Genomic DNA, 72,089 nt, shown 5'->3' on the forward strand with positions numbered 1-72,089 from the left:
TGTGTCTGGGATTATAACAGGTCTATGATGAGAAAGAGACAGGGGAATGAGTCTGGAATTGATACAGGGCTATGATGAGAGAGAGACACAGTGGAATGAGTTTGGGATGGATACAGGGCTATGATGAGAGAGAGAGAGACACAGTGCAATGAGTCTGGGATTGATACAGGGCTGTGATGAGAGAGAGACACAGTGGAATGAGTCTGGGATTGAAACAGGGCTATGATGAGAGAGAGACACAGTGGAATGAGTCTGGGATTGATACAGGGCAATGATGTGAAAAAGAGAGAGACAGTGGAATGAGTCTAGAATTGATACTGGGCTATGATGAGAGAGAGAGAGAGACAGTGGAATGAGTCTGGGATTGATACAGGGCTAGGATGAGAGAGAGAGACAGTGCAATGAGTCTGGAATTGATACAGGGCTATGATGAGAGAGAGAGACAGTGGAATGAGTCTGAGATTGATGCAGGGCTATGGTGAGATAGACAGTGACAGTGGAATGAGTCCAGGATTGATAGAAGTCTATGATGAGATAGAGAGTGACAGTGGAATGAGTCTGAGATTGAAACAGGGCTAGGATGAAAGAGAGAAACAGTGCAATGAGTCTGGAATTGATACAGGGCTATGATGAGAGAGAGAGAGAGACAGTGCAATGAGTCTGGGATTGATACAGGGCTATGGTGAGAGAGAGAGTAACAGTGGAATTTGTCTGGGATTTGCACAGGGCTATGATGAGAGAGAGAGAGAGACAGATCAATGAGTCTGGGGTTGATACGGGGCTCTGATGAGAGTGTAATGAGTTTGGGATTGATACAGGGCTATGATGAGAGAGAGAGAGAAGGTGGAATGAGTCTGGGATTGATACAGGGCTTTGATGAGAGAGAGAGAGTGACAGTGGAATGAGTCCGGGATTGATACAGGGTTATGATGAGAGAGAGAGTAACAGTGGAATGAGTCTGGAATTGATACAGGGCTATGATGAGAGAGAGAGACAGTGGAATGTGTCTGGGATTGATACAGGGCTATGGTGAGATAGACAGTGACAGTGGAATGAGTCTGGGTTTGAAACAGGGCTAGGATGAGAGAGAGAAACAGTGGAATGAGTCTGGGATTGATACAGGGCAATGATGAGAGAGAGAGACAGTGGAATGAGTCTGGGATTGATACAGGGCTAGGATGAGAGAGAGAAACAGTGGAATGAGTCTGGCATTGATACAGGGCTATGATGAGAAAAAGAGAGAGACAGTGGAATGAGTCTAGGATTGATAGTGGGCTATGCTGAGAGAGAGAAACAGTGCAATAAGTCTGGAAATGATACAGGGCTATGATGAGAGAGAGAGACAGTTGAATGAGTCTGGAATTGATACAGGGCTATGATGAGAGAGAGAAACAATGCAATAAGTCTGTAATTGATACAGGGCTATGATGAGAGAGAGAGACAGTGGAATGAGTCCGGGATTGATTCAGGGATAGGATGAGAGAGAGAAACAGTGCAATGAGTCTGGGATTGATACAGGGCTATGGTGAGAGAGACAGTGACAGTGGAATGAGTCCGGGATTGAAACAGGGCTAGGATGAGATAGAGTGAGAGTGGAATGAGTCTGGGATTGATACAGGGCTATGATGAGAGAGGCACATTGTAATCTGTCTTGGATTAACACAGGGCTATGATGTGAGATAGACAGACAGAGGAATGTGTCTGGGATTATAACAGGTCTATGATGAGAGAGAGAGACAGTGGAATGAGTCTGGGATTGATACAGGTCTATGATGAGAGAGAGAAACCGTGCAATGAGTCTGGAATTGATACAGGGCTATGATGAGAGAGGCAGTGAAGGTGGAATGAGTCTGGGATTGAAACAGGTCTATGATGAGAAAGAGTGAGAGTGGAATGAGTCTGGGATTGATACAAGGCTATGATGAGAGAGGGACAGTGTAATCTGTCTTGGAATGACATAGGGCTATGTTGTGAGATAGACAGACAGTGGGAATGAGTCTGGGATTGATACAGGTCTATGATGAGAGAGAGACACAGTGGAATGAGTCTGGGATTGATACAGGTCTATGATGAGAGACAGACACAGTGGAATGAGTCTGGGATTGATACAGGGCTATGATGAGAAAAAGAGAGAGACAGTGCAATGAGTCTAGGTTTGATACTGGGCTATGATGAGAGAGAGAGAGAGAGAGACAGTGGAATGAGTCTGGGATTGACACTGGGCTAGGATGAGAGAGAGAAACAGTGCAATGAGTCTGGAATTGATACAGGGCTATGGTGAGAGAGACAGTGACAGTGGAATGAGTCCGGGATTGATAGAAGTCTATGATGAGATAGAGACTGACAGTGGAATGAGTCTGGGATTCAAACAGGGCTAGGATGAGAGAGAGAAACAGTGCAATGAGTCTGGAATTGATACAGGGCTATGATGAGAAAAAGAGAGAGACAGTGGAATGAGTCTAGGATTGATACAGGGCTAGGATGAGATAGAGTGACAGTGGAATGAGTCTGGGATTGATACAGGGCTATGATGAGAGAGAGAGAGAGACAGTGGAATGAGTCTGGGATTGATACAGGGCTATGGTGAGAGAGACAGTGACAGTGGAATTAGTCAGGGATTGATAGAAGTCTATGATGAGATAGAGAGCGACAGTGGAATGAGTCTGGATTATTACATGGCAATGATGAGAGAGAGAGAGTGAAGTGGAATGAGTCTGCGATTGATACAAGTCTATGATGAGGGAGAGACAGTGGAATGAGTTTGGGATTGATACAGGGCTAGGATGAGATAGAGTGACTGTGGAATGAGTCTGGGATTGATACAGGGCTATGATGAGAGAGACACAGTGGAATGAGTCTGGGATTGACACAGGGCTAGGATGAGATAGAGTGACTGTGGAATGAGTCTGGGATTGATACAGGGCTATGATGAGAGAGACACAGTGGAATGAGTTTGGGTTAGTCACAGGGCTATGAATTGAGAGAGAGGCAGTGGAATGAGTCTGGGATTGATACAGGGCTATGATGAGAGAGGCACAGTGTAATCTGTCATGGATTGATACAGGGCTATGATGAGAAAAAGAGAGAGACAGTGGAATGAGTCTAGGATTGATACTGGGCTAGGATGAGATAGAGTGACAGTGGAATGAGTCTGGGATTGATACAGGTCTATGATGAGAGAGAGACAGTGCAATGAGTCTGGAATTGATACAGGGCTATGATGAGAAAAAGAGAGAGACAGTTGGATGAGTCTAGGTTTCATACTGGGCTATGATGAGAGAGAGAGAGAGAGAGACAATGGAATGAGTCTGGGATTGATACAGGGCTAGGATGAGAGAGAGAAACAGTGCAATGAGTCTGGAATTGATACACGGCTATGATGAGACAGAGAGACAGTGGAATGAGTCCGGGATTGATAGAAGTCTATGATGAGATAGTGAGTGACATGGAATGAGTCTGGAATTGAAACAGGGCTAGGATGAGATAGAGAGAGAGACAGTGGAATGAGTCTGGGATTGATACAGGGCTATGATGAGAGAGAAACAGAGACAGTGGAATGAGTCAGGGATTGATACAGGGCTATGATGAGAGCGAGACAGAGTGGAATGAGTCTGGGATTTATACAGGGCTCTGATGAGAGAGAGAGGGAGACAGTGGAATGGGTCTGGGATTGATACAGGTCTATGATGAGAGAGAGAAAAAGTAAAATGAGTCTGGGATTGATACAGGGCTTTGATGAGAAAGAGGCACAGTGGAATTGGTTTGGGATTGACACAGGGCTATTATGAGAAAGAGAGAGAGAGAGAGGAATGAGTCTGGGATTGATACAGTTCTATGAAGAGAGAGAGACACACTGAAATGAGTCTGGGATTGATACAGGGCTATGATTAGAAAAAGAGAGAGGCAGTGGAAAGAGTCTAGGATTGGTACTGGGCTATGATGAGAGAGAGAGAGAGAGAGAGAGAGAGAGACAGTGGATTGAGTCTGGGATTGATACACGGCTCGGATGAGAGAGAGAAACAGTGCAATGAGTCTGGAATTGATACAGGGCTATGATCAGACAGAGTGACAGTGGAATGAGTCTGGGATTGATACAGATTTATGATGAGAGAGAGAAAAAGTGGAATGAGTCTGGGATTGATACAGGGCTTTGATGAGAGAGAGGCACAGTGGAATGAGTTTGGGATTGACACATGGCTATGATGAGAGAGAGAGTGACAGTACAATGAATCTGGGATTGATACAGGGAATGATGTGAGAGAGAGACAGTGGAATGAGTCTCGGATTGACACAGGTCTATGATGAGAGAGAGAGAGAGAGAGAGACACAGTGGAATGAGTCTGGGATTGATACAGGGCTATGATGAGAGAGAGACACAGTAGAATGAGTTTAGGATTGATACAGATCTATGATGAGAGAGAGAGAGAGAGACAAGTGGAATGAGTCTGGGATTGATACGGGGCTATGATGAGAGAGAGACAAAGTGGAATGAGTTTGGGATGGATACAGGGCAATGATGAGATAGAGAGAGACACAGTGCAATGAGTCTGGGATTGATACAGGGCTATGGTGAGAGAGACAGTGACAGTGGAATTAGTCCGGGATAAATAGAAGTCTATGATGAGATAGAGAGTGAGAGTGGAATGATTCTGGGATTGAAACAGGTCAATGATGAGATAGAGTGACAGTGGAATGTGTCTGGGATTGATACAGGGCTATGATGAGAGAGAGACAGTGGAATGAGTCTGGGATTGATACAGGGCTATGGGGAGAGAGAGACACAGTGGAATGAGACTGGGATGGATACAGGGCTATGATGAGAGAGAGAGAGAGAGAGACAGTGCAATGAGTCTGGGATTGATACAGGGATAGGATGAGAGAGAGAAACAGTGCAATGAGTTTGGGATGGATACAGGGCTATGATGAGAGAGAGAGAGACACACTGCAATGAGTCTGGGATTGATACAGGGCAATGATGAGAGAGAGAGAGAGAGAGTGGAATGAGTCTGGGATTGATACAGGGCTATGATGAGAAAAAGAGAGAGACAGTGGAATGAGTCTGGGATTGATACTGGGCTATGATGAGAGAGAGAAACAGTGCAATGAGTCTGGAATTGATACAGGGCTATGATGAGAGAGAGAGACAGTGGAATGAGTCTGGGATTGATACAGGTCTATGGTGAGAGAGACAGTGACAGTGGAATGAGTCCGGGATTGATAGAAGTCTATGCTGAGATAGAGAGTGAGAGTGGAATGAGTCTGGTATTGAAACAGGGCTAGGATGAGAGAGAGAAACAGTGCAATGAGTCTGGAATTGATACAGGGCTATGATGAGAGAGAGAGAGAGAGACAGTGGAATGAGTCTGGGATTGATACAGGGCTATGGTGATAGAGACAGTGACAGTGGAATTAGTCCGGGATTGATAGAAGTATATGATGAGATAGAGAGTGACAGTGGAATGAGTCTGGGATTGAAACAGGTCAATGATGAGATAGAGTAACAGTGGAATGTGTCTCGGATTGATACAGGGCTATGATGAGAGAGAGACAGTGGAATGAGTCTGGGAATGATACAGGGCTATGGTGAGAGAGACAGTGACAGTGGAAGGAGACCGGGATTGAAACAGGTCAATGATGAGATAGAGTGACAGTGGAATGTGTCTGGGATTGATACAGGGATAGGATGAGAGAGAGAAACAGTGCAATGAGTCTGGAATTGATACAGGGCTATGATGAGAGAGAGAGAGAGACAGTGGAATGAGTCTGGGATTGATACAGGGCTACGGTCAGAGAGACAGTGACAGTGGAATTAGTCCGGGATTGATAGAAGTCTGTGATGAGATAGAGAGCGACAGTGGAATGAGTCTGGGATTATTACATGGCTATGATGAGAGAGAGAGAGAGAGAGTGACATTGGAATGAGTCTGCGATTGATACAGGTCTATGATGAGAGAGAGACAGTGGAATGAGTTTGGGATTGATACAGGGCTATGATGAGAGAGAGACAGTGTAATGAGTCTGGGATTGAAACAGGCCTATGATGAGATAGAGTGAGAGTGGAATGAGTCTGGGATTGATACAGGGCTATGATGAGAGAGGCACAGTGTAATCTGTCTTGGATTGACACAGGGCTATGATGTGAGAGAGACAGACAGTGGAATGAGTCTGGGATTGATACAGGTCTATGATGAGAGAGAGAAACAGTGGATTGAGTCTGGGATTGATACAGGGCTATGATGAGAGAGAGACACAGTGGAATGAGTTTGGGGATGGATACAGGGCTATAATGAGAGAGAGAGAGACACAGTGCAATGAGTCTGGGATTGATACAGTGCTATGATGAGAGAGAGAGAGAGAGTGGAATGAGTCTGGGATTGATACAGTTCTATGATGAGAAAAAGAGAGAGACAGTGGAATTAGTCTAGGATTGAAACTGGCATATGATGCGAGAGAGAGAGAGAGAGAGACAGTTGGATGAGTCAGGGATTGATACAGGGCTAGGATGAGAGAGAGAGACAGTGGAATGAGTCTGGGATTGATACAGGGCTATGGTGATAGAGACAGTGACAGTGGAATGAGTCCGGGATTGATCGAAGTCTATGATGAGATAGAGAGTGACAGTGGAATGAGTCTGGGATTGTAACAGGGCTAGGATGAGAGAGAGAAACAGTGCAATGAGTCTGGAATTGATACAGGGCTATGATGAGAGAGAGAGTGAGACACTGGAATGAGTCTGGGATTGATACAGGGCTATGGTGAGGGAGACAGTGACAGTGGAATTAGTCCGGGATTGATAGAAGTCTGATGAGATAGAGAGCGACAGTGGAGTGAGTCTGGGATTATTACATGGCTATGATGAGAGAAAGAGTGACAGTGGAATGAGTCTGCGATTGATACAGGTCTATGATGAGAGAGAGACAGTGGAATGAGTTTGGGATTGATACAGGGCTATGATGAGAGAGAGACAGTGGAATAAGTCTGGGATTGGCACAGGGCTATGATGAGAGAGAGAGAGAGACAGATGAATGAGTCTGGGATTGATACGGGGCTCTGATGAGAGAGACACAGTGTAATGAGTTTGGGATTGATACAGGGCTATGATGAGAGAGAGAGAGAAGGTGGAATGAGTCTGGGATTGATACAGGGCTTTGATGAGAGAGAGAGAGTGACAGTGGAATGCGTCCGGGATTGATACAGGGTTATGATGAGAGAGAGAGTAACAGTGGAATCAGTCTGGGATTGATACAGGGCTATGATGAGAAAAAGAGAGAGACAGTGGAATGAGTCTAGGATTGATACTGGGCTATGATGAGAGCGAGAAACAGTGTAATGAGTCTGGAATTGATACAGGGCTATGATGAGAGAGAGAGACAGTGGAATGTGTCTGGGATTGATTCAGGGCTATGGTGAGAGAGACAGTGACAGTGGAATGAGTCCGGGATTGATAGAAGTCTATGATGAGATAGAGAGTGACAGTGGAATGAGTCTGGGTTTGAAACAGGGCTAGGATGAGAGAGAGAAACAGTGCAATGAGTCTGGGATTGATACAGGTCTATGATGAGAGAGAGACAAACTGGAATCAGTCTGGGATTGATACAGGCCTCTGATGACAAAAAGAGAGAGACAGTGGAATGAGTCTGCGATTGATACAGGGCTATGATGAGAGAGAGAGACAGTGGAATGATTCAGGAATTGATACAGGGCTATGAAGAGAAAAAGAGAGAGACAGTAAATGAGTATAGGATTGATACTGGGCTATGATGAGAGAGAGAGAAAATTGAATGAACCTGGGATTGATACAGGGCTATGATGAGATATAGAGTGACAGTGGAATGAGTCTGGGATTGATACAGGGCTATGATGAGATATAGAGTGACAGTGGAATGAGTCTGGGATTGATACAGGGCTATGGTGAGAGAGACAGTGACAGTGGAATTAGTCAGGGATTGATAGAAGTCTATGATGAGATAGAGAGCGACAGTGGAATGAGTCTGGATTATTACATGGCAATGATGAGAGAGAGAGAGTGAAGTGGAATGAGTCTGCGATTGATACAAGTCTATGATGAGGGAGAGACAGTGGAATGAGTTTGGGATTGATACAGGGCTAGGATGAGATAGAGTGACTGTGGAATGAGTCTGGGATTGATACAGGGCTATGATGAGAGAGACACAGTGGAATGAGTCTGGGATTGACACAGGGCTAGGATGAGATAGAGTGACTGTGGAATGAGTCTGGGATTGATACAGGGCTATGATGAGAGAGACACAGTGGAATGAGTTTGGGTTAGTCACAGGGCTATGAATTGAGAGAGAGGCAGTGGAATGAGTCTGGGATTGATACAGGGCTATGATGAGAGAGGCACAGTGTAATCTGTCATGGATTGATACAGGGCTATGATGAGAAAAAGAGAGAGACAGTGGAATGAGTCTAGGATTGATACTGGGCTAGGATGAGATAGAGTGACAGTGGAATGAGTCTGGGATTGATACAGGTCTATGATGAGAGAGAGACAGTGCAATGAGTCTGGAATTGATACAGGGCTATGATGAGAAAAAGAGAGAGACAGTTGGATGAGTCTAGGTTTCATACTGGGCTATGATGAGAGAGAGAGAGAGAGAGACAATGGAATGAGTCTGGGATTGATACAGGGCTAGGATGAGAGAGAGAAACAGTGCAATGAGTCTGGAATTGATACACGGCTATGATGAGACAGAGAGACAGTGGAATGAGTCCGGGATTGATAGAAGTCTATGATGAGATAGTGAGTGACATGGAATGAGTCTGGAATTGAAACAGGGCTAGGATGAGATAGAGAGAGAGACAGTGGAATGAGTCTGGGATTGATACAGGGCTATGATGAGAGAGAAACAGAGACAGTGGAATGAGTCAGGGATTGATACAGGGCTATGATGAGAGCGAGACAGAGTGGAATGAGTCTGGGATTTATACAGGGCTCTGATGAGAGAGAGAGGGAGACAGTGGAATGGGTCTGGGATTGATACAGGTCTATGATGAGAGAGAGAAAAAGTAAAATGAGTCTGGGATTGATACAGGGCTTTGATGAGAAAGAGGCACAGTGGAATTGGTTTGGGATTGACACAGGGCTATTATGAGAAAGAGAGAGAGAGAGAGGAATGAGTCTGGGATTGATACAGTTCTATGAAGAGAGAGAGACACACTGAAATGAGTCTGGGATTGATACAGGGCTATGATTAGAAAAAGAGAGAGGCAGTGGAAAGAGTCTAGGATTGGTACTGGGCTATGATGAGAGAGAGAGAGAGAGAGAGAGAGAGAGACAGTGGATTGAGTCTGGGATTGATACACGGCTCGGATGAGAGAGAGAAACAGTGCAATGAGTCTGGAATTGATACAGGGCTATGATCAGACAGAGTGACAGTGGAATGAGTCTGGGATTGATACAGATTTATGATGAGAGAGAGAAAAAGTGGAATGAGTCTGGGATTGATACAGGGCTTTGATGAGAGAGAGGCACAGTGGAATGAGTTTGGGATTGACACATGGCTATGATGAGAGAGAGAGTGACAGTACAATGAATCTGGGATTGATACAGGGAATGATGTGAGAGAGAGACAGTGGAATGAGTCTCGGATTGACACAGGTCTATGATGAGAGAGAGAGAGAGAGAGAGACACAGTGGAATGAGTCTGGGATTGATACAGGGCTATGATGAGAGAGAGACACAGTAGAATGAGTTTAGGATTGATACAGATCTATGATGAGAGAGAGAGAGAGAGACAAGTGGAATGAGTCTGGGATTGATACGGGGCTATGATGAGAGAGAGACAAAGTGGAATGAGTTTGGGATGGATACAGGGCAATGATGAGATAGAGAGAGACACAGTGCAATGAGTCTGGGATTGATACAGGGCTATGGTGAGAGAGACAGTGACAGTGGAATTAGTCCGGGATAAATAGAAGTCTATGATGAGATAGAGAGTGAGAGTGGAATGATTCTGGGATTGAAACAGGTCAATGATGAGATAGAGTGACAGTGGAATGTGTCTGGGATTGATACAGGGCTATGATGAGAGAGAGACAGTGGAATGAGTCTGGGATTGATACAGGGCTATGGGGAGAGAGAGACACAGTGGAATGAGACTGGGATGGATACAGGGCTATGATGAGAGAGAGAGAGAGAGAGACAGTGCAATGAGTCTGGGATTGATACAGGGATAGGATGAGAGAGAGAAACAGTGCAATGAGTTTGGGATGGATACAGGGCTATGATGAGAGAGAGAGAGACACACTGCAATGAGTCTGGGATTGATACAGGGCAATGATGAGAGAGAGAGAGAGAGAGTGGAATGAGTCTGGGATTGATACAGGGCTATGATGAGAAAAAGAGAGAGACAGTGGAATGAGTCTGGGATTGATACTGGGCTATGATGAGAGAGAGAAACAGTGCAATGAGTCTGGAATTGATACAGGGCTATGATGAGAGAGAGAGACAGTGGAATGAGTCTGGGATTGATACAGGTCTATGGTGAGAGAGACAGTGACAGTGGAATGAGTCCGGGATTGATAGAAGTCTATGCTGAGATAGAGAGTGAGAGTGGAATGAGTCTGGTATTGAAACAGGGCTAGGATGAGAGAGAGAAACAGTGCAATGAGTCTGGAATTGATACAGGGCTATGATGAGAGAGAGAGAGAGAGACAGTGGAATGAGTCTGGGATTGATACAGGGCTATGGTGATAGAGACAGTGACAGTGGAATTAGTCCGGGATTGATAGAAGTATATGATGAGATAGAGAGTGACAGTGGAATGAGTCTGGGATTGAAACAGGTCAATGATGAGATAGAGTAACAGTGGAATGTGTCTCGGATTGATACAGGGCTATGATGAGAGAGAGACAGTGGAATGAGTCTGGGAATGATACAGGGCTATGGTGAGAGAGACAGTGACAGTGGAAGGAGACCGGGATTGAAACAGGTCAATGATGAGATAGAGTGACAGTGGAATGTGTCTGGGATTGATACAGGGATAGGATGAGAGAGAGAAACAGTGCAATGAGTCTGGAATTGATACAGGGCTATGATGAGAGAGAGAGAGAGACAGTGGAATGAGTCTGGGATTGATACAGGGCTACGGTCAGAGAGACAGTGACAGTGGAATTAGTCCGGGATTGATAGAAGTCTGTGATGAGATAGAGAGCGACAGTGGAATGAGTCTGGGATTATTACATGGCTATGATGAGAGAGAGAGAGAGAGAGTGACATTGGAATGAGTCTGCGATTGATACAGGTCTATGATGAGAGAGAGACAGTGGAATGAGTTTGGGATTGATACAGGGCTATGATGAGAGAGAGACAGTGTAATGAGTCTGGGATTGAAACAGGCCTATGATGAGATAGAGTGAGAGTGGAATGAGTCTGGGATTGATACAGGGCTATGATGAGAGAGGCACAGTGTAATCTGTCTTGGATTGACACAGGGCTATGATGTGAGAGAGACAGACAGTGGAATGAGTCTGGGATTGATACAGGTCTATGATGAGAGAGAGAAACAGTGGATTGAGTCTGGGATTGATACAGGGCTATGATGAGAGAGAGACACAGTGGAATGAGTTTGGGGATGGATACAGGGCTATAATGAGAGAGAGAGAGACACAGTGCAATGAGTCTGGGATTGATACAGTGCTATGATGAGAGAGAGAGAGAGAGTGGAATGAGTCTGGGATTGATACAGTTCTATGATGAGAAAAAGAGAGAGACAGTGGAATTAGTCTAGGATTGAAACTGGCATATGATGCGAGAGAGAGAGAGAGAGAGACAGTTGGATGAGTCAGGGATTGATACAGGGCTAGGATGAGAGAGAGAGACAGTGGAATGAGTCTGGGATTGATACAGGGCTATGGTGATAGAGACAGTGACAGTGGAATGAGTCCGGGATTGATCGAAGTCTATGATGAGATAGAGAGTGACAGTGGAATGAGTCTGGGATTGTAACAGGGCTAGGATGAGAGAGAGAAACAGTGCAATGAGTCTGGAATTGATACAGGGCTATGATGAGAGAGAGAGTGAGACACTGGAATGAGTCTGGGATTGATACAGGGCTATGGTGAGGGAGACAGTGACAGTGGAATTAGTCCGGGATTGATAGAAGTCTGATGAGATAGAGAGCGACAGTGGAGTGAGTCTGGGATTATTACATGGCTATGATGAGAGAAAGAGTGACAGTGGAATGAGTCTGCGATTGATACAGGTCTATGATGAGAGAGAGACAGTGGAATGAGTTTGGGATTGATACAGGGCTATGATGAGAGAGAGACAGTGGAATAAGTCTGGGATTGGCACAGGGCTATGATGAGAGAGAGAGAGAGACAGATGAATGAGTCTGGGATTGATACGGGGCTCTGATGAGAGAGACACAGTGTAATGAGTTTGGGATTGATACAGGGCTATGATGAGAGAGAGAGAGAAGGTGGAATGAGTCTGGGATTGATACAGGGCTTTGATGAGAGAGAGAGAGTGACAGTGGAATGCGTCCGGGATTGATACAGGGTTATGATGAGAGAGAGAGTAACAGTGGAATCAGTCTGGGATTGATACAGGGCTATGATGAGAAAAAGAGAGAGACAGTGGAATGAGTCTAGGATTGATACTGGGCTATGATGAGAGCGAGAAACAGTGTAATGAGTCTGGAATTGATACAGGGCTATGATGAGAGAGAGAGACAGTGGAATGTGTCTGGGATTGATTCAGGGCTATGGTGAGAGAGACAGTGACAGTGGAATGAGTCCGGGATTGATAGAAGTCTATGATGAGATAGAGAGTGACAGTGGAATGAGTCTGGGTTTGAAACAGGGCTAGGATGAGAGAGAGAAACAGTGCAATGAGTCTGGGATTGATACAGGTCTATGATGAGAGAGAGACAAACTGGAATCAGTCTGGGATTGATACAGGCCTCTGATGACAAAAAGAGAGAGACAGTGGAATGAGTCTGCGATTGATACAGGGCTATGATGAGAGAGAGAGACAGTGGAATGATTCAGGAATTGATACAGGGCTATGAAGAGAAAAAGAGAGAGACAGTAAATGAGTATAGGATTGATACTGGGCTATGATGAGAGAGAGAGAAAATTGAATGAACCTGGGATTGATACAGGGCTATGATGAGATATAGAGTGACAGTGGAATGAGTCTGGGATTGATACAGGGCTATGATGAGATATAGAGTGACAGTGGAATGAGTCTGGGATTGATGTAGGTCTATGGTGAGAGAGACAGTGACAGTGGAATGAGTCCGGGATTGATAGAAGTCTATGATGAGATAGAGAGTGACAGTGGAATGAGTGCGGGATTGAAACAGGGCTAGGATGAGAGAGAGAAACAGTGCAATGAGTCTGGAATTGATACAGGGCTATGATGAGAGAGAGAGAGAGACAGTGGAATGAGTCAGGAATTGATACAGGGCTATGATGAGAGAGAGAGAGTGACAGTGGAATGAGTCCGGGATTGATACAGGGTTATGATGAGAGAGAGAGTAACAGTGGAATCTGTCTGGTATTTGCACAGGGCTATGATGAGAGAGAGAGAGAGACAGATCAATGAGTTTGGGGTTGATACGGGGCTCTGATGAGAGTGTAATGAGTTTGGGATTGATACAGGGCTATGATCAGAGAGAGAGAGAAGGTGGAATGAGTCTGGGATTGATACAGGGCTATGATGAGAGAGAGAGTAACAGTGGAATGAGTCTGGAATTGATACAGGGCTATGATGAGAGAGAGAGACAGTGGAATGTGTCTGGGATTGATACAGGGCTATGGTGAGATAGACAGTGACAGTGGAATGAGTCTGGGTTTGAAACAGGGCTAGGATGAGAGAGAGAAACAGTGGAATGAGTCTGGGATTGATACAGGGCAATGATGAGAGAGAGAGACAGTGGAATGAGTCTGGGATTGATACAGGGCTTTGATGAGAGAGAGAGAGAGTGACAGTGGAATGAGTCTGGGTTTGAAACAGGGCTAGGATGAGAGAGAGAAACAGTGGAATGAGTCTGGGATTGATACAGGGCTATGATGAGAAAAAGAGAGAGACAGTGGAATGAGTCTAGGATTGATAGTGGGCTATGCTGAGAGAGAGAAACAGTGCAATAAGTCTGGAAATGATACAGGGCTATGATGAGAGAGAGAGACAGTGGAATGAGTCTGGAATTGATACAGGGCTATGATGAGAGAGAGAAACAATGCAATAAGTCTGTAATTGATACAGGGCTATGATGAGAGAGAGAGACAGTGGAATGAGTCCGGGATTGATTCAGGGATAGGATGAGAGAGAGAAACAGTGCAATGAGTCTGGGATTGATACAGGGCTATGGTGAGAGAGACAGTGACAGTGGAATGAGTCCGGGATTGAAACAGGGCTAGGATGAGATAGAGTGAGAGTGGAATGAGTCTGGGATTGATACAGGGCTATGATGAGAGAGGCACAGTGTAATCTGTCTTGGATTAACACAGGGCTATGATGTGAGATAGACAGACAGAGGAATGTGTCTGGGATTATAACAGGTCTATGATGAGAGAGAGAGACAGTGGAATGAGTCTGGGATTGATACAGGGCTATGATGAGAGAGAGAAACCGTGCAATGAGTCTGGAATTGATACAGGGCTATGATGAGAGAGGCAGTGAAGGTGGAATGAGTCTGGGATTGAAACAGGTCTATGATGAGAAAGAGTGAGAGTGGAATGAGTCTGGGATTGATACAAGGCTATGATGAGAGAGGGACAGTGTAATCTGTCTTGGAATGATATTGGGCTATGTTGTGAGATAGACAGACAGTGGAATGAGTCTGGGTTTGATACAGGTCTATGATGAGAGAGAGACACAGTGGAATGAGTCTGGGATTGATACAGGTCTATGATGAGAGACAGACACAGTGGAATGAGTCTGGGATTGATACAGGGCTATGATGAGAAAAAGAGAGAGACAGTGCAATGAGTCTAGGATTGATACTGGGCTATGATGAGAGAGAGAGAGAGAGAGACAGTGGAATGAGTCTGGGATTGATACTGGGCTAGGATGAGAGAGAGAAACAGTGCAATGAGTCTGGAATTGATACAGGGCTATGGTGAGAGAGACAGTGACAGTGGAATGAGTCCGGGATTGATAGAAGTCTATGATGAGATAGAGACTGACAGTGGAATGAGTCTGGGATTCAAACAGGGCTAGGATGAGAGAGAGAAACAGTGCAATGAGTCTGGAATTGATACAGGGCTATGGTGAGAGAGACAGTGACCGTGGAATGAGTCTGGGATTGAAACAGGTCTATGATGAGATAGAGTGAGAGTGGAATGAGTCTGGGATTGATACAGGGCTATTATGAGAGAGGCACAGTGTAATATGTCTTGGATTGACACAGGGCTATGATGTGAGATAGACAGACAGAGGAATGTGTCTGGGATTATAACAGGTCTATGATGAGAGAGAGACAGGGGAATGAGTCTGGAATTGATACAGGGCTATGATGAGAGAGAGAGAGACACAGTGCAATGAGTCTGGGATTGATACAGGGCTGTGATGAGAGAGAGACACAGTGGAATGAGTCTGGGATTGAAACAGGGCTATGATGAGAGAGAGACACAGTGGAATAAGTCTGGGATTGGCACAGGGCTATGATGAGAGAGAGAGAGAGACAGATGAATGAGTCTGGGATTGATACGGGGCTCTGATGAGAGAGACACAGTGTAATGAGTTTGGGATTGATACAGGGCTATGATGAGAGAGAGAGAGGTGGAATGAGTCTGGGATTGATACAGGGCTTTGATGAGAGAGAGAGAGTGACAGTGGAATGAGTCCGGGATTGATACAGGGTTATGATGAGAGAGAGAGTAACAGTGGAATCAGTCTGGGATTGATACAGGGCTATGATGAGAAAAAGTGAGAGACAGTGGAATGAGTCTAGGATTGATACTGGGCTATGATGAGAGCGAGAAACAGTGTAATGAGTCTGGAATTGATACAGGGCTATGATGAGAGAGAGAGACAGTGGAATGTGTCTGGGATTGATTCAGGGCTATGGTGAGAGAGACAGTGACAGTGGAATGAGTCCGGGATTGATAGAAGTCTATGATGAGATAGAGAGTGACAGTGGAATGAGTCTGGGTTTGAAACAGGGCTAGGATGAGAGAGAGAAACAGTGCAATGAGTCTGGGATTGATACAGGTCTATGATGAGAGAGAGACAAACTGGAATCAGTCTGGGATTGATACAGGCCTCTGATGACAAAAAGAGAGAGACAGTGGAATGAGTCTGCGATTGATACAGGGCTATGATGAGAGAGAGAGACAGTGGAATGATTCAGGAATTGATACAGGGCTATGAAGAGAAAAAGAGAGAGACAGTAAATGAGTATAGGATTGATACTGGGCTATGATGAGAGAGAGAGAAAATTGAATGAACCTGGGATTGATACAGGGCTATGATGAGAAAAAGAGAGAGACAGTGGAATGAGTCTAGGATTGATACTGGGCTATGATGAGAGAGAGAGACAGTGGAATGTGTCTGGGATTGATTCAGGGCTATGGTGAGAGAGACAGTGACAGTGGAATGAGTCCGGGATTGATAGAAGTCTATGATGAGATAGAGAGTGACAGTGGAATGAGTCTGGGTTTGAAACAGGGCTAGGATGAGAGAGAGAAACAGTGCAATGAGTCTGGGATTGATACAGGTCTATGATGAGAGAGAGACAAACTGGAATGAGTCTGGGATTGATACAGGCCTCTGATGACAAAAAGAGAGAGACAGTGGAATGAGTCTGCGATTGATACAGGGCTATGATGAGAGAGAGAGACAGTGGAATGATTCAGGAATTGATACAGGGCTATGAAGAGAAAAAGAGAGAGACAGTAAATGAGTATAGGATTGATACTGGGCTATGATGAGAGAGAGAGAAAATTGAATGAACCTGGGATTGATACAGGGCTATGATGAGATATAGAGTGACAGTGGAATGAGTCTGGGATTGATACAGGGCTATGATGAGATATAGAGTGACAGTGGAATGAGTCTGGGATTGATGTAGGTCTATGGTGAGAGAGACAGTGACAGTGGAATGAGTCCGGGATTGATAGAAGTCTATGATGAGATAGAGAGTGACAGTGGAATGAGTGCGGGATTGAAACAGGGCTAGGATGAGAGAGAGAAACAGTGCAATGAGTCTGGAATTGATACAGGGCTATGATGAGAGAGAGAGAGAGACAGTGGAATGAGTCAGGAATTGATACAGGGCTATGATGAGAGAGAGAGAGTGACAGTGGAATGAGTCTGGGATTGATACAGGGTTATGATGAGAGAGAGAGTAACAGTGGAATCTGTCTGGTATTTGCACAGGGCTATGATGAGAGAGAGAGAGAGACAGATCAATGAGTTTGGGGTTGATACGGGGCTCTGATGAGAGTGTAATGAGTTTGGGATTGATACAGGGCTATGATCAGAGAGAGAGAGAAGGTGGAATGAGTCTGGGATTGATACAGGGCTATGATGAGAGAGAGAGTAACAGTGGAATGAGTCTGGAATTGATACAGGGCTATGATGAGAGAGAGAGACAGTGGAATGTGTCTGGGATTGATACAGGGCTATGGTGAGATAGACAGTGACAGTGGAATGAGTCTGGGTTTGAAACAGGGCTAGGATGAGAGAGAGAAACAGTGGAATGAGTCTGGGATTGATACAGGGCAATGATGAGAGAGAGAGACAGTGGAATGAGTCTGGGATTGATACAGGGCTTTGATGAGAGAGAGAGAGAGTGACAGTGGAATGAGTCTGGGTTTGAAACAGGGCTAGGATGAGAGAGAGAAACAGTGGAATGAGTCTGGGATTGATACAGGGCTATGATGAGAAAAAGAGAGAGACAGTGGAATGAGTCTAGGATTGATAGTGGGCTATGCTGAGAGAGAGAAACAGTGCAATAAGTCTGGAAATGATACAGGGCTATGATGAGAGAGAGAGACAGTGGAATGAGTCTGGAATTGATACAGGGCTATGATGAGAGAGAGAAACAATGCAATAAGTCTGTAATTGATACAGGGCTATGATGAGAGAGAGAGACAGTGGAATGAGTCCGGGATTGATTCAGGGATAGGATGAGAGAGAGAAACAGTGCAATGAGTCTGGGATTGATACAGGGCTATGGTGAGAGAGACAGTGACAGTGGAATGAGTCCGGGATTGAAACAGGGCTAGGATGAGATAGAGTGAGAGTGGAATGAGTCTGGGATTGATACAGGGCTATGATGAGAGAGGCACAGTGTAATCTGTCTTGGATTAACACAGGGCTATGATGTGAGATAGACAGACAGAGGAATGTGTCTGGGATTATAACAGGTCTATGATGAGAGAGAGAGACAGTGGAATGAGTCTGGGATTGATACAGGGCTATGATGAGAGAGAGAAACCGTGCAATGAGTCTGGAATTGATACAGGGCTATGATGAGAGAGGCAGTGAAGGTGGAATGAGTCTGGGATTGAAACAGGTCTATGATGAGAAAGAGTGAGAGTGGAATGAGTCTGGGATTGATACAAGGCTATGATGAGAGAGGGACAGTGTAATCTGTCTTGGAATGATATTGGGCTATGTTGTGAGATAGACAGACAGTGGAATGAGTCTGGGTTTGATACAGGTCTATGATGAGAGAGAGACACAGTGGAATGAGTCTGGGATTGATACAGGTCTATGATGAGAGACAGACACAGTGGAATGAGTCTGGGATTGATACAGGGCTATGATGAGAAAAAGAGAGAGACAGTGCAATGAGTCTAGGATTGATACTGGGCTATGATGAGAGAGAGAGAGAGAGAGACAGTGGAATGAGTCTGGGATTGATACTGGGCTAGGATGAGAGAGAGAAACAGTGCAATGAGTCTGGAATTGATACAGGGCTATGGTGAGAGAGACAGTGACAGTGGAATGAGTCCGGGATTGATAGAAGTCTATGATGAGATAGAGACTGACAGTGGAATGAGTCTGGGATTCAAACAGGGCTAGGATGAGAGAGAGAAACAGTGCAATGAGTCTGGAATTGATACAGGGCTATGGTGAGAGAGACAGTGACCGTGGAATGAGTCTGGGATTGAAACAGGTCTATGATGAGATAGAGTGAGAGTGGAATGAGTCTGGGATTGATACAGGGCTATTATGAGAGAGGCACAGTGTAATATGTCTTGGATTGACACAGGGCTATGATGTGAGATAGACAGACAGAGGAATGTGTCTGGGATTATAACAGGTCTATGATGAGAGAGAGACAGGGGAATGAGTCTGGAATTGATACAGGGCTATGATGAGAGAGAGACACAGTGGAATGAGTTTGGGATGGATACAGGGCTATGATGAGAGAGAGAGAGACACAGTGCAATGAGTCTGGGATTGATACAGGGCTGTGATGAGAGAGAGACACAGTGGAATGAGTCTGGGATTGAAACAGGGCTATGATGAGAGAGAGACACAGTGGAATGAGTCTGGGATTGATACAGGGCAATGATGTGAAAAAGAGAGAGACAGTGGAATGAGTCTAGAATTGATACTGGGCTATGATGAGAGAGAGAGAGAGACAGTGGAATGAGTCTGGGATTGATACAGGGCTAGGATGAGAGAGAGAAACAGTGCAATGAGTCTGGAATTGATACAGGGCTATGATGAGAGAGAGAGACAGTGGAATGAGTCTGAGATTGATGCAGGGCTATGGTGAGAGAGACAGTGACAGTGGAATGAGTCCGGGATTGATAGAAGTCTATGATGAGATAGAGAGTGACAGTGGAATGAGTCTGAGATTGAAACAGGGCTAGGATGAAAGAGAGAAACAGTGCAATGAGTCTGGAATTGATACAGGGCTATGATGAGAGAGAGAGAGAGACAGTGCAATGAGTCTGGGATTGATACAGGGCTATGGTGAGAGAGAGAGTAACAGTGGAATTTGTCTGGGATTTGCACAGGGCTATGATGAGAGAGAGAGAGAGACAGATCAATGAGTCTGGGGTTGATACGGGGCTCTGATGAGAGTGTAATGAGTTTGGGATTGATACAGGGCTATGATGAGAGAGAGAGAGAAGGTGGAATGAGTCTGGGATTGATACAGGGCTTTGATGAGAGAGAGAGAGTGACAGTGGAATGAGTCCGGGATTGATACAGGGTTATGATGAGAGAGAGAGTAACAGTGGAATGAGTCTGGAATTGATACAGGGCTATGATGAGAGAGAGAGACAGTGGAATGTGTCTGGGATTTATACAGGGCTATGGTGAGATAGACAGTGAAAGTGGAATGAGTCTGGGTTTGAAACAGGGCTAGGATGAGAGAGAGAAACAGTGGAATGAGTCTGGGATTGATACAGGGCAATGATGAGAGAGAGAGACAGTGGAATGAGTCTGGGATTGATACAGGGCTAGGATGAGAGAGAGAAACAGTGGAATGAGTCTGGGATTGATACAGGGCTATGATGAGAAAAAGAGAGAGACAGTGGAATGAGTCTAGGATTGATAGTGGGCTATGCTGAGAGAGAGAAACAGTGCAATAAGTCTGGAAATGATACAGGGCTATGATGAGAGAGAGAGACAGTTGAATGAGTCTGGAATTGATACAGGGCTATGATGAGAGAGAGAAACAATGCAATAAGTCTGTAATTGATACAGGGCTATGATGAGAGAGAGAGACAGTGGAATGAGTCCGGGATTGATTCAGGGATAGGATGAGAGAGAGAAACAGTGCAATGAGTCTGGGATTGATACAGGGCTATGGTGAGAGAGACAGTGACAGTGGAATGAGTCTGGGATTGAAACAGGGCTAGGATGAGATAGAGTGAGAGTGGAATGAGTCTGGGATTGATACAGGGCTATGATGAGAGAGGCACATTGTAATCTGTCTTGGATTAACACAGGGCTATGATGTGAGATAGACAGACAGAGGAATGTGTCTGGGATTATAACAGGTCTATGATGAGAGAGAGAGACAGTGGAATGAGTCTGGGATTGATACAGGTCTATGATGAGAGAGAGAAACCGTGCAATGAGTCTGGAATTGATACAGGGCTATGATGAGAGAGGCAGTGAAGGTGGAATGAGTCTGGGATTGAAACAGGTCTATGATGAGAAAGAGTGAGAGTGGAATGAGTCTGGGATTGATACAAGGCTATGATGAGAGAGGGACAGTGTAATCTGTCTTGGAATGACATAGGGCTATGTTGTGAGATAGACAGACAGTGGGAATGAGTCTGGGATTGATACAGGTCTATGATGAGAGAGAGACACAGTGGAATGAGTCTGGGATTGATACAGGTCTATGATGAGAGACAGACACAGTGGAATGAGTCTGGGATTGATACAGGGCTATGATGAGCAAAAGAGAGAGACAGTGCAATGAGTCTAGGTTTGATACTGGGCTATGATGAGAGAGAGAGAGAGAGAGACAGTGGAATGAGTCTGGGATTGATACTGGGCTAGGATGAGAGAGAGAAACAGTGCAATGAGTCTGGAATTGATACAGGGCTATGGTGAGAGAGACAGTGACAGTGGAATGAGTCCGGGATTGATAGAAGTCTATGATGAGATAGAGACTGACAGTGGAATGAGTCTGGGATTCAAACAGGGCTAGGATGAGAGAGAGAAACAGTGCAATGAGTCTGGAATTGATACAGGGCTATGATGAGAAAAAGAGAGAGACAGTGGAATGAGTCTAGGATTGATACAGGGCTAGGATGAGATAGAGTGACAGTGGAATGAGTCTGGGATTGATACAGGGCTATGATGAGAGAGAGAGAGAGACAGTGGAATGAGTCTGGGATTGATACAGGGCTATGATGAGAGAGACAGTGACAGTGGAATTAGTCAGGGATTGATAGAAGTCTATGATGAGATAGAGAGCGACAGTGGAATGAGTCTGGATTATTACATGGCAATGATGAGAGAGAGAGAGTGAAGTGGAATGAGTCTGCGATTGATACAAGTCTATGATGAGGGAGAGACAGTGGAATGAGTTTGGGATTGATACAGGGCTAGGATGAGATAGAGTGACTGTGGAATGAGTCTGGGATTGATACAGGGCTATGATGAGAGAGACACAGTGGAATGAGTCTGGGATTGACACAGGGCTAGGATGAGATAGAGTGACTGTGGAATGAGTCTGGGATTGATACAGGGCTATGATGAGAGAGACACAGTGGAATGAGTTTGGGTTAGTCACAGGGCTATGAATTGAGAGAGAGGCAGTGGAATGAGTCTGGGATTGATACAGGGCTATGATGAGAGAGGCACAGTGTAATCTGTCATGGATTGATACAGGGCTATGATGAGAAAAAGAGAGAGACAGTGGAATGAGTCTAGGATTGATACTGGGCTAGGATGAGATAGAGTGACAGTGGAATGAGTCTGGGATTGATACAGGTCTATGATGAGAGAGAGACAGTGCAATGAGTCTGGAATTGATACAGGGCTATGATGAGAAAAAGAGAGAGACAGTTGGATGAGTCTAGGTTTCATACTGGGCTATGATGAGAGAGAGAGAGAGAGAGACAATGGAATGAGTCTGGGATTGATACAGGGCTAGGATGAGAGAGAGAAACAGTGCAATGAGTCTGGAATTGATACACGGCTATGATGAGACAGAGAGACAGTGGAATGAGTCCGGGATTGATAGAAGTCTATGATGAGATAGTGAGTGACATGGAATGAGTCTGGAATTGAAACAGGGCTAGGATGAGATAGAGAGAGAGACAGTGGAATGAGTCTGGGATTGATACAGGGCTATGATGAGAGAGAAACAGAGACAGTGGAATGAGTCAGGGATTGATACAGGGCTATGATGAGAGCGAGACAGAGTGGAATGAGTCTGGGATTTATACAGGGCTCTGATGAGAGAGAGAGGGAGACAGTGGAATGGGTCTGGGATTGATACAGGTCTATGATGAGAGAGAGAAAAAGTAAAATGAGTCTGGGATTGATACAGGGCTTTGATGAGAAAGAGGCACAGTGGAATTGGTTTGGGATTGACACAGGGCTATTATGAGAAAGAGAGAGAGAGAGAGGAATGAGTCTGGGATTGATACAGTTCTATGAAGAGAGAGAGACACACTGAAATGAGTCTGGGATTGATACAGGGCTATGATTAGAAAAAGAGAGAGGCAGTGGAAAGAGTCTAGGATTGGTACTGGGCTATGATGAGAGAGAGAGAGAGAGAGAGAGAGAGAGACAGTGGATTGAGTCTGGGATTGATACACGGCTCGGATGAGAGAGAGAAACAGTGCAATGAGTCTGGAATTGATACAGGGCTATGATCAGACAGAGTGACAGTGGAATGAGTCTGGGATTGATACAGATTTATGATGAGAGAGAGAAAAAGTGGAATGAGTCTGGGATTGATACAGGGCTTTGATGAGAGAGAGGCACAGTGGAATGAGTTTGGGATTGACACATGGCTATGATGAGAGAGAGAGTGACAGTACAATGAATCTGGGATTGATACAGGGAATGATGTGAGAGAGAGACAGTGGAATGAGTCTCGGATTGACACAGGTCTATGATGAGAGAGAGAGAGAGAGAGAGACACAGTGGAATGAGTCTGGGATTGATACAGGGCTATGATGAGAGAGAGACACAGTAGAATGAGTTTAGGATTGATACAGATCTATGATGAGAGAGAGAGAGAGAGACAAGTGGAATGAGTCTGGGATTGATACGGGGCTATGATGAGAGAGAGACAAAGTGGAATGAGTTTGGGATGGATACAGGGCAATGATGAGATAGAGAGAGACACAGTGCAATGAGTCTGGGATTGATACAGGGCTATGGAGAGAGAGACAGTGACAGTGGAATTAGTCCGGGATAAATAGAAGTCTATGATGAGATAGAGAGTGAGAGTGGAATGATTCTGGGATTGAAACAGGTCAATGATGAGATAGAGTGACAGTGGAATGTGTCTGGGATTGATACAGGGCTATGATGAGAGAGAGACAGTGGAATGAGTCTGGGATTGATACAGGGCTATGGGGAGAGAGAGACACAGTGGAATGAGACTGGGATGGATACAGGGCTATGATGAGAGAGAGAGAGAGAGAGACAGTGCAATGAGTCTGGGATTGATACAGGGATAGGATGAGAGAGAGAAACAGTGCAATGAGTTTGGGATGGATACAGGGCTATGATGAGAGAGAGAGAGACACACTGCAATGAGTCTGGGATTGATACAGGGCAATGATGAGAGAGAGAGAGAGAGAGTGGAATGAGTCTGGGATTGATACAGGGCTATGATGAGAAAAAGAGAGAGACAGTGGAATGAGTCTGGGATTGATACTGGGCTATGATGAGAGAGAGAAACAGTGCAATGAGTCTGGAATTGATACAGGGCTATGATGAGAGAGAGAGACAGTGGAATGAGTCTGGGATTGATACAGGTCTATGGTGAGAGAGACAGTGACAGTGGAATGAGTCCGGGATTGATAGAAGTCTATGCTGAGATAGAGAGTGAGAGTGGAATGAGTCTGGTATTGAAACAGGGCTAGGATGAGAGAGAGAAACAGTGCAATGAGTCTGGAATTGATACAGGGCTATGATGAGAGAGAGAGAGAGAGACAGTGGAATGAGTCTGGGATTGATACAGGGCTATGGTGATAGAGACAGTGACAGTGGAATTAGTCCGGGATTGATAGAAGTATATGATGAGATAGAGAGTGACAGTGGAATGAGTCTGGGATTCAAACAGGGCTAGGATGAGAGAGAGAAACAGTGCAATGAGTCTGGAATTGATACAGGGCTATGATGAGAAAAAGAGAGAGACAGTGGAATGAGTCTAGGATTGATACAGGGCTAGGATGAGATAGAGTGACAGTGGAATGAGTCTGGGATTGATACAGGGCTATGATGAGAGAGAGAGAGAGACAGTGGAATGAGTCTGGGATTGATACAGGGCTATGGTGAGAGAGACAGTGACAGTGGAATTAGTCAGGGATTGATAGAAGTCTATGATGAGATAGAGAGCGACAGTGGAATGAGTCTGGATTATTACATGGCAATGATGAGAGAGAGAGAGTGAAGTGGAATGAGTCTGCGATTGATACAAGTCTATGATGAGGGAGAGACAGTGGAATGAGTTTGGGATTGATACAGGGCTAGGATGAGATAGAGTGACTGTGGAATGAGTCTGGGATTGATACAGGGCTATGATGAGAGAGACACAGTGGAATGAGTCTGGGATTGACACAGGGCTAGGATGAGATAGAGTGACTGTGGAATGAGTCTGGGATTGATACAGGGCTATGATGAGAGAGACACAGTGGAATGAGTTTGGGTTAGTCACAGGGCTATGAATTGAGAGAGAGGCAGTGGAATGAGTCTGGGATTGATACAGGGCTATGATGAGAGAGGCACAGTGTAATCTGTCATGGATTGATACAGGGCTATGATGAGAAAAAGAGAGAGACAGTGCAATGAGTCTAGGATTGATACTGGGCTAGGATGAGATAGAGTGACAGTGGAATGAGTCTGGGATTGATACAGGTCTATGATGAGAGAGAGACAGTGCAATGAGTATGGAATTGATACAGGGCTATGATGAGAAAAAGAGAGAGACAGTTGGATGAGTCTAGGTTTCATACTGGGCTATGATGAGAGAGAGAGAGAGAGAGACAATGGAATGAGTCTGGGATTGATACAGGGCTAGGATGAGAGAGAGAAACAGTGCAATGAGTCTGGAATTGATACACGGCTATGATGAGACAGAGAGACAGTGGAATGAGTCCGGGATTGATAGAAGTCTATGATGAGATAGTGAGTGACATGGAATGAGTCTGGAATTGAAACAGGGCTAGGATGAGATAGAGAGAGAGACAGTGGAATGAGTCTGGGATTGATACAGGGCTATGATGAGAGAGAAACAGAGACAGTGGAATGAGTCAGGGATTGATACAGGGCTATGATGAGAGCGAGACAGAGTGGAATGAGTCTGGGATTTATACAGGGCTCTGATGAGAGAGAGAGGGAGACAGTGGAATGGGTCTGGGATTGATACAGGTCTATGATGAGAGAGAGAAAAAGTAAAATGAGTCTGGGATTGATACAGGGCTTTGATGAGAAAGAGGCACAGTGGAATTGGTTTGGGATTGACACAGGGCTATTATGAGAAAGAGAGAGAGAGAGAGGAATGAGTCTGGGATTGATACAGTTCTATGAAGAGAGAGAGACACACTGAAATGAGTCTGGGATTGATACAGGGCTATGATTAGAAAAAGAGAGAGGCAGTGGAAAGAGTCTAGGATTGGTACTGGGCTATGATGAGAGAGAGAGAGAGAGAGAGAGAGAGAGAGACAGTGGATTGAGTCTGGGATTGATACACGGCTCGGATGAGAGAGAGAAACAGTGCAATGAGTCTGGAATTGATACAGGGCTATGATCAGACAGAGTGACAGTGGAATGAGTCTGGGATTGATACAGATTTATGATGAGAGAGAGAAAAAGTGGAATGAGTCTGGGATTGATACAGGGCTTTGATGAGAGAGAGGCACAGTGGAATGAGTTTGGGATTGACACATGGCTATGATGAGAGAGAGAGTGACAGTACAATGAATCTGGGATTGATACAGGGAATGATGTGAGAGAGAGACAGTGGAATGAGTCTCGGATTGACACAGGTCTATGATGAGAGAGAGAGAGAGAGAGAGACACAGTGGAATGAGTCTGGGATTGATACAGGGCTATGATGAGAGAGAGACACAGTAGAATGAGTTTAGGATTGATACAGATCTATGATGAGAGAGAGAGAGAGAGACAAGTGGAATGAGTCTGGGATTGATACGGGGCTATGATGAGAGAGAGACAAAGTGGAATGAGTTTGGGATGGATACAGGGCAATGATGAGATAGAGAGAGACACAGTGCAATGAGTCTGGGATTGATACAGGGCTATGGAGAGAGAGACAGTGACAGTGGAATTAGTCCGGGATAAATAGAAGTCTATGATGAGATAGAGAGTGAGAGTGGAATGATTCTGGGATTGAAACAGGTCAATGATGAGATAGAGTGACAGTGGAATGTGTCTGGGATTGATACAGGGCTATGATGAGAGAGAGACAGTGGAATGAGTCTGGGATTGATACAGGGCTATGGGGAGAGAGAGACACAGTGGAATGAGACTGGGATGGATACAGGGCTATGATGAGAGAGAGAGAGAGAGAGACAGTGCAATGAGTCTGGGATTGATACAGGGATAGGATGAGAGAGAGAAACAGTGCAATGAGTTTGGGATGGATACAGGGCTATGATGAGAGAGAGAGAGACACACTGCAATGAGTCTGGGATTGATACAGGGCAATGATGAGAGAGAGAGAGAGAGAGTGGAATGAGTCTGGGATTGATACAGGGCTATGATGAGAAAAAGAGAGAGACAGTGGAATGAGTCTGGGATTGATACTGGGCTATGATGAGAGAGAGAAACAGTGCAATGAGTCTGGAATTGATACAGGGCTATGATGAGAGAGAGAGACAGTGGAATGAGTCTGGGATTGATACAGGTCTATGGTGAGAGAGACAGTGACAGTGGAATGAGTCCGGGATTGATAGAAGTCTATGCTGAGATAGAGAGTGAGAGTGGAATGAGTCTGGTATTGAAACAGGGCTAGGATGAGAGAGAGAAACAGTGCAATGAGTCTGGAATTGATACAGGGCTATGATGAGAGAGAGAGAGAGAGACAGTGGAATGAGTCTGGGATTGATACAGGGCTATGATGAGAGACAGAAACAGTGGTATGAGTCTCGGATTGATACAGGGCTATGATGAGAGGGCGAGAGAGGGAGAGATAGAGAGACAGTGGAATGAGTTTGTTATTGATACAGGACTATGATGAGATATAGAGTGACAGTGGAATGAGTCTGGGATTGATACAGGACTATGATGAGAGAGAGAGACACACAGTGGAATGAGTCTGGCATTGATACAGATCTATGATCAGAGAGAGACACAGTGGAATGAGTCTGGGATTGATACAGGGTTAAGATGAGAGAGAGTAAAAGTGGAATGAGTCTGGGATTGATACAGGGCTTTGATGAGAGAGAGAGAGTGACAGTGGAATGAGTCCGGGATTGATACAGGGTTATGATGAGAGAGAGTAAAAGTGGAATGAGTCTGGGATTGATACAGGGCTATGATGAGAGAGAGAGTGACAGTGGAATGAGTCTGGGATTGATTCAGGTCTGTAATGAGTTAGAGTGACAGTGGAATGAGTCTGGGATTGATACAGGGCTATGATGAGAGAGAGAGAGTGACAGTGGAATGAGTCCGGGATTGATAGAAGTCTATGATGAGATAGAGAGTGACAGTGGAATGAGTCTGGGATTGATACAGGTCTATGATGAGTTAGAGTGACAGTGGAATGAGTCTGGGATTGATACAGGGCTATGATGAGAGAGAGAGAGAAGGTGGAATGAGTCTGGGATTGATACAGGGCTATGATGAGAGAGAGAGTAACAGTGGAATGAGTCTGGAATTGATACAGGGCTATGATGAGAGAGAGAGACAGTGGAATGTGTCTGGGATTGATACAGGGCTATGGTGAGAGAGAGAGACACACAGTGGAATGAGTCTGGCATTGATACAGATCTATGATCAGAGAGAGACACAGTGGAATGAGTCTGGGATTGATACAGGGCTATGACGAGAGAGAGAGAAAATGGAATGAGCCTGGGATTGATACAGTGGTTTGCTGAGAGAGAGTGACAGTGGAATGACTCCGGGATTGATCCAGGTCTAGGATGAGATAGAGAGTGACAATGGAATGAGTCTGGGATTGATGCAGGGCTATGATGTGAGAGAGACACAGTGGAATGAGTCTGGGATTGATACAGGGCTATGATGAGAGAGAGAGAGAAACCGTGGATTGCTTCTGGGATTGATACAAGGCTATGATGAGAGAGAGACACAGTGGAATGAGTTTGGGATTGATACAGGGCTATGATGAGAGGGAGAGACACAGTGGAATGAGTCTGGCATTGATACTGGTCTATGATGAAAGAGAGAGACACAGAGGAATGAGTAAGGGATTGATACAGGGCTATGATGTGAGAGGGAGTGACAGTGGAATGAATCCGGGATTGATACAGGTCTATGATGAGATAGAGAGTGACAGTGGAATGAGTCTGGGATTGATACAGCACTATGATGAGAGAGACACAGTGGAATGAGTTTGGGATTGATACAGGGCTATGATGAGAGAGACACAGTGTAATGAGTATGGGATTGACACAGGGCTATGATGCGAGAGAGACAGTGGAATGAGTCTGGGATTGATACAGGGCTATGATGAGAGAGAGGGAGACAGTGGAATGAGTCTGGGATTGATACAGGTCTATGATGAGAGAGAGAGATAGTGGAATGAATCTGGGATTGATTCAGGTCTATGATGAGCGAGAGACACAGTGGAATGAGTCTGGGATTCATACAGGTCGATGATGAGAGAGAGACACAGTGGACTGAGTTTGCGATTGACACAAGGCTCTGATGAGAGAGAGAGTGACAGTACAATGAATCTGGGATTGATACATGGTATGATGTGAGAGAGAGACAGTGGAATGAGTCTGGGATTGATACAGGGCTATGATGTGAGAGAGAGATAGTGGAATGAGTCTAGGATTGATACAGGTCTATGATGAGACAGAGAGACACAGTGGAATGAGTCGGGGATTGATACGGGGCTATGATGAGAGAGAGACACAGTGGAATGAGTTTAGGATTGATACAGATCTATGATGAGAGAGAGAGAGAGAGAGAGACAGAGGAATGAGTCTGGGATTGATAGAGGGCTATGATGAGAGACAGAGAAGGTGGAATGAGACTGGGATTGATACAGGCGTTTGTTGAGAGAGAGTGACAGTGGAATGAGTGTGGGATTGATACAGGGCTATGATGAGGGACAGTGACAGTGGCATGACTCCGGGATTGATGCAGGTCTATGATGAGAGAGGGAGACAGTGGATTGAGTCTGGGATTGATACAGGGCTATGATGAGAGAGAGAGAGAGACAGTGGAATGAGTTTGGGATTGGTACAGGGCTATGATGAGAGAGAGAGAGACAGAGTGGAATGATTCTGGCATTGATACAGATCTATGATGATTGAGAGAAAGAGAGAGAGAGAGACAGTGGAATTAGTCTGGGATTGTTACGGGGCTATGATGAGAGAAAGACACAGTGGAATGAGTCTGGGATTGATACAGGGCTATGATGAGAGACAGAGACAGACAGTGGAATTAGTCTGGGATTGATACAGGTCTATGATGAGAGAGAGAGAGAAAGACAGTGGAACGAGTCAGGGATTGATACAGATCGTTAATGACAGAGAGAGACAGTGGAATGAGTTTAGGATTATTACAGGGCTATAATGAGAGTGAAAGAGAAACACTGGAATGAGTCTGGGATTGATACAGGGCTATGATGAGAGAGAGACACATTGGAATGAGTCTGGGATTGATACAAGGCTATGATGGGAGAGAGAGTGACAGTGGAATGAGTCTGGCATTGATTCAGGTCTATAATGAGTTACAGTGACAGTGGAATCAGTCTGGGATTGATACAAGGCTATGATGAGAGAGAGAAACAGTGGAATGAGTCTGGTATTGATACAGGGCTATGATGAGAGAGAGAGTGACAGTGGAATGAGTCCGGGATTGATAGAAGTCTATGATGAGATAGAGAGTGACAGTGGAATCAGTCTGGGATTGATACAGGTCTATGATGAGTTAGAGTGACATTGGAATGAGTCTGGGATTGATAATGGGCTAGGATGAGAGAGAGAGAAATTTGAATGAGCCTCGGATTGATACAGGGGTTTGTTGACAAAGAGTGACAGTGGAATGACTCTGGGATTGATCCAGGTCTAGGATGAGATAGAGAGTGACAGTGGAACGAGTCTGGGATTGATACAGGAGTATGATGAGAGAACACAGTGGAATGAGTCTGGGATTGATACAGGGCTCTGATGAAAGAGACACAGTGTAATGAGTCTGGGATTGACACAGGGCTATGATGGGAGAGAGGGAGACAGTGGAATGAGTCTGGGATTGATACAGGTCTATGATGAGAGAGAGAGATAGTGGAATGAGTCTGGAATTGATAGAGGGTTAAGATGAGTGAGAGACACAGTGGAATGAGTCAGGGATTGATACGGGGCTATGATGAGAGAGAGAGAGAGAGACAGTGGAATGAGTCTGGGATTGATTCAGGGCTATGATGAGAGAGAGAGAAAATTGAATGAACCTGGGATTGTTACAGGGCTATGATGAGAGAGAGAGAGACAGTGGAATGAGTCTGGGATTGATACAGGGCTATAATGAGATAGAGTGACAATGGAATGAGTCTGGGATTGATGCAGGGCTATGATGTGAGAGAGACCAAGTGGAATGAGTCTGAGATTGATACAGGTCTATGATGAGAGAGAGAGACACAGAGGAATGAGTCAGGGATTGATACGGGGCTATGATGAGAGAGAGAGAGAGACAGTGGAATGAGTCTGGGATTAATACAGGGCTATGATGAGAGAGAGAGTGAAACAGTGGAATGAGTCTGGGAATGATACGGGGCTATGATGAGAGAGAGAGTGACAGTGGAATGAGTCTGGGATTGATACAGGGCTATGATGAGATAGAGCGTGACAGTGGAATGAGTCTGGGATTGATACAGGTCTATAATGAGATAGAGTGACAATGGAATGAGTCTGGGATTGATGCAGAGCTATGATGTGAGAGAGACACAGTGGAATGAGTCTGAGATTGATACAGGTCTATGATGAGATAGAGTGACAATGGAATGAGTCTGGGATTGATACAGGGCTATGATGAGAGAGGGACACAGTGGAATGAGTCTGGGATTGTTACAGGGCTCTGATGAGATAGAGACAGAGAGGAATGAGTTAGGGATTGATACAGGGCTATGATGAGAGAGAGAGACACAGAGGGATGTGTAAGGGTTTGATACAGGGCTATGATGAGAGAGGGAGTGACAGTGGAATGAGTCCGGGATTGATACAGGTCCATGATGAGATAGAGAATGACAGTGGAATGAGTCTGGGATTGATACAGGGCTCTGATGAGAGAGAGAGGGAGACAGTGGAATGGGTCTGGGATTGATACAGGACTTGGATGAGAGAGAGAGAGAGAGAGAGACAGTGGAATGAGTCTGGGATTGATACAAGAGAATGATGAGAGAACACAGTGGAATGAGTCTGGGATTGATAGAGGGCTCTGATGAAAGAGACACAGTGTAATGCGTCTGGGATTGACACAGGGCTATGATGGGAGAGAGAGACAGTGGAATGAGTCAGGGATTGATACAAGGCTATGATGAGAGAGAGACACAGTGAAATGAGTCTGGGATTGATACAGGGCTCTGATGAGAGAGAGAGGGAGACAGTGGAATGGGTCTAGGATTGATACTGGGCTATGATGAGAGAGAGAGAGAGAGAGAGAGACACAGTGGAATGAGTCTGGGATTGATACAGGGCTATGGTGAGAGAGACAGTGACAGTGGAATTAGTCCGGGATTGATAGAAGTCTATGATGAGATAGAGAACGACAGTGGAATGAGTCTGGGATTATTACATGGCTATGAAGCGAGAGAGTGTGACAGTGGAATGAGTCTGGGATTGATACAGGTCTATGATGAGAGAGAGACAAACTGGAATGAGTCTGGGATTGATACAGGCCTCTGATGACAAAAAGAGAGAGACAGTGGAATGAGTCTGGGATTGATACAGGGCTATGATGAAAGAGAGACAAACTGGAATGAGTCTGGGATTGATACAGGCCTCTGATGACAAAAAGAGAGAGACAGTGGAATGAGTCTGGGATTGATACAGGGCTATGATGGGAAAGAGAGACAGTGGAATGAGTTTAGGATTGATACAGATCTATGATGAGAGAGAGAGAGAGATAGACAGTGGAATGAGTCTGGGATTGATACAGGTCTATGATGAGAGAGAGAAAAATAGGAATGAGTCTTGGATTGATACAGGGCTTTGATGAGAGAGAGACACAGTGGAATGAGTTTGGGATTGACACAGGGCTATGATGAGAGAGAGAGTGACAGTAGAATGAATCTGGGATTGATACAGGGTATTATGTGAGAGAAAGACAGTGGAATGAGTGTGGGATTGATACAGGGCTATGATGAGAGAGAGGCAGACAGTGGAATGAGTCTGGGATTGATACAGGTCTATGATGAGAGAGAGAGATAGTGGAATGAATCTGGGATTGATACAGGTCTATGATGAGCGAGAGACACAGTGGAATGAGTCAGGGATTGATACAGGAGTATGATGAGAGAGACAGAGTGGAATGAGTTTGGGATTGATACAGGGCTATGATGAGAGAGAGAGAGACACAGTGGAATGAGTCTGGCATTGATACAGATCTATGATGAGAGAGAGAGAGAGAGAGACAAAATTGAATGAGCCTGGGATTGATACAGGGGTTTGTTGATAAGGAGTGACAGTGGAATGACTCCGGGATTAATCCAGGTGTAGGATGAGATAGAGAGTAACAGTGGATTGAGTCTGGGATTGATACAGGAGAATGATGACAGAACACAGTGGAATGAGTCTGGGATTGATACAGGGCTCTGATGAAAGAGACACAGTGTAATGAGTCTGGGATTGACACAGGGCTATGATGGGAGAGAGAGACAGTGGAATGAGTCAGGGAATGACACAAGGCTATGATGAGAGAGAGACACAGTGAAATGAGTCTGGGATTGATACAGGGCTACGATGAGAGGGTGAGAGAGAGAGAGACAGTGGAATGAGTCAGGGATTGATACACGGCTATGATGAGAAAGAGAGAAAGTGGAATGAGTCTCGGATTGATAAAGGTCTATGATGAGAGAGAGAGACACAATGGAATGAGTCAGGGATTGATACAGGGCTATGATGAGAGAGAGAGAAAGTGGAATGAATCTGCGATTGATACAGGGCTTTGATGAGAGCGAGACACAGTGGAATGAGTATGGGATTGACACAAGGCTATGATGAGAGCGAGACACAGCGGAATGAGTCTGGGATTGATACAGGGCTCTGATGAGAGAGAGAGGGAGACAGTGGAATGGGTCTGGGATAGATACAGGTCAATGATGAGAGAGAGAAAAAGTGGAATGAGTCTGGGATTGATACAGGGCTTGGATGAGAGAGAGAGAGAGAGAGAGACAGTGGAATGAGTCTGAGATTGATTCAGGGCTAGGATGAGAGAGAGAAACAGTGCAATGAGTCTGGAATTGATACAGGGGTATGATGAGAGAGAGAGACAGTGGAATGAGTCTGGGATTGATACAGGTCTATGATGAGAGAGAGAAAAAGAGGAATGAGTCTTGGAATGATACAGGGCTTTGATGAGAGAGAGACACAGTGGAATGAGTTTGGGATTGACACAGGGCTATGATGAGAGAGAGAGTGACAGTAGAATGAATCTGGGATTGATACAGGGTATGATGTGAGAGAGAGACAGTGGAATGAGTGTGGGATTGATACAGGGCTATGATGAGAGAGAGGGAGACAGTGGAATGAGTCTGGGATTGATACAGGGCTATGATGAGAGAGAGAGAGATAGTGGAATGAATCTGGGATTGATACAGGTCTATGATGAGCGAGAGACACAGTGAAATGAGTCTGGGATTGATGCAGGGCTATGATGAGAGAGAGAGAGAGACACAGTGGAATGAGTCAAGGATTGATACAGGGCTATGATGAGAGAGAGACACAGTGGAATGAGTTTAGGATTGATACAGATCTATGATGAGAGAGAGAGAGAGAGATAGACAGTGGAATGAGTCTGGGATTGATACAGGGCTATGATGAGAGAGAGAGACAGTGGAATGAGTCTGGGATTGATGCAGGTCTATGATGAGAGAGAGAAAAAGAGGAATGAGTCTGGGATTGATACAGGGCTATGATAAGCGAGAGACACAGTGGAATGAGTCTGGGATTGATACAGGGCGATGATGAGAGAGAGAGAAAGTGAAATGAGTCTCGGATTGATACAGGTCTATGATGAGAGAGAGACAGTGGAATGAGTCAGGGATTGATACAGGGCAATGATGAGAGAGAGAGAGACACAGTGGAATGAGTCTGGCATTGATACAGATCTATGATGAGAGAGAGAGAGAGAGAGAGACAAAATTGAATGAGCCTGGGATTGATACAGGGGTTTGTTGAAAAGGAGTGACAGTGGAATGACCCCGGGATTGATCCAGGTCTAGGATGAGATAGAGAGTAACAGTGGATTGAGTCTGGGATTGATACAGGAGAATGATGAGAGAACACAGTGGAATGAGTCTGGGATTGATACAGATTTATGATTAGAGAGAGAAATAGTGGAATGAGTCTGGGATTGATACAGGGCTATGATGAGAGAGAGACAGAGACAGTGGAATGAGTTTGGGATTGATACAGATTTATGATTAGAGAGAGAAATAGTGGAATGAGTCTGGGATTGATACAGGGCTATGATGAGAGAGAGACAGAGACAGTGGAATGAGTTTGGGATTGGTACAGGGCTATGATGAGAGAGAGAGAGACAGTGGAATTAGTCTGGGATTGTTACGGGGCTATGATGAGAGACAGAGACAGACAGTGGAATGAGTCTGGGATTGATACAGGGCTATGATGAGAGACAGAGACAGACAGTGGAATGAGTCTGGGATTGATACAGGGCTATGATGAGAGAGAGAGAGAAAGACAGTGGAACGAGTCTGGGATTGATACAGATCGTTAATGACAGAGGGAGACAGTGGAATGAGTTTAGGATTATTACAGGGCTATGATGAGAGAGAGCGAGAAACACTGGAATGAGTCTGGGATTGATACAGGGCTATGATGAGAGAGAGAGAGAAAGAAACTGGAATGAGTCTTGGATTGATACAGGGCTATGATGAGAGAGAGTAACAGTGGAATGAGTCTGGGATTGATACAGGGCTATGATGAGAGAGAGAGTGACAGTGGAATGAGTCCGGGATTGATAGAAGTCTATGATGAGATAGAGAGTAACAGTGGAATGAGTCTGGGATTGATACAGGGCTATGATGAGAGAGACACAGTGGAATGAGTTTGGGATTGATACAGGGCTATGATGAGAGAGAGAGACACACAGTGGAATGAGTCTGGTATTGATACGGATCTATGATCAGAGAGTGACACAGTGGAATGAGTCTGGGATTGATACAGGGCTATGATGAGAGAGAGAGAAATTTGAATGAGCCTGGGATTGATACAGGGGTTTGTTGAGAAAGAGTGACAGTGGAATGACTCTGGGATTGATCCAGGTCTACGATGAGATAGAGAGTGTCAGTGGAATGAGTCTGGGATTGATACAGGAGTATGATGAGAGGACACAGTGGAATGAGTCTGGGATTGATACAGGGCTCTGATGAAAGAGACACAGTGTAATGAGTCTGGGATTGACACAGGGCTATGATGGGAGAGAGGGAGACAGTGGAATGAGTCTGGGATTGATACAGGTCTATGATGAGAGAGAGAGATAGTGGAATGAGTCTGGAATTGATACAGGTCTAAGATGAGCGAGAGACACAGTGGAATGCGACGGGGATTGATACAGGGCTATGATGAGAGAGAGAGAGAGACAGTGGAATAGGTCTGGGATTGATACAAGGCAATGAAGAGAGAGAGACACAGTGGAATGAGTCTGGGATTGATACAGGGCTATGATGAGAGAGAGAGAAAGTGGAATGAGTCTCGGATAGATACAGGTCTATGATGAGAGAGAGACACAGTGGAATGAGTCAGGAATTGATACAGGGCTGTGATGAGAGAGAGAGAGAGAGAGAAAGAGTGAGAGTGGAATGAGTATGGGATTGATACGGGGCTATGATGAGAGAGAGAGACAGAGTGGAATGAGTCTGGGATTGATACAGGGCTATGATGAGAGAGAGAGAGAGAGACAGTGGAAAGAGTCTCGCATTGATACGGATCAATGATGAGAGAGAGACACTGTGGAATGTGTTTGGGATTGATACAGGTCTATGATGAGAGGGAGACACAGTGGAATGAGTCTGGGATTGATACAGGGCTATGATGAGAGAGACACAGTGGAATGAGTTTGGGACTAATACAGGACTATGATAAGATAGAGAGTGACAGTGGAATGAGTCTGGGATTGATACAGGGCTATGATGAGAGAGAGAGACACACAGTGGAATGAGTCTGGCATTGATACAGATCAATGATCAGAGAGAGACACAGTGGAATGAGTCTGCGATTGATACAAGGCTATGATGAGAGAGAGAGAAAATTGAATGAGCCTGGGATTGATACAGGGCTATGATGAGAGAGAGAGAGTGACAGTGGAGTGAGTCTGGGATTGATACAGGGCTATGATGAGAAAGGGACACAGTGGAATGAGTCTGGGATTGATACAGGGCTATGATGAGAGAGAGAGAGACACAGTGGAATCCTTCTGGGATTGATACAAGGTTATGATGAGAGAGAGACACAGTGGAATGAGTTTTGGATTGATACAGGGCTATGATGAGAGAGAGAGACACAGAGGAATGAGTACGGGATTGATACAGGGCTATGATGAGAGAGGGAGTGACAGTGGAATGAGTCCGGGATTGATACAGGTCTATGATGAGATAGAGAGCGACAGTGGAATGAGTCTGGGATTGATACAGCACTATGCTGAGAGAGACACAGTGGAATGAGTTTGGGATTGATACAGGGCTCTGATGAGATAGAGACACAGAGGAATGAGTTTGGGATTGATACAGGGCTATGATGAGAGACAGAGAGACAGTGGAATGATTTTGGGATTGATAGAGGTCTTTGATGAGAGACGGAGAGAGAGACAGTGGAATGAGTCTGGGATTGATACAGGTCTATGATGAGAGAGAGAGACAGTGGAATGAGTCAGGGATTGATACTGGGCTATGATGAGAGAGAGAGACAGTGGAATGAGTCTGGGATTGATACAGGGCTAGGATGAGAGAGAGAAATTTGAATGAGCCTCGGATTGATACAGGGGTTTGTTGACAAAGAGTGACAGTGGAATGACTCTGGGATTGATCCAGGTCTCGGATGAGAGAGAGAGTGACAGTGGAACGAGTCTGGGATTGATACAGGAGTATGATGAGAGAACACAGTGGAATGAGTCTGGGATTGATAGAGGGCTCTGATGAAAGAGACACAGTGTAATGAGTCTGGGATTGACACAGGGCTATGATGGGAGAGAGGGAGACAGTGGAATGAGTCTGGGATTGATACAGGTCTATGATGAGAGAGAGAGATAGTGGAATGAGTCTGGAATTGATAAAGGTCTAAGATGAGTGAGAGACACAGTGGAATGAGGCAGGGATTGATACGGGGCTATGATGAGAGAGAGAGAGAGACAGTGGAATGAGTCTGGGATTGATTCAGGGCTATGATGAGAGAGAGAGAAAATTGAATGACCCTGGGATTGATACAGGGCTATGATGAGAGAGAGAGAGACAGTGGAATGAGTCTGGGATTGATAAAGGGCTATAATGAGATAGAGTGACAATGGAATGAGTCTGGGATTGATGCAGGGCTATGATGTGAGAGAGACCAAGTGGAATGAGTCTGAGATTGATACTGGTCTATGATGAGAGGGAGAGACACAGTGGAATGAGTCTGGCATTGATACAGGTCTATGATGAGAGAGAGAGACACAGAGGAATGAGTCAGGGATTGATACAGTGCTATGATGAGATAGAGCGTGACAGTGGAATGAGTCTGGGATTGATACAGGTCTATAATGAGATAGAGTGACAATGGAATGAGTCTGGGAGTGATGCAGAGCTATGATGTGAGAGAGATACAGTGGAATGAGTCTGAGATTGATACAGGTCTATGATGAGATAGAGTGACAATGGAATGAGTCTGGGATTGATACAGGGCTATGATGAGAGAGGGACACAGTGGAATGAGTCTGGGATTGATACAGGGCTATGATGAGAGAGAGAGAGAAACAGTGGAATGAGTCTGGGATTGATACGGGGCTATGATGAGAGAGAGACACAGTGGAATGAGTTTGGGATTGATACAGGGCTATGATGAGAGAGAGAGACACAGAGGAATGAGTAAGGGATTGATACTGGGCTATGATGAGAGAGGGAGTGACAGTGGAATGAGTACGGGATTGATACAGGTCTATGATGAGATAGAGAGTGACAGTGGAATGAGTCTGGGATTGATACAGCACTATGTTGAGAGAGACACAGTGGAATGAGTTTGGGATTGATACAGGGCTCTGATGAGATAGAGACAGAGAGGAATGAGTTAGGGATTGATACAGGGCTATGATGAGATAGACACACAGAGGAATGAGTTTGGGATTGATACAGGGCTATGATGAGAGACAGAGAGACAGTGGAATGATTTTGGGATTGATAGAGGTCTACGATGAGAGACGGAGAGAGAGACAGTGGAATGAGTTTGGGATTGATACAGGGCTCTGATGAGAGAGAGACAGAGGAATAAGTCTGGGAATGATACAGGGCAATGATGAGAGACACAGTGGAATGAGTCTGGGATTGATACAGGTCTATGATGAGAGAGTGAGAGTGAGACAGTGTAATGAGTTTGCGATTAATCCAGGTCTATGATGAGAGAGAGACAGTGGAATGAGTCTGGGATTGATACAGTGCAGTGGAGAAATGTATTGTGGCGCAGGAGAATGATGAACTCAGTCACTGTCTCAGCTGGAAACACAAACCGTAAGGAAAGGGCTGGGTGCTAATCAATGAAGCTTTACAGTTGAAGAAAGTCTCTTTAATCACACTCTACGTCATCTGGGATTGGGGGTGATATGTTAACTTTGTTTGAGGAATTCTATTGGACAATAAACAGAGATAGCAATAAACTGAACATTTTCGGTTAGCAATCTTTGCGGGGGCGACGCAACATTCTAACAATCACAGAATCCCAGGATAGTAACAGTTCAGAAGGAGGCCATTCGGCTCATCGTGTCTGCACCGGCTCTCTGAGCATTATAACTTAGTGCCCATCTCCTGCCTGTTCCCTGTACCCCAGCACACTGTTTCTATTTAAATAACCATTCCATGTCCTCCTGAATGCCTCAATCAAACCTGCCTCCACCACACTTCCAGGCAGTGCATTCCAAACCCTAACTGCTCGCTGTGTGAAAAAAACATTTTCTCACCTCACATTTACTTTGTTTGCAAAACACTTTGAAACTGTGCCCTCTGGTTCTTCACCTGTTGACGATTTTGAACAGTTTCTCCGTAGAGACTCTGTCCAGAAACCTCATGATTTTTAAATCTTCCATCAATTCTCCTCACTCCCAACTGCTCCAATCTTTCCTCATTACTGAAGCGCCTCATCCCTGGAACCATTCTGGTAAACCTCTTCTGCACTCTCTCCAATGCGTTCACACCCTTCCCATAGTGTGGCGCCCAGAAATGTGCACAGTACTCCAGCTGAGATCGAACCATTGTCTTATCTAAGTTCATCATAACCTCCCTGCTCTTGTGCTCTATGTCCCTGTTAATGAAGTTTAGAATACTGCATGCTTTAGAAACAGCTCTCTCTACCTCTCCTGTCACCTATAATAACTTATGTACATATACACCCAGGACTCCCTGCTCCTGCACACCCTTTAGAATACTATCCTTACAAGATAGTTTAATATTTTTGGGATAAAATATCGGGGGAAGGATCTGAAGGGCTTTGGAGATGGTGTGAGATTGGACTGGCTGGACCAGCATCAGGGAGGAGGTACTTCAGTTAACCTGGAGAGACTGAAGTCTCTATTAAATCTCCTCCTGAGAGCAGAGAAGATTAAGAGGAGATTTAATGGAGGCTTTCAAAATCATTAAAAGTTTCACCGTCTCCCCACTGGCAGGAGTTTTTCTGACCAAAGGACATAGACTGAAGATGAAGGCAAAAGATCCACAGAGAAGGAGAAGTGATTCCCCACAGCGAGGTGTTGTGAACTTGAAGCTGCTGTCTGAATGGAGCGGACAAATAGGAATTGAAGAATAATTGAAGGCAAACAATTCCACCATTCTGTTTCCCAAGTCTTCCCTTGGAAGTGCTCGATACGTAAAGTACTGACTTCCTCATACCTATTCCTACGACAATCTGATAGTGATCTCCCTGCACCAGATGGAATGCAGTTTGTCAGCTTCTACGGGAAGGGACGGCTCCAGGGCAAAAAACTATTTTAGAAAAACATGCCTGCGTAAACACATTGCCGGCCAAAGGTTTTATTTAGCAGTTTTGGATACCACACCGATGAGATTTCGGTCTGTTTCGAGTGCACCTCAATTGCGCCCTCTCATCTCTGAATCTGAAGTTCGTCGGCTCAGGAAACTACTCGAGAGGTTTCAGCCCTATGAAACAGCGCTTACCACTTTGGCACCAGTTATGCATTGATCCCTCAGTGCTGGTCCTCTGGCACTGCAGCACTCCCTCAGTACTGACCCTCCGACAGTGCAGCGTTCCCTCAGTCCTGACCCTCCCACAGTGCAGCACTCCCAACAGTGCTGACCGTCCGACACTGCAGCACTCCCTCAGTACTGACCTTCTGATCGTGCAGCAGTCATTCATTACTGACCCTCTGATTTTTTTTTTTTTTTTTTTGTAAAAATATACTTTATTCATAAAATATCTTCAATCACATTCCAAACCATTTCAAAAACAACATTACAAGGGTACAATCCAGGTTAAACTTTTACAAAATGTATCAGCAGGTGCATCAGTACAAACAATATTACAATCATTTACAGCCTTTCATTTTGATCTGTACAGCCCGAGGGGCTCTAAACAGTTCCCAGTCTCTCGGTGCGCTGTGGTAGAAAGGTCTTAGACAGCGACCCTTCCCCATTGCGCCTTTGCGGCAGCTGCCCCAAGCTTTAGTGCGTCCCTCAGCACGTAGTCCTGGACTTTGGATTGTGCCAGTCCGCAACAATCGGTCGGGGACAACTCTTTGTGCTGGAAGACCAACAAGTTTCGGGCAGACCAAAGCGCCTCTTTCACCGAGTTGATGATCCTCCAGCTGCAGTTGATGTTTGTCTCGGTGTGTGTCCCTGGGAACAGCCCGTAGAGCACAGAGTCCTGTGTCACAGAACTGCTCGGGATGAACCTCGACAGCAACCACTGCATCTCTCTCCAGACTTTCTTTGCAAAGGCACAATCCACAAGGAGGTGAACAACGGTCTCTTCCCCACCGCAGCCACCTCGAGGGCAACGTGCAGAGGGGGTGAGCTTCCTGGCGTGTAGGAAGGATCTGACGGGGAGGGCCTTTCTCACCACCAGCCAAGCTACGTCTTGGTGCTTGTTGGAAAGTTCTGGCGATGAGGCATTCTGCCAAATGACTTTGACAGTCTGCTCGGGGAACCATCCCACAGGGTCCACCCTCTCCTTATCCCTCAGGGCCTCTAGGACGTTACGTGCTGACCACTGCCTGATGGACTTGTGGTCAAAGGTGTTTTTCTGCATAAATTTTTCCACCAGGGACAGGTGGTACGGCACGGTCCAACTACTTGGAGCGTTCCGCGGCAGCGTGGCCAGACCCATCCTTCGCAACACCGGGGACAGGTAGAACCTCAGCACGTAGTGACACTTGGTGTTTGCGTACTGAGGGTCTACGCACCGCTTGATGCAGCCACACACAAAGGTGGCCATCAGTATGAGGGCGATGTTGGGCACGTTTTTTCCCCCTTTATCTAGAGGCTTGTACATCGCGTCCCTGCGGACACGATCCATTTTCGACCTCCAGATAAAGCGGAAGATGGCTCGAGTGATCGCCATCGCGCAGGAGTCTGGAATGGGCCAGACCTGCGCCACGTACAGCAACAGCGAGAGTACCTCACTCCTGATGACCAGGTTCTTACCCGCAATGGAGAGGGAGCGTCGCTCCCACATGCCCAGTTTCCTTTTCACCATAGCCACTCGCTCCTTCCAGTTTCTAACGCATGCCCCGGTCCCTCCGAACCATATCCCCAGCACCTTCAGGCCGTCAGCCCTGACAGTGAAGGGGACAAAGGATCGGTCAGCCCAGTTCCCAAAGAACATGGCCTCGCTCTTCCCACGATTTACCTTGGCTCCCGAGGCCAGTTCGAACTGGTCGCAGATGTGCATCAGTCTGCGCACCGACAGCGGATCCGAGCAGAAGACGGCGACGTCGTCCATGTACAGGGAGGCTTTTACCTGAGTGCCTCCACTGCCTGGGATCGTCACTCCTCTTATGCCCGGATCCTTCCTGATGGACTCTGCAAAGGGTTCTATGCAACACACGAAAAGGACAGGCGAGAGAGGACAGCCCTGCCTGACTCCAGATTTAATCGGAAAGCTATCTGTTTCCCACCCGTTGATTGAGACTGCGCTACTGATGTTAGTGTAGAGCAGTTGGATCCAATTTCGAATTCCCTCCCCAAAGCCCATTTTGGAGAGCACATCCCCCATGTAGGTGTGCGATATTCTGTCAAAGGCCTTCTCCTGATCCAAGCTGATGAGGCAGGTATCCACACCCCTGTCCTGTACATAGGCAATCGTATCCCTGAGCAGCGCCAGGCTGTCAGAGATCTTCCTGCCTGGCACAGAGCAGGTCTGGTCAGGGTGAATCACCAATTCCAGAGCGGATTTGACCCGATTGGCGATGACCTTGGACAGAATCTTATAGTCCATATTCAACAGTGAAATGGGTCGCCAATTTCTAATTTCCTCCCTTTCCCCCTTGTGCTTGTAGATGAGGGTGATGATGCCTTTCCTCATGGATTCTGACATACTACCGGCCAGGAGCATACTCTCGTACACCCCTAGCAGGTCTGGGCCGATCAAGTCCCACAGAGCCGAATACAACTCCGCCGGCAAGCCGTCGCTTCCGGGAGTTTTACTCTTCTCGAAGGACTCGAGGGCCTTAGTCAGTTCGTCAGGAGTTAGCGGTTTGTCTAGGCTCTCCCGCGTACTGTGGTCTAAGACCTCCGTGATAGAGGACAGGAAGGACTGGGAGGCCGTGCTGTCCGTGGGCTTCACGTCATACAGTCCGGCATAAAAGGATTTGCTGATCCTCAGAATGTCGGACCGTGATGACTTTACTGAGCCGTCTTCTTCCTTCAGGCTGCTGATCACAGAGCGCTCTCTGTGTACCTTTTGGAAGAAGAAACGTGAGCACGTCTCATCCTGCTCCACGGAGCGGACTCTTGAACGGAAGATGATCTTGGAGGCCTCCGAGGCAAAGTGCGAGGCTTGCTGGCCCTTCACCTCTTGGAGCTCCTCCTTGACATCGACCCCCATCGACTGCAGCCGGAGCAGATTCTGCATCTTTTCCTGGAGTCGGGACATTTCCCTCTGTTCCTTTCTAGCTTTCTGGGTGCCTTTGCGGATGAAAAACCTCTTGATGCTTCCCTTGATCACTTCCCACCAGTGTGTCAGGGACTCAAAGAGGGGTTTCACGGTTCTCCAACCTTTGTAATCCCTCTTGAGCTCCTCAATGTTCTCTGGGGTCAGCAGTTGCACATTTAGCTTCCATGCCCCCCTGCCCACCCTCAGGTCTTCCTCCAAGTGGCAGTCCGCCAGTAGGAGGCAGTGGTCAGAGAAGAACACCGGCTTGACGTCGGTGGATCTGACTGTGAATGCACGGGACACAAACAGGAAGTCTATCCTGGAACGAATGGACCCGTCTGGCCGCGACCAGGTGTATCTACGCTGCGCTCCGTCTGCAGGGTTGCTGAAGACGTCGTGCAGCTTGGCATCCTTAACTGTTTCCATCAGGGATCTGGACGTAGCGTCCAATCTGCTTCCGGCCCTGCCGGATCGTCCAGCCGCTTCGATGATGCAGTTGAAGTCCCCGCCCAGAATGACCGGCCTGGAGGTCGCCAGCAGCAGTGGGAGCTGCTGAAAAACCTCCAGCCGCTCAGCCCCTTGTGCCGGGCCATACACGTTAATTAACCGGAGTGGAGCGTTCTTGTACATTACGTCTGCTACGAGGAGTCGCCCGCCCACCACCTCCTTGACCTCGGAGACGGTGAAGTTGCCTCCCCGCAGCAGAATACCCAGGCCGGAGGAACGAGAGTCGTTTCCGCCCGACCAGATCGATGGCCCGTGGGACCACCATCGTGACCATTGCCTGTAGGAGCTGAGGTGCGGTATCGCACACTCCTGCAGAAACAACAGGTCAGCTTTGACCTTGGCTAGGTAGTCCAAGGTCGCAACACATCGCGTAGTAGATTTAATGCTACGCACATTTATGGATACAATCTTTAAACCCATTTTAAAGCATTTATTCTCCTACCAAACCCACTGTCTCTGAGAGTCCCAGACCTTTAGTCTGCTCCTTCATACCCGTAGTGAGCTCAAATTCCTTCACTTTGGATGGGCTGAGGTAGATCTCCTTGGCCGTGTTCTGCTCCAGTGGCATCTGGAGGTTCACGTAGAGAGCGGGTTTTGAGATGACCTTTGCTGGAGAAGCTTCTCCAAAACTCACCCCCTCTGGGGTGTTGCTGTTCCCGGCTTCCTGGAGCTGGGGTGCGATGATTGCCTCACTGCTCCCAGATTCCAGGGGCTGTGGTGCACTGGCCTCCTCAGGTTGCAGGCAAAGTTGGGGTGCGCTGGTCTCCTTGTTGTCTCCAATTTTCTGGAGCTCGGGTGTCTCGTCCTCCAACGCCCTGGAGCTTTGCCGCCTCTTCTGTCGGTGCCGCTCTGGCACTTCATCATCCGAAGAGCTGCTGCCCTTGTCATCCGTGTCGGATGGGAGACGCCTCTTGCCGCTTCTCTGGGAAACGCCTTTGCTTCTTCTTCGCTCCCTCTTACTTTTCTTGTTCTTCACCGTCCGCCACTCCCCCTGCTGCTTTTCCACTGCTGCCTCCTCCTCCATTGATTCCTGAGGACTGGGAGGTTCAGAGGGTAGTGCTGTTGATTGGCTCTCTGTTGCCTCAATCTCTTTCTCCACCTTGTCTCTCTCTGTGTCCTCCTTTGTCCCGTTGAGCTCCCTGGGGGCCTTGGTGGTTGGAGTGACACGGAACCTTTCTTCTGCTTCCCCCTGGTCGGCTTTGGCTGCCTGTGCGTAAGTACGGCAGCGTTTGGGGCAGGTCCTGTAGAGGTGACTTGCCTCGCCACACAGGTTGCAGCACTTGGCCTGTTTGCAGTCTTTTGTCTGGTGCCCTTCCTGTTTGCAGATCTTGCAGAGGGAGGCGCTGCAGTTGGCCGCCACATGACCAGCCTTGCCGCATGAGCGACAATGCTTGGGTTGCCCAGCGTAGACCAGGTAGCCCCGGTTTCCCCCGATAGCGAAACTGGAGGGAGGGTGGAAAATGGCTCCCTTACCATCGGTCTTTAGCGTGACCTTAAACAGGCGTTTGCCTGTCCAGATCCCCAAGTCGTCTCGAATCTCGGTGCCGCTCCCCACCTTATCGAAGTACCTGGTGAGGAAGGTGACCACGTCGGCGACAGGGACGAAGGGGTTGTACACATGCACCATCACCTCACGTTCCCGTTGCAACGGCAGAGAGAAGTGCGGCTCCGCCGTCAGGATCTTCATCTCCGGCAGGTCTCTCTTCTCCTCGAACACCCTCAGGAGCCGGACGCAGTCTGCCACCCGCTTGAACGTGACGTCAAAATAACCGCCTTTGCGGGAGTCGTGCAGGGTGAAGATCTCCGTAGCTTGGAAGCCGCACGCCTTCAACAGGATCCTCCTGGTGAAGAAGCCCCGATCCATAGGTGATCCTCCTTCGCTGTGGTTCACCGTGACTCGGACGGTGATAGGTAACCCACGGTATAGATTTGGATTGCGATTGGTTATCGCCCTTCCATCCCGACCTTGCCATGGCAGGACCATGGTGTCGCCCCTGCAACACTTGATCTTAGCCAAAAGGCCGAGAAGCGATCACTTGATCTTAGCCAACTGACCCTCTGATAGTGCAGTGCTACCTCAGCACTGCCCTTCTGACAGTGGAGCACTCTCCCAATACTGTCACTGCAACAGTGCAGAGCTCACTCAGTACTGTCACTCTGACAGTACAGCACACCGGCAGTGCCAACATTCCAACAGTACACCATATTATTGTACTGTTGCAGTATAGTGATTTGTTTTCAGGTCCTCGTATTCTAGAGACCAGGAACTTGCGTTCAAATCCTATCTGGCACTCTGCAAATATAAATTGAAGGAATTAAGACATTCGGCAATAAAGGCGGGTATCTGAAATGACAGATTTGACAATATTGCAATCTCATGTAAACCCATCTGGATCACTAATACCCTTTACAGCAGAAAATCTGGTGGCCTGACCCAGTCTGGCCAATCTGTCACTCCAAACCAACAGCAATGTGCTTGACTCATGACTACCCCCTGAATTGCCCTCATAACATACTTAGTTATATTGAATAGTGACAGAAAAGCTCCAATCAGAATAAGGATGGTGAACTTCCAAGCATCGACCGAGGCACCAGAAAAGAAAATGGAGCACACACTGGGTATTACGGCACGACCATGGTGCTCAGTGGGATAGATTGAGAACAGATCTTGCAGCTCAAAATCAGGCATCAAAACACTGGGTAGTGGGACTAACTTGGGATTAATACAGGAGTGTAAGGAGGTAATGGGCGCAGCCTATGATTCATTTAGGGGTATGGCGTGAGAGGAGGACAGAGGGATTCATTTGGGTTTGATAGAGGGCAGTAAGAAATGAGCAGAATGTTAGGATTAGTTTGGGATTGATACAGGGCTACGATGAGAGAGAGAGACAGACAGTGGAATGAGTCTGAGATTGATAGAGGTCGTTGATGACAGAGAGAGACAGTGGAATGGGTTTGGGATTAATACAGGCTATGATGAGAGAGAGAGAGGCAGAGAGTGGAATGAGTCTGGGATTGATGCAGGGCTATGATGAGAGAGAGGGAGACAGTGGAATGAGACTGGGATTGATACAGGTCTATGATGAGAGAGAGAGATAGTGGAATGAATCTGGGATTGCTACAGGTCTATGATGAGCGAGAGACACAGTGGAATGAGTCTGGGATTCATACAGGGCTATGATGAGAGAGAGAGAGAGACAGTGGAACAGGTCTGGGATTGACACAAGGCTATGATGAGAGAGAGAGAGACAGTGGAATAAGTCTGGGATTGATACGGGGCTATGATGAGAGAGAAACAGAGACAGTGGAATGAGTCAGGGATTGATACAAGGCTATGATGAGAGAGTGACACAGTGAAATGAGTCTGGGATTGATACAGGGCTACGATGAGAGGGTGAGAGAGAGAGAGAAAGTGGAATGAGTCTGGGATTGATACACGGCTATGATGAGAAAAAGAGAAAGTGGAATGAGTCTCAGATTGATAAAGGTCTATGATGAGAGAGAGACACAGTGGAATGAGTCAGGGATTGATACAGGGCAATGATGAGAGAGAGACACAGTGGAATGAGTATGGGATTGACACAAGGCTATGATGTGAGCGAGACACAGTGGAATGAGTCTGGGCTTGATACAGGACTCTGATGAGAGAGAGAGGGAGAGAGAGAGTGGAATGAGTCTGGGATTGATACAGGGCTAGGAATGGAGAGAGAAACAGTGCAATGAGTCTGGAATTGATACAGGGCTATGATGAGAGAGGGAGACAGTGGAATGAGTCTGGGATTGATACACGGTCTATGGTGAGAGAGACAGTGACAGTGGAATCAGTCCGGGATTGATAGAAGTCTATGATGAGATAGAGAGTGACATGGAATGAGTCTGGGATTGAAGCAGGGCTAGGATGAGAGAGAGACACAGTGCAATGAGTCTGGAATTGATACAGGGCTATGATGAGAGAGAGACACAGTGGAATGAGTCTGGGATTGATACAGGGCTCTGATGAGAGCGAGAGACAGTGGAATGAGTCTGGGATTGATACAGGGCTAGGATGAGAGAGAGAAACAGTGCAATGAGTCTGGAATTGATACAGGGCTGTGGTGAGAGAGACAGTGACAGTGGAATTAGTCCGGGATTGATAGAAGTCTATGATGAGATAGAGAACGACAGTGGAATGAGTCTGGGATTGATACAGGTCTTTGATGAGAAAGAGACAGTGGAATGAGTTTGGGACTGATACAGGGCTATGATGAGAGAGAGAAAAAGTGGAATGAGTCTGGGACTGATACAGGGCTTTGATGAGAGAGAGACACAGTGGAATGAGTTTGAGATTGACACAGGGATATGATGAGAGAGAGAGAGAGAGAGAGAGTGGAATGAGTCTAGGATTGATACTGGGCTATGATGAGAGAGGGAGAGCGAGAGAGAGACAGTGGAATGAGTCTGGGATTGATACAGGGCTAGGATGAGAGAGAGAAACAGTGCAATGAGTCTGGGATTGATACAGGGCTTTGATGAGAGAGAGACACAGTGGAATGAGTTTGAGATTGACACAGGGATATGATGAGAGAGAGAGAGAGAGAGAGTGGAATGACTCTGGGATTGATACAGGTCTATGATGAGAGAGAGACAAACTGGAATGAGTCTGGGATTGATACAGGCCTCTGATGAGATAAAGAGAAAGAAAGTGGAATGAGTCTAGGATTGATACAGGTCTGTGATGAGATAGAGAGTGACATGGAATGAGTCTGGGATTGAAACAGGGCTAGGATGAGAGAGTGAAACAGTGCAATAAGTCTGTAATTGATACAGGGCCATGATGAGAGAGAGAGAGAGACAGTGGAATGAGTTTGGGATTGATACAGGGTTATGATGAGAGAGAGTGTAACAGTGGAATCAGTCTGGGATTGATACAGGTCTATGATGAGATAGAGACAAAGTGGAATGACTTTGGGATTGCTACTGGGTTATGATGAGAGAAAGAGTGACAGTGGAATGAGTCTGGGATTGATACTGGTCTATGATGAGAGAGAGACAGTGGAATGAGTTTGGGATTGATACAGGGCTATGATGAGAGAGGCACAGTGTAATCTGTCTTGGATTGACACAGGGCTATGATGTGAGAGAGACAGACAGTGGAATGAGTCTGGGATGGATACAGGTCTATGATGAGAGAGAGAGAAAATTGAATGAGCCTGGGATTGATACAGGGGTTTGTTGAGAAACAGTGACAGTGGAATGACTCTGGGATTGATCCAGGTCTAGGATGAGATAGGGAGTGACAGTGGAATGAGTCTGGGATTGATACAGGAGTATGATGAGAGAAAACAGTGGAATGAGTCTGGGATTGATACAGGGCTCTGTTGAAAGAGACACAGTGTAATGAGTCTGGGATTGACACAGGGCTATGATGAGAGACAGAGAGACAGTGGAATGAGTCTGGGATTGATACAGGGCTATGATGTGAGAGAGAGATAGTGAAATGAGTCTCGGATTGATACAGGTCTATGATGAGAGAGAGAGACACACAGTGGAATGAGTCTGGGATTGATACAGGGCTATGATGAGAGAGAGACACAGTGGAATGAGTTTAGGATTGATACAGATCTATGATGAGAGAGAGAGAGAGAGAGCCAGTGGAATGAGTCTGGGATTGATACGGGGCTATGATGAGAGAGAAACAGAGACAGTGGAATGAGTCAGGGATTGATACAACGCAATGATGAGAGAGAGACACAGTGAAATGAGTCTGGGATGGAAAGAGGGCTACGATGAGAGGGTGAGAGAGAGAGAGAAAGTGGAATGAGTCTGGGATTGATACAGGTCTATGACGAGCGAGAGACACAGTGGAATGAGTCTGGGATTGATACAGGAGTATGATGAGAGAGACAGAGTGGAATGAGTTTGGGATTGATACAGGGCTATGATGAGAGAGAGAGAGACACAGTGGAATGAGTCTGGCATTGATACAGATCTATGATGAGAGAGAGAGAGAGAGAGACAAAATTGAATGAGCCTGGGATTGATACAGGGGTTTGTTGATAAAGAGTGACAGTGGAATGACTCCTGGATTGATCCAAGTCTAGGATGAGATAGAGAGTGACAGTGGAATGAGTCTGGGAATGATACAGGAGAATGATGAGAGAACACAGTGGAATGAGTCTGGGATTGATAGAGGGCTCTGATGAAAGAGACACAGTGTAATGAGTCTGGGATTGACACAGGGGTGAGATGGAAGAGAGAGACAGTGGAATGAGTCAGGGATTGATACAAGGTTATGATGAGAGAGAGACACAGTGAAATGAGTCTGGGATTGATAGAGGGCTACGATGAGAGGGTGAGAGAGAGAGAGACAGTGGAATGAGTCTGGGATTGATACACGGCTATGATGAGAAAGAGAGAAAGTGGAATGAGTCTCGGATTGATAAAGGTCTATGATGAGAGAGAGACACAGTGGAATGAGTCAGGGATTGATACATGGCTATGATGAGAGATAGAGAGAGTGGAATGAATCTGGGATTGATACAGGGCTTTGATGAGAGAGAGACACAGTGGAATGAGTCTGGGTTTGACACAAGGCTAAGATGAGAGTGAGACACAGTGGAATGAGTCTGGGATTGATACAGGGCTCTGATGAGAGAGAGGGAGACAGTGGAATGAGTCTGGGATTGATACAGGTCTATGATGAGAGAGAGAAAAAGTGGAATGAGTCTGGGATTGATACAGGGCTTGGATGAGAGAGAGAGATAGAGAGAGAGAGAGAGACAGTGGAATGAGTCTGGGATTGATTCAGGGCCAGGATGAGAGAGAGAAACAGTGGAATGATTCTGGAATTGATACAGGGGTATGATGAGAGAGAGAGACAGTGGAATGTGTCTCGGATTGATACAGGTCTATGATGAGAGAGAGAGACAGTGGAATGAGTCTGGGATTGATACAGGGCTATGATGAGAGAGAGAGACAGTGGAATGAGTCTGGGATTGATACAGGGCTATGATGAGAGAGAGAAAAAGAGGAATGAGTCTTGGATTGATACAGGGCTTTGATGAGAGAGAGACACAGTGGAATGAGTTTGGGATTGACACAGGGATATGATGAGAGAAAGAGTGACAGTAGAATGAATCTGGGATTGATACAGGGTATGATGTGAGAGAGAGACAGTGGAATGAGTGTGGGTTTGATACAGGGCTATGATGAGAGAGAGGGAGACAGTGGAATGAGTCTGGGATTGATACATGAGCTATGATGAGAGAGGGACACAGTGGAATGAGTTTAGGATTGATACAGATCTATGATGAGAGAGAGAGAGAGAGAGACAGTGGAATGAGTCTGGGATTGATACGGGGCTATGATGAGAATGAGAGAAAGTGGGATGAGTCTCGGATTGATAAAGGTCTATGAAGAGAGAGAGACACAGTGGAATGAGTCAGGGATTGATACAGGTCTATGATGAGTGAGAGACACAGTGGAATGAGTTTGGGATTGACACAGGGCTATGATGAGAGAGAGAGTGACAGTAGAATGAATCAGGGATTGATACAGGGCTTTGATGAGAGAGAGACACAGTGGAATGAGTCTGGGATTGATTCAGGGGTCTGATGAGAGAGAAAGGGAGGCAGTGCAATGAGTCTGGGATTGATACAGGTCGATGATGAGAGAGAGAAAAAGTGGAATGAGTCTGGGATTGATACAGGGCTTTGATGAGAGAGAGACACAGTGGAATGAGTATGGGATTCACACAAGGCTATGATGAGAGAGAGAGTGACAGTACAATGAATCTGGGATTGATACAGGGTGTGATGTGAGAGAGAGACAGTGGAATGAGTCTGGGATTGATACAGGGCTATGATGAGAGTGAGAAACAGTGGAATGCGTCTGGGATTGATACAGGGCTATGATGAGAGAGAGAGTGACAGTGGAATCAGTCCGGGATTGATAGAAGTCTATGATGAGATAAAGAGTGACAGTGGAATGAGTCTGGGATTGATTCAGGTCTATAATCAGTTAGAGTGAAAGTGGAATGAATCTGGGATTGATACAGGAGTATGATGAGAGAACACAGTCGAATGAGTCTGGGATTCATACAGGGCTATGATGGGAGAGAGGGAGACAGTGGAATGAGTCTGGGATTGATACAGGTCAATGATGAGAGAGAGAGATAGTGGAATGAGTCTGGAATTGATACAGGTCTATGATGAGCGAGAGACACAGTGGAATGAGTCAGGGATTGATACAGGGCTATGATGAGAGAGAGAGAAAGTGGAATAAGTCTCGGATTGATACAGGTCTATGATGAGAGAGAGACACAGTGGAATGAGTCAGGGATTGATACAGGGCTATGATGAGAGAGAGACAGAGAGACACAGTGGAATGAGTCTCGCATTGATACAGATCTATGATGAGAGGGAGACACAGTGGAATGAGTCTGGGATTGATACAGGGCTATGATGAGAGAGACACAGTGGAATGAGTTTGGGACTGATACAGGACTATGATGAGATAGAGAGTGACAGTGGAATGAGTCTGGGATTGATACAGGGCTATGATGAGAGAGACACAGTGGAATGAGTTTGGGACTGATACAGGACTATGATGAGATAGAGAGTGACAGTGGAATGAGTCTGGGATTGATACAGGGCTTTGATGAGAGAGACACAGTGGAATGTGTTTGGGACTGATACAGGACTATGATGAGGGAGAGAGTGACAGTACAATGAATCTGGGATTGATACAAGGTATGATGTGAGAGAGAGACAGTGGAATGAGTCTGGGATTGATACAGGGCTATGATGAGATAGAGACACAGTGGAATGAGTCTGGGATTGATACAGGGCTCTGATGAGAGAGAGAGGGAGACAGAGGAATGAGTCTTGGATTGATAAAGGTCTATGATGAGAGAGAGAGAAAGTGGAATAAGTCTGGGATTGATATAGGGCTTTGATGAGAGAGAGACACAGTGGAATGAGTTTGGGATTGATACAGGGCTATGATTAGAGAGAGTGACAGTGGAATGAGTCTGGGATTGATACAGGGCTATGATGAGAGAGAGAGAGAGAGAGAGTGGAATGAGTCAGGGATTGATACAAGGCTATGAGGAGATAGAGAGACACAGTGGAATGAGTTTGGGATTGATACAGGGCTATGATGAGAGGTAGAGATAGAGACAGTGGAATGAGTCAGGGATTGATACAAGGCTATGATGAGAGAGAGAGAGAAGGACAGTGGAACGAGTCTGGGATTGATACAGATCGTTGATGACATAGGGAAACAATGGAATGAGTTTAGGATTATTACAGGGCAATGATGAGAGAGAGAGAGAGAGAGGGAGAGAGAGAGAGTGGAATGAGTTTGGGATTGATACAGGGCAATGATCAGAGATTGAGAGAGAGACAGGGGAAAGAGTCTGGGATTGATAAAGGGCTATGATGAGAGAGAGAGACACTGGAATGAGTCTGGGATTAATACAGGGCAATGATGAGAGAGAGAGTGACAGTGGAATGAGACCGGTATTGATAGAAGTCTATGATGAGATAGAGAGTGACAGTGGAATGAGTCTGGGATTGATACAGGTCTATGACGAGTTAGAGTGCCAGTGGAATGAGTTTGGGATTGATACCGGACTATGATGAGATAGAGAGTGACAGCGGAATGACTGTGGGATTGGTACAGGGCTATGAAGAGAGAGAGAGACACATGGAGGAATGAGTCTGGCATTGATACAGATCTATGATCAGAGAGCGACACAGTGGAATGAGTCTGGGATTGATACAGGGCTATGATGAGAGAGAGAGAGAGAGAGAGAGAGTGGAATGAGTCTGGGATTGATACAGGGCTATGATGAGAGAGAGAAAAAATGGAATGAGGCTGGGATTGATACAGGGGTTTGTTGAGAGAGAGTGACAGTGGAATGACTCCGGAGTTGATCCAGGTCTAGGATGAGATAGAGAGTGACAGTGGAATGAGTCTGGGATTGATAAAGGAGTATGATGATAGAACACAATGGAATGAGTCTGGGATTGACACAGGGCTCTGATGAAAGAGACACAGTGTAATGAGTCTGGGATTGACACAGGGCTATGATGGGAGAGAGAGACAGTGGAATGAGTGTGGGATTGATACAGGGCTATGATGAGAGAGAGGGAGACAGTGTAATGATTCTGGGATTGACACAGGGCTATGATGGGAGAGAGAGACAGTGGAATGAGTGTGGGATTGATACAGGGATATGATGAGAGAGAGGGAGACAGTGGAATGAGTCTGGGATTGATACAGGTCTATGATGAGAGAGAGAGATATTGGAATAAATCTGGGATTGATACAGGTCTATGATGAGCGAGAGACACAGTGTAATGAGTCTGGGATTCATACAGGGCTATGATGAGAGAGCGAGAGAGACAGTGGAATAGGTCTGGGATTGACACAGGGCTATGATAAGAGAGAGAGAGGGAGACAGTTGAATGAGTCAGGGATTGATACAGGACAATGATGAGAGAGAGAGAAAGTGGAATGACTGTGGGATTGATACAGGGCTTTGATGAGAGAGAGACACAGTGGAATAAGTATGGGATTGACACAAGGCTATGATGAGAGCGAGACACAGTGGAATGAGTCTGGGATTGATACAGGTCTATGATGAGAGAGAGAAAATGTGGAATGAGTCTGGGATTGATACAGGGCTTTGATGAGAGAGAGTCACAGTGGAATGAGTTTGGGATTGACACAGGGCTATGATGAGAGAATGAGTGAGAGTAGAATGAATCTGGGATTGATACAGGGTATGATGTGAGAGAGAGACAGTGGAATGAGTCAGGGATTGATACAGGGCTATGATGAGCGAGACACAGTGGAATGAGTCTGGGATTCTTACAGGGCCATGATGAGAGAGAGAGAGAGAGACAGTGGAATAGGTCTGGGATTGACACAAGGCTATGATGAGAGAGAGACACAGTGGAATGAGTCTGGGATTGATACAGGGCTATGATGAGAGAGAGAGAGAAAGTGGAATGAGTCTTGGATTGATACAGGTCTATGATGAGAGACAGACACAGTAGAATGAGTCTGGGATTAATACAGGGCTATGATGAGAGAGAGAAACAGTGGAATGCGTCTGGGATTGATACAGGGCTATGATGAGAGAGAGAGTGACAGTGGAATGAGTCCGGGATTGATAGAAGTCTATGATGAGATAAAGAGTGACAGTGGAATGAGTCTGGGATTGATTCAGGTCTATAATGATTTAGAGTGAAAGTGGAATGAATCTGGGATTGATACAAGGCTATGATGAATGAGACACAGTGGAATGAGTCTGGGATTGATACAGCGCTATGATGAGAGAGAGAGTGACAGTGGAATGAGTCTGGGATTGATAGAAGTCTATGATGAGAAAGAGAGTGACAGTGGATTGAGTCTGGGATTGATACAGGTCTATGATGAGTTAGAGTGACAGTGGAATGACTCCGGGATTGATCCAGGTCTAGGATGAGATAGAGAGTGACAGTGGAAAGCGTCTGGAATTGATACAGGAGTATGATGAGAGAACACAGTCGAATGAGTCTGGGATTGATACAGGGTTCTGATGAAAGAGACACAGTGTAATGAGTCTGGGATTGACACAGGGCTATGATGGGAGAGAGGGAGACAGTGGAATGAGTCTGGAATTGATACAGGTCTATGATGAGCGAGAGACACAGTGGAATGAGTCAGGGATTGATACAGGGCTATGATGAGAGAGAGAGACAGTGGGATAGGTCTGGGATTGATACATGGCTATGATGAGAGAGAGACACAGTGGAATGAGTCTGGGATTGATACAGGGCTATGATGAGAGAGAGAGAAAGTGCAATGAGTCTCGGATTGATACATGGCTATGATGAGAGAGAGACACAGTGGAATGAGTCTGGGATTGATACAGGGCTATGATGAGAGAGAGAGAAAGTGCAATGAGTCTCGGATTGATACAGGTCTATGATGAGAGAGAGAAAAAGTGGAATGAGTCTGGGATTGATACAGGGCTTTGATGAGAGAGAGACACAGTGGAATAAGTTTGGGATTGACACAAGGCTCTGATGAGACAGAGAGAGAGAGAGAGAGAGAGAGAGAGACAGAGACAGCGGAATGCATCTGGGATTGATACGGGGCAATGATGAGAGAGAGAGAGAGAGACACAGTGGAATGAGTCTCGCATTGATACAGATCTATGATGAGAGGGAGACACAGTGGAATGAGTCTGGGACTGATACAGGGCTATGATGAGAGAGACATAGTGGAATGAGTTTGGGACTGATACAGGACTATGATAAGATAGAGAGACAGTGGAATGAGTCTAGGATTGATACAGGGTTTTGATGAGAAAGAGAGAGACAGTGGAATGAGTCCGGGATTGATACAGGGTTATGATGAGAGAGAGTGTAACAGTGGAATCAGTCTGGGATTGATACAGGGCTTTGATGAGATAGAGACAGAGTGGAATGAGTTTGGGATTGATACTGGTCTATGATGAGACAGAGACAGTGGAATGAGTCTGGGATTGATACAGGGCTATGATGAGAGAGAGACACAGTGGAATGAGTTTGGGATGGATACAGGGCTATGATGAGAGAGAAAGAGACACAGTGCAATGAGTCTGGGATTGATACAGGCCTATGATGAGAGAGAGAGAAAATTGAATGATCCTGGGATTGATACAGGGGGTTGTTGAGAAAGAGTGACAGTGGAATGACTCTGGGATTGATCCAGGTCTAGGATGAGATAGGGAGTGACAGTGGAATGAGTCTGGGATTGATACAGGAGTATGATGAGAGAACACAGTGGAATGAATCTGGGATTGATACAGGGCTCAAATGAAAGAGACACAGTGTAATGAGTCTGGGATTGACACAGGGCTATGATGGGAAAGAGAGACAGTGGAATGAGTCTGGGATTGATACAGGTCGATGATGAGAGAGAGAAAAAGTGGAATGAATCTGGGATTGACGGAGGGCTATGATGAGAGAGAGAGGGGCAGTACAATGAATCTGGGATTGATACAGGGTATGATGTGAGAGAGAGACAGTGGAATGAGTCTGGGATTGATACAGGGCTATGATGAGAGAGAGAGATAGTGGAATGAGTCTCGGATTGATACAGGTCTATGATGAGAGAGAAAGAGAGAGAGACACAGTGGAATGATTCTGGGATTGATACGGGTCTATGATGAGAGAGAGACACAGTGGAATGAGTTTAGGATTGATACAGATCTATGATGAGAGAGAGAGAGAGTGAGAGAAACAGTGGAATGAGTCTGGGATTGATACGGGGCTATGATGAGAGAGAAACAGAGACAGTGGAATGAGGCAGGGATTGACACAAGGCTATGATGAGCGAGAGTCACAGTGAAATGAGTCTGGGATTGATACAGGGCTACGATGAGAGGGTGAGAGAGAGAGAGACAGTGGAATGAGTCTGGCATTGATGCATGGCTATGATGAGAAAGAGAGAAAGTGGAATGAGTCTCGGATTGATAAAGTTCTATGATGAGAGAGAGAGAAAATGGAATGAGTCTGGGATTGATACAGGTCTATGATGAGAGAGAGAGAAAGTGGAATGAGTCTGGGATTGATACAGGGCTCTGATGAGAGAGAGACACAGTGGAATGAGTATGGGATTGACACACGGCTATGATGAGAGAGAGAGAGACACAGTGGAATGAGTCTGGCATTGATACAGGAGTATGATGAGAGAGACAGAGTGGAATGAGTTTGGGATTGATACAGGGCTATGATGAGAGAGAGAGAGACACAGTGGAATTAGTCTGGGATTGATACGGGGCTATGATGAGAGAGAGACACAGTGGAATGAGTCTAGGATTGACACAGATCTATGATCAGAGAGACACACAGTGGAATGAGTCTGGGATTGATACAGGGTTATGATGAGAGAGAGAGAAATCTGAATGAGCCTGGGATTGATACAGGGGTTTGTTGAGAAAGAGTGACAGTGGAATGACTCCGGGATTGATCTAGGTCTAGGATGAGATAGAGAGTGACAATGGAATGAGTCTGGGATTGATACAGGGCTCTGATGAAAGAAACACAGTGTAATGAGTCTGGGATTGACACTGGGCTATGATGGGAGAGAGAGACAGTGGAATGAGTGTGAGATTGATACAGGTCTATGATGAGAGTGAGGGATAGTGGAATGAGTCTGGAATTGATACAGGTCTATGATGAGCGAGAGACACAGTGGAATGAGTCCGGGATTGATACAGGGCTATGATGAGAGAGAGAGAGAAACAGCGGAATAGGTCTGGGATTGATACAAGGCTATGATGAGAGAGAGACACAGTGGAATGAGTCTGGGATTGATACAGGGCTATGATAAGAGAGCGAGAGAGACAGTGGAATAGGTCTGGGATTGACACAAGGCTATGATGAGAGAGAGAGAAAGTGGAATGAGTCTGGGATTGATACAGGGCTATGATGAGAGTGAGGGAGACAGTGGAAGGACTCCGGGATTGATGCAGGTCTATGATGAGAGAGAGAGATAGTGTAATGAATCTGGGATTGATACAGGTCTATGATGAGCGAGAGACATAGTGTAATGAGTCTGGGATTCATACAGGGCTATGATGAGAGAGCGAGAGAGACAGTGGAATAGGTCTGGGATTGACGCAAGGCTATGATGAGAGAGAGACACAGTGGAACGAGTCCGGGACTGATACAGGGCTATGATGAGAGAGAGAGAAAGTGGAATGAGTCTGGGATTGATACAGGGCTTTGATGAGAGAGAGACACAGTGGAATGAGTATGGGATTGACACAAGGCTATGATGAGAGCGAGACACAGTGGAATGAGTCTGGGATTGATACAGGGCTCTGATGAGAGAGAGACACAGTGGAATGAGTTTGGGATTGACACAGGGCTATGATGAGAGAGAGAGTGACAGTAGAATGAATCTGGGATTGATAGAGGTCTATGATGAGAGAGAGAGATAATGGAATGAATCTGGGATTGATACAGGTCTATGATGAGAGAGAGACACAGTGGAATGAGTCTGGGATTCATAAAGGGCTATGATGAGAGAGAGAGAGACAATGGAATAGTCTGGGATTGACACAAGGCTATGATGAGATGAGACATAGTGGAATGAGTCTGGGATTGACGCAAGGCTATGATGAGAGCGAGACACAGTGGAATGAGTCTGTGATTGATACAGGGCTCTGATGAGAGAGAGAGGGAGACAGTGGAATGAGGCTGGCATTGACACAGGTTGATGATGAGAGAGAGAAAAAGTGGAATGAGTCTGGGATTGATACAGGGCTTGGATGAGACAGAGATACAGTGGAATGGGTTTGGGATTGACACAGGGCTATGATGAGAGAGACAGAGAGAGAAAGTGGAATGTGTCTTGGATTGATAAAGGTCTATGATGAGAGAGAGACACAGTGGAATGAGTCTGGGATTAATACAGGGCTATGATGAGGGAGAGAAACAGTGGAATGCGTCTGGGATTGATACAGGGCTATGATGAGAGAGAGAGTGACAGTGGAATCAGTCCGGGATTGATAGAAGTCAATGATGAGATAAAGAGTGACAGTGGAATGAGTCCGGGATTGATTCAGGTCTATAATGAGTTAGAGTGAAAGTGGAATGAATCTGGGATTGATACAAGGCTATGATGAATGAGACACAGTGGAATGAGTCTGGGATTGATACAGGGCTATGATGAGAAAGAGAGTGACACTGGAATGAGTCCGGGACTGATAGAAGTCTGTGATGAGATAGAGAGTGACAGTGGAATGAGACTGGGATTGATCCAGGTCTAGGATGAGATAGAGAGTGACAGTGGAATGAGTCTGGAATTGATACAGGAGTATGACGAGAGAACACAGTGGAATGAGTCTGGGATTGATACAGGGCTCTGATGAAAGAGACACAGTGTAATGAGTCTGGGATTGACAGAAGGCTACGATGGGAGAGTGAGAGAGACAGTGGAATAGCTCTGCGATTGATACAAGGCTATGATGAGAGAGAGAAAAAGTGGAATGAGTCTCGGATAGATACAGGTCTATGATGAGAGAGAGACACGGTGGAATGAGTCAGGGATTGATACAGGGCTATGATGAGAGAGAGAGAGAGAGAGAGAGAGACAGTGGAATGAGTCTGGGATTGATATGTGGGTATGATGAGAGAGAGAGACACAGTGGAATGAGTATGGGATTGATACAGGGCTATGATGAGAGAGAGAGAGAGAGAGAGAGAGAGACAGTGGAATGAGTCTGGGATTGATACGTGGCTATGATGAGAGAGAGAGACACAGTGGAATGAGTATGGGATTGATACAGGGCTATGATGAGAGAGAGAGAGAGAGAGACACAGTGGAATGAGTCTCGCATTGATACAGATCAATGATGAGAGAGAAACACTGTGGAATGAGTTTGGGATTGATACAGGTCTATGATGAGAGGGTGACACAATGGAATGAGTTTGGGACTAATACAGGACTATGATGAGATAGAGAGAAAATTGAATGAGCCTCGGATTGGTACAGGGGTTTGTTGAGAAAGAGTGACAGTGGAATGAGTCTGGGATTGATACGGGAGTATGATGAGAGAACACAGTGTAATGAGTCTGGGATTGAAACAGGGCTATGATGGGAAAGAGAGACAGTGGAATGAGTGTGGGATTGATACATGGCTATGCTGAGAGAGAGGGAGACAGTGGATTGAGCCTGGGATTGATACAGGTCTATGATGAGAGAGAGACACAGTGGAATGAGTCTGGGATTGATACAGGGCTATGATGAGAGAGAGTGAGAGAGAGTGGAATGAGTCCGGGATTGATAGAGGGCTCTGATGAAAGAGACACAGTATAATGAGTCTGGGATGGACACAGGGCTATGATGGGAGAGAGAGACAGTGGAATGAGTCTGGGATTGATACAGGACTAGGATGAGAGAGAGAAACAGTGCAATGAGTCTGGAATTGCTACAGGGCTATGATGAGAGAGAGAACAGTGGAATGTGTCTGGGATTGAAACAGGGCTATGATGAGAGAGAGAGTGATAGTGGAATTAGTCCGGGATTGATACAGGGCTATGATGAGAGAGACACAGTGGAATGAGTTTGGGATGGATAGAGGACTATGATGAGATAGAGAGTGACAGTGGAATGAGTATGGGATTGATACAGGTCTAGGATGAGATAGAGAGTGACAGTGGAATGAGTCTGGGATTGACACAGGGCTATGATGGGAGAGAGGGAGTCAGGGGAATGAGTCTGGGATTGATACAGGGCTATGATGAGAGAGAGAGACACTGGAATGAGTCTGGGAATGATACAGGTCTATGATGAGCGAGAGACACAGTGGAATGAGTCTGGAATTGATACAGGTCTATGATGAGCGAGAGACACAGTGGAATGAGTCAGGGATTGATACAGGGCTATGATGAGAGAGAGAGAGAGAGACAGTGGAATAGGTCTGGGATTGATACAAGGCTATGATGAGAGAGAGACACAGTGGAATGAGTCAGGGATTGATACAGGGCTATGATCAGAGAGAGAGAGAGAGAGAGACAGACAGTGGAATGAGTCTGGGATTGATACGGGGCTATGATGAGAGAGAGAGACACAGTGGAATGAGTTTGGGATTGATACAGGGCTATGATGAGAGACAGAGAGAGAGATACAGTGGAATGAGTCTCGCATTGGTACAGATCTATGATGAGAGAGAGACACTGTGGAATGAGTTTGGGATTGATACAGGTCTATGATGAGAGGGAGACACAGTGGAAGGAGTCTATGATTGATACAGGGCTCTGATGAGAGAGAGAGAGGGAGACAGTGGAATGAGTCTGGGATTGATACAGGTCTATGATGAGAGAGAGAGAAAGTGGAATAAGTCTGGGATTGATATAGGGTTTTGATGAGAGAGAGACACAGTGGAATGAGTTTGGGATTGATACAGGGCTATGATGAGAGGGAGTGACAGTGGAATGAGTCTGGGATTGATACAGGGCTATGATGAGAGAGAATGGGAGAGAGTGGAATGAGTCTGGGATTGATACAGGGCTATGATGAGAGAGAGAAAAAGTGGAATGAGTTTGGGATTGACACAGGGCTATGATGAGAGAGAGAGTGAGAGTAAAATGAATCTGGGATTGATATAGGGTATGATATGAGAGAGAGACAGTGGAATGAGTCAGGGATTGATACAGGACTATGATGAGCGAGACACAGTGGAATGAGTCTGGGATTCTTACAGGGCCATGATGAGAGAGAGAGAAAGTGTAATGAGTCTCGGATTGATACAGGGCTATGATTAGAGAGAGTGACGGTGGAATGAGTCTGGGATTGATACAGGGTATGATTAGAGAGAGACAGTGGAATGAGTCTGGCATTGATACAGGGCTATGATGAGAGAGAGAGAGAGAGACAGTGGAATGAGTCAGGGATTGATACGGGGCTATGATGAGACAGAAACAGAGACAGTATAATGAGTCAGGGATTGATACAGGGCTATGATGAGAGAGAGAGAGAAAGACAGTGGAACGAGTCTGGGATTGATACAGATCGTTGATGACATAGGGAGACAATGGAATGAGTTTAGGATTATTAGAGGGCAATGATGAGAGAGAGAGAGAGGGAGGGAGAGAGAGAGAGTGGAATGAGTTTGGGATTGATAGAGGGCTATGATGAGAGAGAGAGAGAAAGTGGAATGAGTCTTATATTGATACAGGTCTATGATGAGAGAGAGACACAGTGGAATGAGTCTGGGATTAATACAGGGCTATGATGAGAGAGAGAAACAGTGGAATGAGTCTGGGATTGATACAGGGCTATGATGAGAGAGAGAAACACTGGAATGAGTCTGGGATTGATACAGGGCTATGATGAGAAAGAGAGTGACAGTGGAATGAGTCTGGGATTGATACAAGGCTATGATGTGAGAGAGAGAGAAAGTGGAATGAGTCTTAGATTGATACAGGTCTATGATGAGAGAGAGACACAGTGGAATGAGTCTGGGATTAATACAGGGCTATGATGAGAGAGAGAAACAGTGGAATGAGTCTGGGATTGATACAGGGCTATGATGAGAGAGAGAAACAGTGGAATGAGTCTGGGATTGATACAGGGCTATGATGAGAAAGAGAGTGACAGTGGAATGAGTCCGGGATTGATAGAAGTCTATGATGAGATAGAGAGTGAGAGTGGAATGAGTCTGGGATTGATACAGGTCTATGACGAGTTAGAGTGCCTGTGGAATGAGTTTGGGATTGATACAGGACCATGATGAGATAGAGAGTGACAGCGGAATGAGTGTGGGATTGATACAGGGCTATGAAGAGAGAGAGAGACACACAGTGGAATGAGTCTGGCATTGATACAGATCTATGATCAGAGAGCGACACAGTGGAATGAGTCTGGGATTGATAAAGGGCTATGATGAGAGAGAGAGAGAGAGAGTGGAATGAGTCTGGGATTGATACAGGGCTATGATGAGAGAGAGAGAAAATGGAATAAGCCTGGGATTGATACAGGGGTTTGTTGAGAGAGAGTGACAGTGGAATAACTCCGGGGTTGATCCTGGTCTAGGATGAGATAGAGAGTGACAGTGGAATGAGTCTGGGATTGATAAAGGAGTACGATGAGAGAACACAGTGGAATGAGTCTGGGATTCATACAGGGCTCTGATGAAAGAGCCATAGTGTAATGAGTCTGGGATTGACATGGGCTATGATGGGAGAGAGAGACAGTGGAATGAGTGTGGGATTGATACAGGGCTATGATGAGAGAGAGGGAGACAGTGTAATGAGTCTGGGATTGACACAGTGCTATGATGGGAGAGAGAGACAGTGGAATGAGTTTGGGATTGATACAGGGCAATGATGTGAAAGAGGGAGACAGTGGAATGAGTCTGGGATTGATACAGGTCTATGATGTGACAGAGAGATAGTGGAGTAAATCTGGGATTGATACAGGGCTATGATGAGCGAGAGACATAGTGTAATGAGTCTGGGATTCATACAAGGCTATGATGAGAGAGCGAGAGAGACAGTGGAATAGGCCTGGGATTGACACAGGGCGATGATGAGAGAGAGACACAGTGGAATGAGTCTGGGATTGATACAGGGCTATGATGAGAAAGAGAGAAAGTGGAATGAGTCTGGGATTGATACAGGGCTTTGATGAGAGAGAGACACAGTGGAATGAGTCTGGGATTGATACAGGCCTATGATGAGAGAGAGAAAAAGTGGAATGAGTCTGGGATTGATACAGGTAAATGATGAGAGAGAGAAAAAGTGGAATGAGTCTGGGATTGATACAGGGCTATGATGAGAGAGAATGGGAGAGAGTGGAATGAGTCTGGGATTGATACAGGGCTATGATGAGAGAGAGAAAAAGTGGAATGAGTTTGGGATTGACACAGGGCTATGATGAGAGAGAGAGTGAGAGTAAAATGAATCTGGGATTGATATAGGGTATGATATGAGAGAGAGACAGTGGAATGAGTCAGGGATTGATACAGGACTATGATGAGCGAGACACAGTGGAATGAGTCTGGGATTCTTACAGGGCCATGATGAGAGAGAGAGAAAGTGTAATGAGTCTCGGATTGATACAGGTCAATGATGAGAGAGAGACACAGTGGAATGAGTCAGGGATTGATACAGGGCTATGATGAGAGAGAGACACAGTGGAATGAGCCTGGTTTAATACAGGGCTATGATGAGAGAGAGAAACAGTGGAATGCGTCTGGGATTGATACAGGGCTGTGATGAGAGAGAGACACAGTGGAATGAGTCTGGGATTGATACAGGGCTATGATGAGAGAGGGAGAAAGTGGAATGAGTCTCGGATTGATACAGGTCTATGATGAGAGAGAGACACAGTGGAATGAGTCAGGGATTGATTCAGGCTTTGATGAGAGAGAGAGGGAGACAGTGGAATGGGTCTGGGATTGATACAGGTCTATGATGAGAGACAGAAAAAGTGGAATGAGTCTGGGATTGATACAGGGCTTTGATGAGAGAGAGACACAGTGGAATGAGTTTGGGATTGATACGGGGCTATGATGAGAGAGAGAGAGAGAGAGACACAGTGGAATGAGTCACGCATTGATACAGATCTATGATGAGAGGGAGACACAGTGGAATGAGTCTGGACTGATACAGGACTATGATGAGATAGAGGGTGACAGTGGAATGAGTCTGGGATTGATACAGGGCTTTGATGAGCGAGAGAGACAGTGGAATGAGTTTGGGATTGACACAGGGCTATGATGAGAGAGAGAGTGACAGTACAATGAATCTGGGATTGATACAGGGTATGATGTGAGAGAGAGACAGTGGAATGAGTCTGGGATTGATACAGGGCTATGATGAGAGAGAGAGATAGTGGAATGAATCTCGGAATGATACAGGTCTATGAAGAGAGAGAGAGAGTGAGACACAGTGGAATGAGTCTGGGATTGATACGGGGCTATGATGAGAGAGGGACACAGTGGAATGAGTTTAGGATTGATACAGATCTATGATGAGAGAGAGAGAGAGAGAGACAGTGGAATGAGTCTGGGATTGATACGGGGCTATGATGAGAGAGAGACACAGTGAAATGAGACTGGGATTGATACGGGGCTATGATGAGAGAGAGACACAGTGGAATGAGTCTGGGATTGATACAGGGCTATGATGAGAGAGAGAGAAATTGGAATGAGTCTCGGATTGATACAGGACTATGTAGAGAGAGAGACACAGTGGATTGAGTCAGGGATTGATACAGGGCTATGATCAGAGAGAGAGAGAGAAAGAGAGACAGACAGTGAAATGAGTCTGGGATTGATACGGGGCTATGATGAGAGAGAGAGACACAGTGGAATGAGTTTGGGATTGATACAGGGCTATGATGAGAGACAGAGAGAGAGATACAGTGGAGAGTCTCGCATTGATATAGATCTATGATGAGAGAGAGACACTGTGGAATGAGTTTGGGATTGATACAGGTCTATGATGAGAGGGAGACACAGTGGAAGGAGTCTATGATTGATACAGGGCTCTGATGAGTGAGAGAGAGGGAGACAGTGGAATGTGTCTGGGATTGATACAGGTCTATGATGAGAGAGATAGAAAGTGGAATAAGTCTGGGATTGATATAGGGCTTTGATGAGAGAGAGACACAGTGGAATGAGTTTGGGATTGACACAGGGCTCTGATGAGACAGAGAGAGAGAGAGAGAGAGAGACAGTGGAATGAGTCTGGGATTGATACGGGGCTATGATGAGAGAGAGAGAGAGAGACACAGTGGAATGAGTCTCGCATTGATACAGATCTATGATGAGAGGGAGACACAGTGGAATGAGTCTGGGACTGATACAGGACTATGATGAGATAGAGAGTGACAGTGGAATGAGTCTGGGATTGATACATGGCTATGATGAGAGAGAGACACAGTGAAATGAGTCTGGGATTGATACAGGGCTACGATGAGAGGGTGAGTGAGAGCGAGACAGTAGAATGAGTCTGGGATTGATACACGGCTATGATGAGAAAGAGCGAAAGTGGGATGAGTCTCGGATTGATAAAGGTCTATGATGAGAGAGAGACACAGTGGAATGAGTCGGGGATTGATACAGGGCTATAATGAGAGAGAGAGAAAGTGGAATGAGTCTTGGATTGATACGGGGCTTTGAAGAGAGAGAGACACAGTGGAATGAGTATGGGATTGAAACAAGGCTATGATGAGAGCGAGACACAGTGGAATGAGCCTGGGATTGATACAGGGCTCTGATGAGAAAGAGAGGGAGACAGTGGAATGGGTCTGGGATTGATACATGTCTATGATGAGAGAGAGAAAAAGTGGATTGAGTGTGGGATTGGTACAGGGCTTTGTTGAGAGAGAGACACAGTGGAATGAATTTGGGATTGACACAGGGCTACGATGAGAGAGAGAGCGACAGTAGAATGAATCAGGGATTGATACAGGGTATGATGTGAGAGAGTGACAGTGGAATGAGTGTGGGATTGATACAGGGCTATGATGAGAGAGAGACAGAGAGAGAGACAGACAGTGGAATGAGTCTGGGATTGATACGGGTCTATGATGAGAAAGAGAGACACAGTGGAATGAGTTTGGGATTGATACAGGGCTATGATGAGAGAGAGGGAGAGAGACACAGTGGAATGAGTCTCGCATTGATACAGATCTATGATGAGAGGGAGACACAGTGGAATGAGTCTGGGACTGATACAGGGCTATGAAGAGAGAGAGAGAAAATGGAATGAATCTGGGATTGATACAGGTCTATGATGAGCGAGAGACACAGTGGAATGAGTCTGGGATTCATACAGGGCTATGATGAGAGAGAGAGAGAGAGAGAGACAGTGGAATGAGTCTGTGATTGATACAGGGCTATGATGAGAGAGACAGAAATTGTAATGAGTCTCGAATTGATAGAGGCCTATGATGAGAGAGAGACACAGTGGAATGAGTCAGGGATTGATACAGGGCTATGATGAGAGAGAGACACAGTGGAATGAGTTTGGGATTGACACAGGGCTATGATGAGAGAGAGAGTGACAGTACAATGAATCTAGGAATGATACAGGGTATGATGTGAGAGAGAGACAGTGGCATGAGTCTGGGATTGATACAGGGCTATGATGTGAGAGAGAGATAGTGGAATGAGTCTCGGATTGATACAGGTCTATGATGAGAGAGAGAGAGTGAGACACAGTGGACTGAGTCTGGGATTGATACGGGGCTATGATGAGAGAGGGACACAGTGGAATGAGTTTAGGATTGAGACAGATCTATGATGAGAGAGTGAGAGAGAGAGACAGTGGAATGAGTCTGGGATTGACACGGGGCTATGATGAGAGAGAAACAGAGACAGTGGAATGAGTCAGCGATTGATACAAGGCTATGATGAGAGAGAGACACAGTGAAATGAGTCTGGGATTGATACAGGGCTACGATGAGAGGGTGAGAGAGAGACAGTGGAATAAGTCTGGGATTGATACACGGCTATGATGAGAAAGAGAGAAAGTGGGATGAGTCTCGGATTGATACAGGGCTATGATGAGAGAGAGACACAGTGGAATGAGTCAGGGATTGATACAGGGCTATGATTAGAGAGAGAGAAAGTGGAATGAGTCTGGAATTGATACAGGGCTTTGATGAAAAAGAGACACAGTGGAATGAGTATGGGATTGACACAAGGCTATGATGAGAGCGAGACAACGTGGAATGAGACTGGGATTGATACAGGGCTCTGAGGAGAGAGAGAGGGAGACAGTGGAATGGGTCTGGGATTGATACAGGTCTATGATGAGAGAGAGAAAAAGTGGAATGAGTCTGGGATTGATACAGGGCTTTGATGAGAGAGAGACACAGTGGAAGGAGTTTGGGATTGACACAAGGCTATGATGAGAGAGAGAGTGACAGTAGAATGAAAAAGGGATTGATACAGGGCTATGAAGAGAGAGAGAGAAAGTGGAATGAGTCTGGGATTGATACAGGTCGATGATGAAAGAGAGAAAAAGTGGAATGAGTCTGGGATTGATACAGGGCTTTGATGAGAGAGCGACACAGTGGAATGAGTTTGGGATTGACACAGGGCTATGATGAGAGACAGAGTGACAGTGGAATGAGTCCGGGATTGATAGAAGTCTATGATGAGATAGAGAGTGACAGGGGAATGAGTCTGGGATTGATACAGGTCTATGATGAGTTAGAGTGACAGTGGAATGAGTCTGGGATTGATACAGGGCTATGATGAGAGAGAGAAAAAGTGGAATGAGTCTGGGATTGATACAGGGCTTTGATGAGAGAGAGACACAGTGGAAGGAGTTTGGGATTGACACAAGGCTATGATGAGAGAGAGAGTGACAGTAGAATGAAAAAGGGATTGATACAGGGCTATGAAGAGAGAGAGAGAAAGTGGAATGAGTCTGGGATTGATACAGGACGATGATGAAAGAGAGAAAAAGTGGAATGAGTCTGGGATTGATACAGGGCTTTGATGAGAGAGCGACACAGTGGAATGAGTTTGGGATTGACACAGGGCTATGATGAGAGACAGAGTGACAGTGGAATGAGTCCGGGATTGATAGAAGTCTATGATGAGATAGAGAGTGACAGGGGAATGAGTCTGGGATTGATACAGGTCTATGATGAGTTAGAGTGACAGTGGAATGAGTCTGGGATTGATACAGGGCTATGATGAGAGAGTCACCGTGGAATGAGTTTGGGATTGATACAGGGCTATGATGAGAGAGAGAGACACACAGAGGAATGAGTCTGGTATTGATACACATCAATGATCAGAGAGAGACACAGTGGAATGAGTCTGGGATTGGTACAGGGCTATGATGAGAGAGAGAGAAAATTGAATGAGCCTGGAATTGATACAGGGGTTTGTTGAGAAAGAGTGACAGTGGGATGACTCCGGGATTGATCCAGGTCAAGGATGAGATAGAGAGTGACAGTCGAATGACTCTGGGATTGATACAGGGCTCTGATGAAAGAGACACAGTGTAATGAGTCTGGGAATGATACAGGTCTATGATGAGATAGAGAGAGAGAGAGAGAGAGAGAGAGAGACAGTGGAATGAGTCTGGGATTGATACGGGGCTATGATGAGAGAGAGAAAAAGTGGAATGAGTCTGGGATTGATACAGGTCTATGATGAGAGAGAGACACAGTGGAATGAGTCTGGGATTGATACAGGGCTACGATGAGAGAGGCACAGTGTAATCTGTCTTGGATTGACACAGGGCTATGATGTGAGAGAGACAGACAGTGGAATGAGTCTGTGATTGATACAGGTCTATGATGAGAGAGAGATACAGTGGAATGAGTCTGGCATTGATACAGATCTATGATCTGAGAGAGACACAGTGGAATGAGTCTGGGATTGATACAAGGCTATGATGAGAGAGAAAATTGAATGAGCCTGGGATTGATACAGGGTATGATGTGAGAGAGAGACAGTGGAATGAGTCTGGGATTGATACAGGGCTATGATGTGAGAGAGAGATAGTGGAATGAATCTGGGATTGATACAGGTCTATGAAGAGAGAGAGAGAGTGAGACACAGTGGAATGAGTCTGGGATTGCTACGGGGCTATGATGAGAGAGAGACACAGTGAAATGAGACTGGGATTGATACAGGGCTACGATGAGAGGGTGAGAGAGAGACAGTGGAATGAGTCTGGGATTGATACACGGCTATGATGGGAAAGAGAGAAAGTGGAACGAGTCAGGGATTGATACAAGGCTATGATGAGAGAGAGACACAGTGAAATGAGACTGGGATTGATACAGGGCTCTGATGAGAGACAGAGGGAGACAGTGGAATGGGTCAGGGATTGATACAGGGCTTTGATGAGAGAGAGACACAGTGGAATGAGTCTGGGATTGACACAGGTCGATGATTAGAGAGAGAAAAAGTGGAATGAGTCTGGGATTGATACAGGGCTTTGATGAGAGAGAGACACAGTGGAATCAGTTTGGGATTGACACAGGGCTATGATGAAAGAGAGAGTGACAGTACAATGAATCTGGGATTGATACAGGGTATGATGTGAGAGAGAGACAGTGGAATGAGTCTGGGATTGATACAGGGCTATGATGAGAGAGAGAAAGAGAGAGAAAGTGGAATGAGTCTTGGATTGATACAGGTCTATGATGAGAGAGAGACACAGTGGAATGAGTCTGGGATTAATACAGGGCTATGATGAGAGAGAGAAACAGTGGAATGCGTCTGGGATTGATACAGGCCTATGATGAGAGAGAGAGTGACAGTGGAATGAGTCCGGCATTGATAGAAGTCTATGATGAGATAAAGAGTGACAGTGGAATGAGTCGGGGATTGATTCAGGTCTATAATGAGTTAGAGTGAAAGTGGAATGAATCTGGGATTGATACAAGGCTATGATGAAGCAGACACAGTGGAATGAGTCTGGGATTGATACAGGAGTATGATGAGAGAACACAGTGGAATGAGTCTGGGATTGATACAGGGCTCTGATGAAACAGACACAGTGTAATGAGTCTGGGATTGACACAGGGCTATGATGGGAGAGAGGGAGACAGTGGAATGAGTCTGGGATTGATACAGGTCTATGATGAGCGAGAGACACAGTGGAATGAGTCAGGGATTGATACAGGGCTATGATGAGAGAGAGAGAGAGAAAGTGGAATAGGTCTGGGATTGATACAAGGCTATGATGAGAGAGAGACACAGTGGAATGAGTCTGGGATTGATACAGGGCTATGATGAGAGAGAGAGAAAGTGGAAT

The sequence above is a fragment of the Cetorhinus maximus genome, unplaced genomic scaffold, assembly GCF_964194155.1.
Source record: "Cetorhinus maximus unplaced genomic scaffold, sCetMax3.hap1.1 HAP1_SCAFFOLD_314, whole genome shotgun sequence".
In the NCBI taxonomy this organism is placed as follows: domain Eukaryota; kingdom Metazoa; phylum Chordata; class Chondrichthyes; order Lamniformes; family Cetorhinidae; genus Cetorhinus; species Cetorhinus maximus.